General features: G+C 35.2%; 3 protein-coding genes across 5 annotated transcripts in view; 1 reads left to right on the forward strand and 2 right to left on the reverse strand.

Moving 5' to 3' along the window:
* Positions 1 to 2,278: 2,278 nt before the first annotated feature.
* LOC126971833 (PDZ domain-containing protein 8) lies at positions 2,279 to 51,166 on the reverse strand. 3 transcript variants are annotated; one of them, XM_050818278.1, is made up of 15 exons: positions 50,998 to 51,166; positions 43,675 to 43,855; positions 42,313 to 42,495; positions 40,372 to 40,564; positions 38,020 to 38,230; positions 34,226 to 34,391; positions 32,165 to 32,365; positions 29,964 to 30,158; positions 28,144 to 28,772; positions 26,726 to 26,957; positions 26,161 to 26,269; positions 10,754 to 10,861; positions 6,913 to 7,033; positions 5,228 to 5,417; positions 2,279 to 3,227 (listed from the first exon to the last, which is right to left on the reverse strand). In XM_050818278.1, exons 2-15 carry the CDS (start codon positions 43,825 to 43,827, stop codon positions 3,072 to 3,074), a joined length of 2,847 nt encoding a protein of 948 aa, XP_050674235.1. In that variant the 5' UTR covers positions 43,828 to 43,855; positions 50,998 to 51,166; the 3' UTR covers positions 2,279 to 3,071. The 3 variants fall into 3 exon arrangements, with proteins under 3 accessions (XP_050674235.1, XP_050674234.1, XP_050674233.1); XM_050818277.1 differs by having other exon boundaries at positions 10,754 to 10,879; XM_050818276.1 differs by having other exon boundaries at positions 10,754 to 10,882.
* A 4,641-nt stretch (positions 51,167 to 55,807) lies between these two features.
* On the reverse strand, positions 55,808 to 67,332 carry LOC126971847 (phosphoglycerate kinase). The gene is made up of 10 exons (XM_050818352.1): positions 67,162 to 67,332; positions 66,874 to 67,077; positions 66,437 to 66,663; positions 64,656 to 64,773; positions 63,666 to 63,804; positions 63,120 to 63,254; positions 61,815 to 61,936; positions 59,394 to 59,494; positions 58,553 to 58,651; positions 55,808 to 56,148 (listed from the first exon to the last, which is right to left on the reverse strand). The coding sequence occupies exons 1-10, from the start codon at positions 67,221 to 67,223 to the stop codon at positions 56,108 to 56,110; spliced, it is 1,248 nt and encodes a 415-aa protein (XP_050674309.1). The 5' UTR covers positions 67,224 to 67,332; the 3' UTR covers positions 55,808 to 56,107.
* Positions 67,333 to 69,594: 2,262 nt separating this feature from the next.
* Positions 69,595 to 72,089, forward strand: part of LOC126971849 (WD repeat-containing protein 5) — an 11,455-nt gene continuing 8,960 nt past the window's right edge. The window contains exons 1-3 of the mRNA XM_050818354.1: positions 69,595 to 69,931; positions 70,059 to 70,155; positions 70,963 to 71,108. Coding sequence (XP_050674311.1) covers positions 69,803 to 69,931; positions 70,059 to 70,155; positions 70,963 to 71,108 — 372 coding nt within the window. The 5' untranslated portion in view covers positions 69,595 to 69,802. The remainder of the gene's footprint in view (positions 69,932 to 70,058; positions 70,156 to 70,962; positions 71,109 to 72,089) is intronic.

Below are 72,089 nucleotides of genomic sequence, written 5' to 3' on the forward strand. Positions count from 1 at the left end.
GAGCAAATTACTGTTCTTTATTGTCAATAGTGACGTGCAGTAAGTCATAAAAATTTATCGAATGTATAATTTTAGGACATAAAATTTATTTATTACATTGATTTCTAAACTATATTAGGGTCCCGCGAACATTTATTTATAATTTTTATAAGATTCTAAGTATTTTTATATAATAATTAAGTATAATTAGTTAATAAATTAAGTAGATTCTAAGTATATTTATTTTTTCACGGCATTTGTTTTTCGAAATTAAAATTTTTAAAAATCAAATCTAATAGGACCGCTGGGCAGCACAACTTTAACCTCCGGCAAACTCGCATCAATGCTCAATGCAAAACAAAGCAGTTTCGACTTGACGTTGCTTCGAAAAGTACAAATTTTGAGTGAACTGCGATTGTGATATAGTTTTGACCTGGCTTTGGATTTCGGATATTAATACTGCATTACTGTTGACCCTTTTTCGTTAATTTGGACTCTATTTACGCTTTTGGTTAAAAAACGTAACAATTCCACCTAACAGAATGGAGAAACAGCAAAGGTTGCAGGCAAACAAAGAATGTGGTTACGGTGCCCCCAAAGAGGTTCTCCCGCAACCTGATGAGACTACACAGTGACAATATACGCACAATTGTAGTCCCCGGTCACTGTCCCTTGAACAAGCATCTGCCTATCATAGGTGTAACAGACAGCCCCATGTGCAGAGGATGCATGGAGGCGGAGGAAACGCCAGAACACGTGCTTATGGAGTGCAGCAGTGTGGCCGAACAACGGGCACAAATACTCCAATCACCAGCATCGCTACCAGATGCCTGCAGCCTTAAAAAGACTGCTAGACTTCTAGAATGATCTGGGCTGGTTGGAGTAAGAAGACATTTTCTTTTAAAAAAACGCACAATCAGCCCAGCTAAACTAACTGACTAACTAACGCTTTTTGTTGTGGACTTCGTCGATATGGCCGAACGTACGCAGAGAACTGTTCTAAACAGTCAGACACGTGAGTTCGTTATACGCCTTTGTAATTATTTCGATCGTAAATCTCAAAATGGAGGGCCAATTTTACCTATAACATCAGTGGTTGAACGCGAAGCTGATGCGCTTAATATTGGACAACGAACTGTTAGACGAATAACTAAAGAAAAATATGTCGAGACAGGCATAGAAGAAAATAAACTTCACACACCAAAAAAGAGAAAACGATTTTTTCTATTCATGTTTCTTATGTGCACAGGGCCGGATTTAAACTTAATGCCGCCCCTGGGCACCGGAAAAAAATCCGCCCCAATACTGGAATTTTACATAAACTTATAGCTTATATATTTTATTTTTCAAAACTAAAATAACTAATTTATTGCAGAAACTTTATTATATGTAATATATTCTAAAACATGAATAAATATTTGTTTTTTTCTAACATTTATAAATTTCGCACTAAGGGTGACTCATAATTATATTACATCAATTTTTTCACAGGCAAACACGTCTGACTTTTTTAATTGCGAATTGGTCGATTAAACAAAATTAATTAATTATAATGAGCAATCTTGATAAGACAAAATAAAATTTTTTCACTTTCAAAATTTTGCCGCCCTAAAAAATTTGCCGCCCTAAAAAATTTGCCGCCCTGGGCACTAATTGCCCCAACTGCCCCCAGTGTGAATCCACCGCTGTATGTGCATATAAAGTATGTATATTTATTTTGATTCCAATATTCAGTTGGTTCAAATTTATTAAGAAAACATTTATATTTTTGTTTTATTAAACCTTTTTAATCCTGAGTACCTGTACTACTTGCAACAAAAACTAATAGATTTGATTATATTTTTTTCGAGAATAACTTGACATTTCACATCACTATTATAATATGTCAAAACGGCCATCATAGCGTGCCGCTAGTATAGTATGAAGTAAAAGTACTGTTCTATTACTGTATTGTGTCAGGGACCTTTCAGCAAAGAGCATACTCGTAACTTAAAGGCCGGCATCGACGCATCTCTTGGTTTTGCGGATATCTATGACATAAAAAGGCATTTATTTTCTCAAAATTGATTCCTCTAGAATTATTTTTGATGTCATTTCTAATATACTAGACACTACTACCGCTTCGGAAATAAATGGTTTGCCTAACCACTTCCCCTCATGTGAATCTCTTGCCCATTTGCCCACTCTTTTATAAAAAAAAATATCTGAAAATGTACGCAGTATCCACGTGGCAACTCTCCTCTTACCCAACACATTTTTAATCGATGTTATTTAAGGTATATGGAGAATAAAAAAAGTATTACAATAAACAATACATTTAATTTTATCTGCATTGAACTTGGAGCGGAAACAGCGACTGAAGTTATTTCAATAAGTCTACGAATTATCACAACACAAAGAATCTTAGCACAGATCTGTCTTTTATATGAGTTTTGATTGTTGTTAACACAGAACAGTTAAAAGATACTATTATTATTATTAAAGTCCTCGAATGGCGAAGTACCGGAAGACGTAGTATTGGTAGGCCCCCCACAAATTGGACCGACGATCTGGTCAAAATCGCCGAATAGGTTGGATGAGGGTAGCGCAAGACCGATCGTCATGGTGATCTTTGGGGTGAGACCTTTGTTCAGCAATTGACGTCTTCCGGCTGAAATGATGATGATTATTATCATTATCTCTTTTAACTGTTCTGGGGTCGTAAAAATATAATAACTTTCATAGTAAACTATCAAAACTCAAACAAAAGCAGGAAGATACATCAATTATATTCATAAAATTCAGGAATAATGTACATTTACAACAGTAAGAATAGAATTATAGTAACAGTTTTTACATTAGCTATAAATTACTACAAATTGACTATTTCTCTTATCAGAGATGCAGGGAGAAACGTAACCACAAGTGAAAACTCCTGTGGGTGCGTTGGGCAGTTTTTAGACGTGAAGAAACCATTGGACTCGCGACGCTGTTACCGTTACCGACACCCCTGTATGTATTAAGGATTTTTATTGAAGTATAACTTCTTGCATGTGTACACACACACTTTTTTTTATGGTACGGGATGCAAGTCAATTTTCAATGTTTTCAGTTCAGGTATTGCTAGGGTTGTCAGCGGTACGTTGTTGTGCTAGTTGTGCAGCGGCGCAGCAGTGTAACATCAGCGCGGTGAGTGCGCATGCGCGACTCTCCCCGCCCTGCTCGCTGGTCGCGTCCAACCTCGATAGTTCCTCCCGAACCGCTTGCAGCTGGAACGAAAACTTGTGGTTTAACGAGTATTTTTGTGCATCCCCCCCATAGTAAGAATTGTGAAGACCCATGCCCAAAATAGTGGACAAAGTGTAATTAGTGATTCGTCTAAATTAACATTAAGTATAACATATTGGCTGATTATACTGTCGATAGATTGCACTGCGAATTCAGTTTTTTTTGGAATGTTTTGGGGAGTTATGAAAGCTATGGCGTAACCCACAAAAATACTCCTAGTAATGTGATTTTATCTTTTTTGCCCTGAATTTCCCAGGCCCAATGCTGTCTCAAGAGGCGACTAAGGGCATTTACCAGGAGGCACCAAAGTCCAAGATGCACTGGACCACAACGGCGCCATTTTCTGCCGTAAAGCAGTAATTTGTAATCATTCTTGTGTTTCGGTTTAAAGAGCGCCATAGCTGGTGAAATTACTGGGCAAATGAGAATTAACATCTTATATCTTAAGGTGACGAGCGTAATTATTATAGTGCCGCTTAGAATTTTTGGGGTTATCAAGAATCCTGACCGGCACGCACTGTAATGGGCAGGGCGTATCTATTACCATCAGCTGAACGTCCTGCTCGTCTCGTCCCTTATTGTCATAAGAAAAATTTAGTGTTATATAAGTCATTTATTTTTTGCATTACATTTTTCACGTAAACTTTATTTCAGTGCTAAGAGAACCGTATACCATCCACTTGTCCATAAAAAAAGCAAATACGTTTTTATATCCCTAAATAATCACCAGTTTCATATTTTTTAGCAAGTGATTCATTCAGCTGGAAAACTACGCTGTTTGGTTTTACTTTTTCCAAATTTCGTCACAGATTAAAAGTTATAGGCAACATATTATTATAAATTAGGTTTTTACGCGTTGAGACGTAAGGAAAAACAACAATACGTATAAGCCTGATTATATTCTGCTGAAGCGATTAACATCAAAATCAAAATATTTTAATACGGTTTAGTTACTGAAAAGATTTCCTACAACTTGCCAATTTTACCAATAATTGTACCTACTTATATCGCCCTCTATTCCGTTTGTTTGGGCAACGCCGAGGTAAAAATACGATTACTATAATTAATACCTAATGTGAAAAAATTTTCACTATGTTATACTCAATGTCCCACGAGAACTAAATCCTGTATCAATATGACGTCATGCCATTGAAAGCGTAACCTCACTCTTCCGCATTCAATGACATTCAAACAGAAAACTTATTATCAGACACATCTTCCGGACGTGACTGTCAACCGTGACCTTAAAGCTATGTGGTTATTTTATTTAGTAACATTTATTGTATGGAGGGTAGAGGCAAGGAGTATCCTCTCTTCCTTAAGAGAGCATTTACTCTTTCCTTGAGAAAAGTTGAAAAAGTGTCCAGCTAATGCTGTAAATAACAGTTCAAAATGCTTCCAAAATGGCTCTGGTGTAGGCACGGGTTATGGTATGAAGTATGGTGAATGTAGCAATTCTAAACGAATTGAAGTATGCCGAGTTAAAAAACTAATAATAAATAAATAAAAATAAATTGTGAAAATTTCAACAACTGACGTTGTATAAAATAATGTATCAAATGTAACCTTAAATAGTTATTATGAGAAAATGTGTAGCGAGAGTGATTAGTATTATTTTAACTACTACTGCGGCGCCCCCCTAATTTAATGCATTTTGACGCACACCTTTTCATATATACAGATGATTCTCCTTGCCTCTACCCTCCATAATTTATCGCTACTATCGTCAAAATTAAATCGTGACCAACTAATAACATTTTCCTACAGTTATATTAAACAACGTCGGAATTGAATTTAAAACCGGATTCGGACAGTGACAGTTGACACAAGACTCAGGAGATAAGTGTGCTTACATTGACTTTAAGCACACTTTTGCCATTTCGCTATCAGACTGCGCACAATATGTGTATAGAACGTCATTAAGCCTACACAATATATTGCTTCGCGAGTGTTTGACATGGGTGCTATTTTAATTTCCTACCATTTCATGTATTTGGTTAGCTGAGAGCTTAGCAGCAAGTTCAGGGGCGGAGTCCCTTGCGGCTGCGAGCAGAGCGTCCGGGGGCAGCGCACTCTGCAGCGCCGGATCCAAGATGGCCGCCACCTCGCCCCGGGCCAGCCACGCCGCGCCAAGGCTCAGGAAGGGGTTCACAGACTCCAGTGACTGTTTCCTTTTTATCACAACAACTGTTCTAAAGTGTTTCAGTCCAATTTTTTACATTACTATACTAAGGCCAACGAGAGGAGATAAAAAATGTAAACAAACGGACGATTACTGAGTTACATTATACTGAATTATATTGTCATAAATACAGGTGATTCAGACTTCCGACGAATCATCTGTGTCTAATACTGACGACAGCTATCAGAATAGAGAATCCATAATTTATATTTAATTAATAAAATAAAAAGGTTTTGCAACCCTGAAACTTTGCCTACATTCTTTATCTCGTCTCTTTATTTACTATATACGAATATTTCTTTTAAATTACTGAATATAAGAAAAAAAAGTTGAGAAAAAAAAATTGTTCTGAAAAAGTTGAGCTCGTGAGAAGAACATACAAGAAACTCAACGGCCACTCTTTTCAATCAAATAGACTATTTTACAATGGCTGGCATAAAAAATCATAAAAGGCATTTATTTTCTGAAAATTGATTCCTTTAGAATTCTTTTTGATGTCATTTCTAATAACTACAAGATTCTACTACCGCTTCGGAAACAAATGGCGCTCTGAGAGAGAAGAAGCGGCGCAAGAAACTCTCCCAGCGTTCTTTTTTTGCGCTCTTTTCAATAAAAATATACAATATTGTACAGTCATTTCTATCGCTATAAAATAATCACAATCTAGTCCCAAGCTGTCCGATTATTTAGATACTCAGCAGTGGAGTAATAGGATTTACGACAGAGCCATTTTTTTATAAAACATTTAAATTAATTTATAGATAATGCCTGAACAGTGGCTGGGACTTTATTATACAAGTGTATACATTTACCCTTAAAGCTATTATGTATCTTATGAAGCCTGCTAGAATAAGTTACAAGCAATCCCTTATTTCTAGTGTTATAATAATGAAAATCACTATTAAGAGCAAAAAGGTGACGAACGGTGTGAACGTATATTAAATTTTCGTAAATGTACTGACAATGAACAGTCATAATATTTATTTCTTTAAATTTTTCTTTGAGAGACTGTCTATAACCACGCTGATATATAGCACGAACAGCTCTCTTTTGCAGAGCAAACACTATATCAATGTCAGCAGCATGACCCCATAGTAAAATACCGTACGTCATGATGCTGTGAAAACAACTGAAGTACACTAATCTAGTCGCAACATTCGTGTACTCTCTAATCTTTCTAACTGCATATGCCGCAGAGCTGAGTATATCTGCTAGATGGGCAATATGTGGCTGGCTTTCATAACAAATTAGTTTGCAAGGTGCTCCATCCAATATATGAATCGTGTTTATAATATCAAATATTTCATAAAAAGTAATAAAAAATAAACTATTCAAATATACATGATCGAATATTGGATGCATCAACCTTTAGAGCTTGAATACATTGTTTTGTAAGCACGGATCAAAGGTCTTAAAGGCTTTAAAGGTCAGTTAAACATTTAAGCCCCTGAAAAAATACTGATGAGTAAAAGAGTTAGTTATACCTGGGTGTATGGCTGGGAGATGGTGGAAGTGATCTGGATGAGGCGTTACTTTTAGGAGCAGCCAGGGAATGCGCAGATCCGGCACGCCGAAGGCCTGCCACCAGCGCACTCATCGGACCACCTACATTTTCATAGAATATTTAATTAAAACAGATACAGTAGAAGCTATTACATTCCTATACGCTATTTTCACTCACAGAAGTAGACAAACTTGACATTATCACAGATAGTCCATTTGTTTAATATTAAGCCTAATTATTATGGATTTTGACTTTATATATATAATGAAAATGTCTTTGAGGCTCAATGACGCCTAAACCACTGATAATATAGACATGAAACTACCACTATTCGATGCAAAATTTGTCCTAGATTGTTTATAGCTACTTATTTTTTATTGTATTTGTAATAAGATGAATAAAATTTAATTTATTTCCTTTTAAAATTCGCCCAGCGACGCGGGCGAGAACGGCTAGAATATTTATAAAGTAAGGCACTATTCTGACTGTTCGAAAAAAAATTACGGGTTGTACTCCGGGAGTCGACAGAAGTGAAATCTTTATTTGGCGCCTTAGACATTTCTTAGATAGGTACTAGGGTTATTAGGTTATAAATTTCATTTTTTTTTATGAATTATATTTTATTAATTATTAGAAACTCTAAAATAAATCTAATATTCTTTTATGAATCATCGTCAACAATTTCGACTACTCTAGTATAATTATCATTAAAGTTATGACAATCTTAAATAGAAACTATAGGTTCATGGTTACTAAAATAGGAAATAAATAATTTGATTCTAATAATATATAATACTAACATATCTACATTTTATTTATCTAGACGTGTTCGCGGTCTTATGTAATATGTATATGCACACATTATAGCTGCGTCTCGTAACGGTGTCGCGAGTCCAGAGATTTTATGTCATCGATAAATATGTGTACTTAAAGAAGTTTTCACTTCAAAAATGGTTGTAAAACGTTTTTAATATTAACGAAGGTATTTGAAATGAAAATGTAATGTAGACGAAGCTATTGAGTTCCTATACGCGAGATAGATTTACATTCATTCTTAGATAGCGCATAATATATCTAATGCAAAGCCTGATTATTATGGTTAGGTAATTTTGACTAATGAATTTGCAAAGTAAGGCACTATTCTGACTGGTAGAGGCATTGGCACAATAGCCAATATTATGCGTGTTTTCATAGGTCAAGGCCGAACATAAGTAATGAAGAGTATCAGTCTGTTTTAAGAGTAATGGATAACGCGTATAACCTTCTATCCTGACGTATCTCTAGCTTAGGCTAGTCACAACACAATAATAACGTTGTGTGATTAGTTCGTATGACATTTTACCATTCACCAAAACTTGAAATGTAGAGCTTAGAAACTCATTACCATTTAAAAACAAATCTTAAAAAAAACAAATATTTTAAATATGCAATCTATGCAAAATTATATAACAAAACGTGCAAGTTAATCACAAAAAAACATCAAGAGAGAAGATTTGAATGCAGTGGATGCATGAATTCATACAGACGGTATGTAAATTAGAGCTAGTACAGAATAACGGGCTATCCTGCCTAAAATCGGCAGGCCGTATCAGTCGTCACGCCAGCATTAATGAAGTTATCCGCAGAGCATTTGCCGCTCTTAATATACCAGCTGTTTTAAAGCCAAATGCTGGCTTGGGCTCGGGCAAGGGTGCTGGTGTGGGACGCGACTTGCATCGACACTCTGACTGCTTCTCATGTCCAATTTACGTCAGTTGGTGCTGGGGCTGCTGCTTCGACTGCCGAATACAGCAAACGTCGGAAATACGTCGGTCTCAGTGAGTCATACATCTTTGTGCCGAGGGGCCCAGAGGCGCGGAGAATGTTGATCTTCGCGCTTCAATAAGGCTACTGGAAACCCAAGCGCTGGCAGCTATTTCGGTCAACGGATCAACCTAGCTATCCAACGCGGAAATGCAGTATCTTAGTACGCTTCCCCGTAATTATAGTTTTAATTTTATGTTATCATAGTATTGTAAATATAGTTATAAGATTTGTTTTGTTTGAATAAAATTAACTGGAGCTATTTAAAGAAAATACAGCTTTAAATTACAGCATCATCTAGACACCACTAGTAGCATCCGTTTACCAGCATGACGAATCATCGCTTCCCTCGACCACATTCTACAGAAGATTTTAGACACTGTTAACTATCTATCGATTCAAGTATTTTTTCTTGTCAACAACTTTATAATGCAGCTGCTTTTGTGTTCAATAGCGTTTTCTACACGATATGAACGGTTTCTAGTGAAAAAGGAAGACGCGTCCTCCATAAAAACTAAATCTGAACAATAAGGTTATTTCTGGTTGGTTGCGAATACCGATTATCAAAACGATCTTAGATTATTCATTGCATTGTCTTGCATTACCAAATGTTATCCTTGAAATCAACAGACCGTTTATTTGGAACGATTACATTGCTAGTTTCATAACGGATTTTGGGGGAAATATATTATATTATGTCAGTGCAATCACTGTGTTACTAATGGCCTAATAACAGAGCAAATTAATTGGACACACTTGAGAACGCAAATATAAAGCGTTTTTGTTGCGATAATAATTTATACATAATACAATATATTATATAAGCTAATTATTAGTAGGGGATGGAAATGCGAAGGAAGATAACCGAATTACGTAAAGCAATTCACACAGCGAAACATAAAATTGATACTGACACATTGGGCAGCGTGAATTTGGTTACATTATTAAATAGAATAGGTTTCTATGGGTCGGTCACAGTCAGCATTTAATATTGCTGCAAGGTTGTGAGTGTACTGATGTAAATAGGTATCTAATGCCGGATTTAGAGGTCTGGAGGCCTAGTGACCACAAAGGAGTTGAGGCCCCCTGGCCTCAAGTTATCTCACAATTAAAATGTACAATTTTTTTATTCGAGTTTTCCAATAAATATTTTATTGTCAACCCAAGAATAGATTCATTTATAATTTAACAAACATATTAATACGGAAACAAGAATTATCTAAAATTAAATTTTAGTGTTAAGAAACGGAACCTTCCGAGCTTTTCACCGAAAAATTGTTGATATTTCGCTGAAATCCAGTTACCAAAATAAATCACTTTCAATGCTCAGGAAAAGCTTTGATAGACGTAGATGGTTTTGTCTTTATTTAATGATAATTTTACTTTTTGAAAATGAGCGCTCTCAAGTCCAAGTATTGTGGGGGGCCCTGTTTTGTTGAGGGCTGTAGCCCCCTAAATCCGGCCCTGTAGGTATCTAAGATATGTATTGCAGAGTTTGGATTGTGGTAGTCGCAGTATCCAGGAGTTGGGTGTTATTTACTTACACGTCAGTACTCGTATAACTCGTCTGTGTAAAAAATGAAACATAATATTAAAATCTTGTTGAGTCATATTGCAGAGTATCTGTATGTATATATTTATAAAACCAACAGATACATATATATATTTATTGTGTTACAAAAAACAAAAGCATAACTGCGTTCCGATGATTTTTAAACTCTTGCAATGTTTTTAATACTAATGTTATTCTAAATTTAAAACTTTTTGTCTATATCTTACCTTTGTCACTACAGAATTACATGACAGGGAGAAGTTATTTTAAACTTGGAGTAACTTTAAATTGCGTTTATTAATAAGACAGTTGAACATTAACGAAATATTTTTCTATTGGAAATTTTGTGCATTACTTACATAAAATTGTTTTTTATTGATGGAAGATTGTCTGTCATATTTATTATTATATATTGTACATACCCAGGTATATTTATTTATTTTTATGTTACAATATAAATATATACCTTCTTCGTGAACATCAAGGGAGTCTTTTCTCTCTCCTTTCTCGTCTTCCTCAGAGTCAGGGTCGACAGCATCCGCCTCAGTCATGACTAGCTCAGGAGGCTGGCATCCTGATCCAACAAGCAGTTCTGCTAAGCAAGAGCGATTTAACTTACTCAGAATTAACAAGTTGTATAAAATTATATAAAAATACTAGTATTGACCCGGCAAATGTTGTATTATAAATGTTGCCTTATAAATGAAGTACCCCGCGCCCAATCATTGTATTATCTGTGATATGTATTGAAAATGCGAATATACAGGTATTTCTAACGGCCGTACCCAATATACTATAGATAGTATATTGGGAACGGCCGTTCTCTATCTATAGACAGACAGAGATAAATTACTACCTTCTAGTGTCAGTAATTAGCTGTCAATAATCTGAAGCTGAACCAATATACCCGATAATTCATTCTTATCGCCGTATATTGGGACGGGTGAATTGCATATTCCATAGAAATTTCTACCGCTGGTAAGCTATACGTCCTCCCATTGACAGACAGCGTGTATGGATAAGGTGAGTTACCGTCGATAAGTCTATTGGGACAGAAAAGTCAACGATAGTTACGATGTTTGTCTCAACCGGAGATAGACTGAATATTGAGAACGGCCGTTAGTCGAACAAATATAGGTTCCGGATAAGTAAAAACCAACACATCAAATACTAAAACCTTCTGCGAAACACGCATCTTATGGTATAAGTATTATTCCGATCGCTTTAGTAGTTTTTGCAGTATATTCAAAAGAAACAGGCTCCCCATTTATAAGTATAATTAGATTAATACAAATTAATAATTATTAATACAACAGTAACCAAATTAAATTGATGAGATAAGATAGTAAATAATTTATTTATTTATTTTTACAATTAAACACATCACAAGAACTGAACAATATAGGAAGACATACAAAATATAAATATAGATGCGTCCTAACACATGTTTCATAGATACAATAATAACAAAAAGAAAAATCAAAGTCACAAATGCAAACATTCACAGAAATAACTGATTATGATTATTGATATTTTGATTATGCACAAAAGATCAAACAAATTAAATTTTAATTGTTATTCTAGATCATGTGTGAAAGCAGCAATGGGGGACGAAAATATGTCGATGTCACAATGAAAACACTTGCTATAAGATTTACACATTAATTGTTTGGTGAAACTTCACCAAACAATGGTAACTACCCTATTAGGGTATATTCATGAATTAAAAAAATACTTCAATTTGGTTTTTTACATCCTAAAAATTATCAAACACTTCTTCAAATTATAGATAAAACATTCTTATTCAATTGAAAAATAAAAATTCTTTCCCGACAATATATTTCGGCTATTCAAACGCGCCATTTCGCGCGGGGTTTCTGTGACGTCACAGCCTATCCCAAGAATCTATATTGTACTAATAAATGTATGGCCGGTTTTTTCCTTCGGTTATACTGCGGAAACTACTGAGCCGATCAGAATAATTCTTGTACCAGTGTTTCGGAGAAGAATTTAGTATATAATATGTTGGTGATTAATTATTTAGAACCAATTTTTTTACCTAGAAATGCGCATTAATTCGCAATACAGCTAATTCAGTCCATAACATTACATTACATATAGTGATAATTCATACAATGAGCGAGCGCGTGGTACTGTCGGGTCAGCACTTGTCTTGTGTAAACAAATTTGTAACAATTCTGGTGAAATGTATTGTTATTATAGACTCAACTATTCGGGCAAAGTGGTATAAACAGTAAGTAACAATTTGACCGAGTGCAACGCAGAGCTGCTCGAATTGTGGGGGACGCAGTGCTCTGTGAACTGCTAGATAACTTGGCGTTGCGTAGGGTCGTCGCTTCATTGTGCGATTTCGACCGCATTTATCACGGGGAGTGTTCCGAAGAGCTGTTTGATTGTGGCATATACGTGTGGCGTTTCTCCACAGTGCAGTTTTCAAGGAACTTTCTTCACCGAACTTTCGAGCAACCAAGCTGTGGAATGAGCCTCCTTCTGCGGTTGTTCCAGGACGATACGACATGGGTACCTTCAAAATAAAGCGCGTACACTTTTTTATAGGGCTGGCAACACTCTTGCGATTCTTCTGGTATTGCAGGAGAATATGGGTGGCGGTAATCATTTAACATCCCCATACTGACACGTAGACTTATCAGCCTCAACAGACATGACATCCGTATAATGGTGGGCACCCTAACGGGTCACACATCACTAAACAAACACCTTTTCATAATCGGCGTAACGGACAGTCCTAAGTGCAGAGGCTGTCTGACCGAAGACGAAACGGTCGCTCACGTAATCGTGGTATGGGCGGGGGTGGCCAACCAATGGGCAAAAACCTTAACCAATACGAGGTCGCTCCAGGAAGTCTGCGAACACCCCAGGAATGTTCTGAACTTCTGGAAGGAGCTGGGCTGGTTGGAGTAACTGGCCATTACTGCACGCAAAATGGACCCATGCTAGTGGTCTAATTGCGGAAACAGGAGCCCCTATACCATACAATACCATCACTTAACATCAGGTGACCTGTACTCTCATTTGTCCTCTCTTCCATACAGAAAAGTCAATGAGAGAGATAAAGTATCGCCAACAACTTGCTTATTTTTCTGTGGTATATATTCAAGGTACCTACCAATTTTGAAGTGAGTTTAATGAATATGTAATTTTTTATTTACTTTATAGTTTGATTGTTTTTTACTTTAAAAATGCAAAAAACTTAAAACAGAATCTTAACATTGATCTCAACGAGAATCATATTATGTTAATGATCTTTAATAAAAGAAAAAAACAATGTATATAGTAATTCCAATTAAATTATATTTTTCGAAAGTAATGTGAGAAAATATGAATTGAGAAAACTTAAAAATTAAATTAATTATTGCATGATTACCTTGCAACTTTCACTCTTTTAAATTCAGAAGAAATAAAATCTTGGTTCGAATCACAAAAACACGTCATCAAACAGCATCTATTTTTGGAAGATTATCTGATTGCGTTTTAACAAATCCACTTTCAGTCATTGTAAATAATAATTATACAGATAATTGAATAATAAAAAACCAACATATAATTTAATATATCGCTAACCACCGAAAATCTTTTGTTGGCTAAATAATAATAATCTTGAACTTAATATTAATAAAACTAAAATTATACCTTTTAAACCTTATCAAAAATCCCCCTTAAATATATCATATTCTCACAGAAATTCACAACTTGAAACAGTTGACACAGCTACACTACTGGGAATTGATTTAGACTCACACTTGACATGGAAGCCATATCTACAGAAATTAAAAAGCAAAATGTCATCTTTTACTTATGCTCTTTACCAACTAAAACGCGAAACAGATTTCAAATCTGCCCTTGCTGCTTATTATGCATATGCACATTCTAGATTATCATATGGAATATTAATATGGGGAAACTGTAGTGAAATAAAAGATATATTTATTCAACAGAAAAAATGTATCAGAATTTTAGAAAATATCCAGCAGATGGATTCATATAGACCATATTTTATTAAACACAAAATTTTAACTCTTACTTCAATTTACATCCTAGAAGCATGTAAATTTGTTAAAAAACATTCGGACTTATACTCAACACTACCAAATAACAAGCGAAATAATAGAAATTTAAACAAATTAAAAATTCCCCAAACAAGTATGTCATTAGTGTCATCGAGCCCTCACCACATGGCAATAAAAATTTATAATCACATCCCAAACGAAATTAAAAATAAAGAGAAGCCTTCTCTATTTAAAGATATCTTAAAATTTTTGTTTCAAAATGCTTCTACGATTTACCCGAATTTTTTAATTACAAGTGTGCGAATTAGTTACAATATAGTATAAGAATGTATAAGACTTATTTATTTTATGTATAAGTCGTTGCTGTGCCCTTGCAGGGCGTCACATATATGTCTACCCATTAATGTACCAACCATCCTACTGTAAAATGTGACTTGCAATAAAATATTTTGATTTGATTTGATTTGAATAATATCTAGGAACCATACCATTGCTTATGTTTACCTAGACTTTGACGTCACACTGCGCTTTATCCAATAGCGTTGCGTTTCAATGTTTTATATTTCGCGCGTATTTATTTCACTTTTGTATATTTAATATTTATTATTCAGCACAAATTAAATAAAAAAAAAAACTATTTAAAATAAAATAAATAATAATAAAAATTAGAAAAAATAATACTTATTTCAATTAAATATAAGTTTCATGCATATACCCTATTTATTAAAGTAAGTTAATTTTTCACAACATTAAAATTGAGAAATCTGAGTTTCATAACTATTAACAGAATCGCAAATATATTTTTTTTTTCTATTATAAACACATAGTACAGTTCAACTTTATCGACGTCACGGTTTACGAGAATGACCTACTTATATGTATTTGGCATAAGGTAAATTTTCTTTTAAATATTAATTAGTGAATGAATCATCGGATATGCTTCGTTCTTGGTGAATGGTATTTCCTTATAATTTTGCAGACCTTTTTCCTGTTAGTCATAATAACCAGTCCTTTCAACTGTGGGCACTACCACTAAGGATTATTTTACTCTTTCACACTAATGATTTGATTTCAAAATGGTATTTATTTCCATGACTAATAACAATATTATGGTAATGTATTTTATATAACTTTACTAGTGAACCCAACAGACGTTGTCCTGTACACACGTCTTAAATTTGAAAAATCGGTCCAGCCGTTTGGAGGAGTTCACTAACATACACATGAGCAGGAGAATTATATTATATGGATGGCATTGAAAATCTACAGCAATCTCAAATTCACTGAAACAAACAAAAAAATCATCAAATTCTGTCCAGCCGTTTAGGAGGTAGTTTAATTGTGAATCTAAACCATTCTCGAATAAATTTGAAGACAGACACCAATCTCAAATTCAATGGAACACACAAAAATATCATCAAAATCGGTCCAGCCGTTTAGGAGGTAGTACAATTGTGAATCTAAACCATCCTCGAATCCCCTTGAACTCACACATAAAATTTCATCAAAATCGGTCCAGCCGTCGAGGAGGAGTTCAGTGACATACACACTTACACAAGAAATATATATATAAAGATAGGTATGTGTATAAAACTTACTGTAGAATTGGGTATTCTATTTATTTTTGATCAGACAGAGATATCCATACTAAAATGTGACGTCACACGTCCTTACTTTGCACAAATTTTTGTATTGCGTGATAGAGACAGAAGATCTTAACTACAAAAGTTAAAATCTCTATAACTTTGTATTCTTTGTTTGATTATTTTTATTTAAGTTAATAGTTAAATAATAAAAAAAACAAATACCCAAATTATATGTTATTGGTGTTTAAAAATATTCTATTCGAATAACGAAGTACTTTTAAATATTTTTTTTATTATTTATTTTCTAAATATTTATCTCATTTGTAACTAATTCATTATAGTATTGTATAATAGGCGTGTATAGTATTGTGTAACTTATATAGCTTGTAATTAGTTGTAAATTTGTATTACTTTTGTTTCGTGGTTTTTATCTTACCGTTACCGCTTACCTTTTAACTAAAAGTGTCGCATAAATTGTTGGAAACTTCACTGGTGAAAGTGTAAGTTTTAAGATTTGTTAATATTTAAGTATGATAATACTGTTTGTTTCCTTTACATGAATAAATAAATAAATAAAATAAATAACCTCACTTCCCAATGACCTAGCAGGTTTCACGTTTCTATTATAATATTTATATTTATAACATTCGTTTGCAAATTTTAAGTGCGATGATATATTTAATTTTAAAACGCCCTGATTTAATATTACTTATTATAGTTATTTACTTGTCTATTAAAATACGTATAGAAATACTAGTCTATAAGTAATGCAAAGAAACAACCGAAAAATGGCAAATACAAGAAGTATTGAGTATTAAGTTTTAAATACTTTCATCTCAGAGCAAATCAAGAGCCTCTCAATAAAACTTCCTTAATCCTTCCTTAATCCAGTATTGGTATATATTTATTGCTTATATACTAGCTGACCCAGCAAACGTTGTATGGCCGATATTAAAATCGCGATACAAAAGTAACTTTCGATCGTAGATGGGTGAAAATTTGAAGTTGTATGTATTTTTTAATGCTGACTCATAATCAAACAAATTTAAACAAAAATGGCGTGGACCACCCTTAACATTTAGGGGGATGAAAAATAGATGTTGTTCGATTCTCAGACCTACCCAATACCTACCAATTAGCAAAACCTACTCAAAATTTCATGAGAATCGATCAAGCCGTTTCGGAGGAGTTCAATGTTTAACACCATGACACGAGAATTTTATATATTAGATACTAAACGAAGCAAAACCTATATTCAATTCTTTAATATTAGATAATACGTACTCGTAGAAACAAAGATGACATTATACAACAATCAGTTATGTATTACAAACGCTGTCATAATAAATGTGGAGCGTTGTAGTTTTCCGTATTATACTCACACATCGTGAACTAGATATATTATGTAACCGTTTCGAATGCCTATCGTTTCTATCTACAACGAACAATGACTTATTTATAACACGCCACAAGTTAGGATATCATCCCCACCATCTGGATGTGTGGCGGTCCTCCACAGTGCGCTTTTCAAGGATATTTCTTCCACGTACCACAAAGCTGTGGAATGAGCTTCTTTGTGCGGTGTTTCCGGGACGATACGACATGGGTACCTTCAAAAAAAGCCTTAAAGGCCGGCAACGCTCTTGTGATTCCTCTGGTGTTGCAAGAGAATGTGGGCGGCGGTGATCACTTAACACCAGGTTAACGCTTGTTTGTCCTACTATTCCATAAAAAAAATATGGAAGACGCCCCTGTGGCATATTTACTGCTTATATATTTGAATAGAATAGATATATATTTAAGGCCAAATACATATTGTGAGTAGCGGTCGGCAATAGTTCTGTAAAAATCCATATCCATCGTGGTTAAGAGACCAAATTAATGACATCAAAGAGAATTTAAATACTACGTTCATTACATAATAAACTCATTTTATCTGTCATGTAATTTAAAAATGGAATGATGTTTAATTCCGGAACATGGCAACCAAGGAGGTAACTTATCAAAGGTTTTATTTAAATTTCGAACTGGCTTGCAAATAGAAAGCTGTTTATTGAATTAAACCAACAAATGAATGAAATTATTGCTATTCGTTATTCGTCATTGATTTGGAAAAGACGTAATTGTATTTGACAAAATGAGTACCAGTGAAGACAATTAGTGTGATTCAAATTCAAGAGGTGGCAGGAGCTGTTTAGTTTTAATTTCCGCGCATTATTTGAGAAAAGTGCTGTACAAGCCTTGGCCACAATTATGTATTGATGGACTCGGTTTAATTATCTCTGGATCGAGCTGTCAGTTCGGGTATACGCTTGTATATTCTAAGTAAATGGTTATTATCATCTTAATTTGGGCTTACACATCTCTATCTGCCTTAATTCGTCCTGCTTTCGCTAGAAGCTCATTGGCCCCTTAACAAATTATGTATCTTAGATCATTCATACGTCTAGACTCTAGACAGACTATGACAACTGTGAAGACGTCGAAAAAAATTTTAGAGCTAACCTGTATTTTAAGCAATGCACGCACACTAACACAAAGTGTCATACAAATCGCGAGTGTATGATGTAGCTTGTCACGCACACTTAAATAGAAAAATAAAAAAAGGATTGTGTGGTTTTATAAAACCACGGTAAAAGTGAAACTTTTTTTCCCATTATAAACTTTTAACTAAAAATTTTTGGAATAATATTCCATTAAGGGTATAAAAATCGCTTTATCAATCTTAATTTTATGCTTGCAAAATTGGAATGATAATGGGAAATAATAAAAACAAACAAAATAGCGTGGAGCACTGGCACAAATGAGTAATAGTCTATACACTACACGGTCAGCTGCTGCAACTTAAGGCGCCGCCCGACCATCAAGCGACATGCACACACAGACGAAAAAGTTTGAGACGATGTAATAAAAGTTTCACTTTAAAAAAACAAAAAAAAAAGTAATATTTAATTCTTATATATAATTCTTTAAATATTAAACCTGGCCTGTTTTATTCGGGCAAGACTAATACATATAAATTATTTAAGCTGTGTATCGTGTATGATTCAGAAATGATGTTAACTTTCGCTGAGACAGTTATCTCTGTCGGAAGATTATGCGTGTTTATAGTCAGACCATTGTTTTGTAATGTCGTGTTTCGAAATCATTAACAAACATTGTGTTTATGACTGATGAGTATCTTATAAGAGTCTTTTGAATTGTCTTTGTTTTGGATCGTTATTTTCAAATCAAATCAAATATAAATCACTTTATTCATGTAGGTCAAGAAATTGATCAAAATCACTTTATTCATCTAGATTCTAGGTGAAGGAAATGGCACCTATGAAAGACAAAAGTTTTTTCTTTATACCAGTTACCACCACTTCGATAAAGGTTAAGCTTTAGTGAGAAGAAGTGACAAGAAACTTTTCATCGTTTTACAAATTATTTAAATTACAATATATTCTATTTTATTCTTCCTACTTCGCCAGTATCACGTTATAGTAGTCTTCCTCCAACGTCAAATACGCAATGCCTTTCACGAGTAAGTAAAAAATATGTTAATTAAAAAATAGAAACACAAGAGTTATTTATTGAGTATAGCAGATGCATCAATTAATCGCACACAAGGTTTTATACGTGTATTTTATTAGCCATTATAAAAATATATTATACTAGCTGACCCGACAGACGTTTTGTATATAATAAAAAAAACTGTTTTATAGGAATTTGCCGTTAATATTTTAAAACATCAAGAATGATTTCGTTAAAAATGATCCCTGTTGTTACAATGAAATTGTATCTCAGCAGAACTGTCAAACCGTGCGTCAATAAGTTCTCTCACAGACAATATGTCCATACAAAAAAATATTGGAAATAAAAATAATTATGGGTCCCAAATCGAAATAAAAACTATCCTATCTCTCAAGTTAGACTAAACTGCACTCCATGAAGTAATCCCCATTAAAATGCGTTCATTAGTTTAGGAGTCTATCGCGGACAAACAATGTGTCACGTAATTAATCTATCTAATATCTTTAAATGAGCAATTCTTGTATATATATATATATATATATATTCTATAAACGGCTCCAACAATTGAATAAAATTTAGTATACAGGTAGTTTCGGGGGCGAGAATTCGACCTAGCTAGGTTTCAATATTAAAAAATGTAATTTATATATATATATATATATATATATATATATATATATATATATATATATATATATATATATATATATATATATATATATTATATACACAAGACTATAATAGCTCAGATGGGTATTGGGTGATCTGGAAAGCAGAAGACCCTGGTTCGAATCCAGATGTCCTATAGTATTTTTTTTTTTCAAGTTTTGTACATTCTTAAAAATCCGAGCAAGGCTCGGTCGTCCAGATATTATATATTAAGATAAAACCAAAAAATATATATATAACGTCTTATCGCGAACCCACGCTGGTAAACCTCCAAATGGTCCGAAACTAGTCGGTACCATCACCGATGAACCTTACCGTGAGTAAAGCCGTTTTAAATAAATACAGTCAATAGTGTCTCACGAACGCTTGCATCTCATTTGCGTTTTAAAATCAAAATTTGTCATTTCGTTGAATCTCTTTGTTCCACCCAAATCCAACCTCGTGAACAAAAGTCGTGAGAAATCAAAAAAAGATTAAAAAAAATACGACTCGTATTTTTAAGAAGTGAAAACTAGTTTCGCATTTTTGTATATTTTGGTATGGCTAGGGAATAATTTTTCACGAATGCTGTATTTATCAGTACAAAAGTACTAGCATTTATGTGCATACAATATTCATTAATTGCGCACACAAAAATGAAAATTTATATTACAAATTAACACTTCAGAACTATTACAATTATTTTACAGTAAAAAGTTTAACTCTCTGAGAAAAATCAAATTTCATCCATAATAAACTATAAAACTATTCTTCGAACTCGCGGTGCTTCGGCTTTGCAATCACAATGATTCAACCACTGGGCCGATGACCGATCGTTAATTTAAAATAGCTGAACTATAATTAGTTAGAAGTATAAATCTTTCATCCATAATTTCAACGACTGTCTTAGGTATTTTCGATCAGGCCTCGTGTCCTGACGCGAGTCTAACATTTTATACCCATCCCAAGTGCTAAATGCCGCTAAAGAAATTTTCACATCAAAAAACTGCGTGAATTAAAGTTGAATCTCACGGTGCCTCCGGTTCGACCCCGCCTCAAACCTACTAATGTATTTAAACCGAACTTCGAATTCATGAGTGACTCATTCGAGTCGAAAGTCTCAAGCATGAGGAAACAGTGTGAAAAAATAAAGCGAAATATTGAGTCCTCGACTCAAAATATCGCCGCGTTTATCTTAATTTCATCAGATTTACTTTTCGAGGATTTATTGATCATTCACACATATGTCAGTGACCGCTTGGCTGCAGGGTTTGGCCGCCTGATACAAATTTTTTGGCAACATTTCATGTTATATTTAAATGCGACACGTGCAAAAACATGCCCTTTTCAAGAATAAAATATATTTATGTGATGTTGGAATTGGTTCAAATAAATATTGACGTCAACATTAGTGATAATCTTAGATCATTTATACGTCTAGATAGTCTGTGACTACTTGGAAAACGTCAAAAAATAGGTTGAATGTTAATCTCTATTTTGAGCAATGCAAATGCTAAGACAAACTGACAAACAAATTGCGAGTGTAAGACGTAGCTTGTCATGCTCACTTTAGTAATAAATCTGGCCTGTTTTCCTCGGTTGTCTAGCATTAAGAGGCTCTTTAATTGATCACAAACATAATACAATTTTCTTTACAAAACTAACAAAGCCATGTCACGTTAAATAGCATTAGTGTTCAATTAATAAATTTTCGTACAATTTTTATCTAGATTGAACGACTAGCATGGCTCAAACTGTAAAAGATGGGTTTTAAAACAGTTTAAGTTGGGTTAGTTTGGTGATTTTTTTTCGCACTCACTGTAAAAAATAGAAATGTAAAGAAGACATGAATTTTTTTCTCATATTCTGTAGATAAACAATTATTTTTTGTAAAAATAAAAGCTTTTTAAAAAAAGTCAAGAAATTGTTTAAATTATGCCCTTTTTTAGCGATTTATTGGGATAGCAGCCGTAACGATAACTAAATACACGGCCGTTTATGATGCAAACTCTCAGACACACTCAAATGAATTAAAAATATATAGGGAATTTTCCGTTGACCTAGAACTATGAATTTTCGCAAGCAGGTCTTAAAATAATGTATACACTTTTATAATAAAAAGCCATCCACTGTTCAGGCATTATTTATAAATAAATTTAAATGTTTTATTAAAAAATGACTCTGTTGTAAATCCTACTGCCTGGGACTAACTAGGTTATGATTATTTTATAGCAATAGCAATGACAGTACAGTATATTTAATTAAAAAGAGCGCAAACAAATGCTGGGAGAGTATCTTGCACCGCTTCTTCTCTTTCAGAACGCCATTTGTTTCCGAAGCGGTAGTAGTGTTTAGTATATTAGAAATGACATCAAAAAGAATTCTAAAGGAATCAATTTTGACAAAATAAATGCCTTTTATGCCTATATACAGCAAGTAAAGGATAAAATCTGAAATCGATACAATGACTTTCTTAATGATACCACAGATTGGGAATGGAGTGACCGCCCTCAGGCTATTAAATAATAAGTTTAATTGTACAACATTACTTTGTAAACATATTCATTCGATGAAAAAAAAAGCCCGCTGAGTTTGTTGCGCCCATTCTTCTCAGATCTGAGGCATTCATTTTGGAATGGGTGGTAGTTTTTTTGACTTTCAATAAGTGATGTCACATCCTATTTTGAATAAAAATATTTGAATTTGAATTTGTACGGAACCCTCGTGGGCAAGTTTACTCGCACATGACCGGTCTTGTCGTCATAGAGAGGCGATAGGCCAAGTATACAGTTATAAAATGAGTTGCAAAACGCGGCCGCCATACTAATACTGCAATAATCAAGATGGCACCTCTCTCTTATAAAGTAACATTTTTCTTTACTACCAGATTTTACCTTACCTGACATTTGCGTCGATGACGTCACATCGTCTCTTTGTTACGGTGTGCAAAACAAACATCACTAGGATATTATTATTCATAAACTAGCTGACCCGACAGACGTTGTTCAGTATATAATAAATAAAATAATGTTTTTTTTATAAATTTGTCAATAATATATCATAACATCAAGAATTGCTTCGTAAAAATGCACCCTGTTGTTGTAATGAAATTGTTTCACAGCATAATTGTCAAACCGTTGCGTCAATAAATTCGACGGGGTACGCATCAATGGAAAAACAAAAATGTTGTTTTTATTTAATTCCGAGCATTTCCCTATTTATTCACCTTTTAAACCTTCCCTGTACTTCCACAAATAATTCAAGACCAAAATTAGCCAAAACAGTCCAGCCGTTCTCGAGTTTTAGCGAGACTAACGAACAGCAATTCGTTTTGATATATATAGATAAACTACGATTTATTTTTTTAGTATTATAGATTGATGTAAAGCTGTTGTGTTTTAATGCTGATTATTATAATTATAATAATGAAAAATCTATGAAAGAATCTGGGTTAAGTATTATAGTAGTTCCTATTATAGCGACACAGAACAACAGAACTGTTAGAGTAAACTAGGCCAAAAAAAAGACGTGTGGCACTCGGGGACTGCCGCGGTGAGGCTATTGCATAGCATTTTTTATCAACTTATACAATTATAATTATTTATTTATTTTAATTATGCAGTTTTTTTTAAATAAAATTAATTATAAAAAAAGCAAACGGGAACTGAGTAAAATTTAACTTGCAAGATTTGATTACAGACAGACAACGGGACAGGTGAAACTAAATAAAAATGCTTGTCAAAATACAAAAATTAAAAAAACGTGATAATAAAATAAAGAAATTAAAAAAAAATCAAGATGTACCCCAGGCTCGAACCTGGGACCTTCTGCACAACGAGCATATGTGATAACCGCTGTTTCACGGCAACTGTAAAAAGCGTGCCGAAATATCTATATACATGTTGTAGTAAGTATTAGGTTATTTTAGTTACGGAATTTCTGGATTCGATACCCACGCTCAAAGCCCGCGATAGAAGCTATGCAATAGCTTAAAAGGATTGTGTGGTTTTATGAAACCACGGCAAAAGTGAAACGTTTTTTCACATTATAGACATTTAACTAAAAATTTTTGGGATAATATTCCATTAAGGGTATAAAAATAGCTTTATCAATCTTAATGTTATACTTGGATATTAGAATGATAATGGGAAATAATAAATACAAACAAAATAGCGTGGAGCACTGGCACAGATGAGTAATAGTCTATATACTATTATACCACGGTCAGCTGCTGCGAACTATAGGCACCGCCCGACCGTCACGCGACATGCAACACACAGACGAAAAAGTTTGAGACGATGTAAAAAAGGTTCACTTTAAAAACGTCAAAAAACGTAACAATAAAAACAAAGCTGTTAAAATATAGCACGAAAATATTACGAAATGTAACTATTGTTTTAATATCAAGTCGATATAAGTAATAAAAAAAAGCTGAAGTGCATATCACTGTTTTTACCAACTTATTTTGAATTACGCGCGAAAACGTTCGTGTCATGGCCGCCGATTATGACGTCACCCCTCAGATATATTGTGTCAGTTAACATAGCCGATTGCGGCATGTTATACTTTCAATCCATTATATATTAACATTTTAATCTCAATATTTATATTAAAACTATATTTGAGAACACTTTCATAATAATTCATCTTAAATCATTTTTTCTTTGATCCTTTAATACTCTCATCATGCCCACTATAAAATTGCAAAATATACAAATCTAAGTATTTAATATATAAAAGATAATGTATTTTACTTACACAAAACTCGAGAAACGTTGAGCTCGTTAGCCCAATTGAAATGAAACTTTGTACACATTTAACATACCTACATAGTTAAGGTTAGTGCCGCATAGGTGGTGCTGGGTCAAGCGAAGTGCATCGGGCAACAGCTAGCAATAAAAAAAATAACAGTGCCGGCTAGGGACGCCCGAAGAATATATAAAGCTCTAAATTTTGACATATCGGTAGATAGTTAGCATCGGTATCTCATAACGACTTCAAAGAGCGACACATCTGGTGGTAAGCGAACACTTGTCGTCTGCGGAGTGCCGACTGCCATAGCTAAATGATCGAGTATAAAACTAGGTATTTTTAGCAATACTGTTTTATTTTTCCGAAACGACCCGATGCTCTCGTGTTTCTTTTTGTTCAGTTTCGGTATTCGTGTGCGTAACTGCTACGGAGAAGGTATTAAACGATGGTTACTTTTATAGTATCTAATTACGCCATTAAATCGAAGATTAGGAAACCTAACTAAAACTAACCATTCATTGCATACTGTTTACTTTTTGCTTTGTGGAAAGCGTGCGGCAGCCGCCATTATACCTACTATATTATGCTTATACGTGTAACGGTCCTAAATCTGACGTTTTCAGTAACGCTAAAATCTGACGGTTAGCACGGATAGAGCTCCCGCGCGGCCATCGGCCCGAACGCCCGTATAAAAGCTTCGCTTCAAAAAAATAATTACACATCATTTATCATCTGGCCAAACAACTCAAGTAATCGGTCCCCTATAGTCTATCCCCCTTATTAATAATAGTCTGCTAACTTAAAGCATTGCTAATTCTCACTCTGTCTTCTTCTATTGACCTAAGTCAGAATGAGAAAAAACACTCCTTAGCGACTGTTTAAAGTTAGCGGACCATTATGAATAAGGGGGTATAATATATATAAAAATGAATTGCTGCTCGTTAGTCTCGCTAAAACTCGAGAACGGCTGGACCGATTTGGCTAATTTTGGTCTTGAATTATTTGTGGAAGTCCAGGGAAGGTTTAAAAGTCAGTTCAATAAACATGGAAGTGTTCGGAATTAAATTAAAACAACAATTTTGTTTTTCCTTTGACGTGTCCCCCGTCGTCGAGAGAATTTATTGACGCACGGTTTGAAAATTCTGCTGTGAAACAATATCATTACAACAACAGGGTGCATATTTTACGAAATAATTCTTGATGATATGAAATATTACTGACAAATTAATAATAACATTATTTTATTTATTATATACAGAACAACTTCTGTCGGGTCAACTAGTATTTAATAAAAAGAGTTTCAGTCCAAATTAGATTCTTACCTCTATCTTGTTTGGGCACGCAAGGCGATGACTCCTGACATTTCGTAACACATTTCTTGTGGCAGCACAGTCCACAATTGCGGCACTGCATTGCATCTTTTAGCCATATCTACAAATCATTGAAAAGTATTTTTTATGAGAAAAAAAGTAGTTAATACATCTTTTGGATACGAATATTCTATGAGAGCTGTAACGATCGGCTTTGTAGGGCTTGTTCAGGTAATGTCGGCTCTAGGCGGTTAAAGGAGCGCGATTAATCTTGGCAAAGTTTACCAGAGTAATTTTATTACTATTTGTCTATCAAGATATGTGCCCTGCCCACTGCCATCTTAGTTTCGCAATCAGCCGGGCTATATCCGATGCCTTTGGTTCTCCTACGGATCTCCTCATTTCTGTTTCTATCGCGCAGGGAAACTCCGAGCATAGCCCTCTTCATTGCCATCTGAAGGACCATGAGCTTTCTGAACCACGGATCAAAGCGAACGAGCTTACTTATCAGCGCTGTTCGATTTTTTTAATTCACAGTCTAAGACTTTATTATTCTAAAATTCCCTGCAAAACTTACCTTCTTATTACAGAAATCGCATTGCGTGGATCTGTGGAAGTGAGTGCGCACAAAGTCATGTGTAATAATGGCTGGTTTTTGTGAGTGCGGTTGCGAGTAGCTTCGTGATTCCGTCGCACGCCGGGGGGTAGTCCTCGTAGTTCCGACTCCCTCCCACTCCCACCATACGAGGGCATCGCCGAAACAGAGGCAGGGCTCGAACCCAGCATGCGTTGCCAGCTTGTGACTCTTGCTAAACAATTTATTGAGTATTTATAAATTAATAAACCAAACTCTGGATCAAGTTTTTTATGGGAGAGGAGAATGAAAAGCGTACTCTCTTGAAATTCAGAGGAACCACAGGAACCTACAGGAAGCTAGCTACTATTTTGAAAGACCCCGTGTCGAATCACCCTAGAGACACCGTGTGTATCCCATATTTTGGTAGAACCTGGTAGAAATTTCCTGGACAATCACAATTGATCGATCATCCTTCCACGGTTGTAACAGGTCCGATATCTACTTCTCTCTACAAGAACACTCTCTTCTCCTTGGTTAACCATAGACTCAAATAATTTTCAAATGAGATCAACATTATCATTGTCTGTGTCTCTCTGTTTTGCTTTTGTTGATATTTTTGTATGGAGGGTAGAGGCAAGGAGAATCATCTCATATGGGAGAAAAGTTGAAGAAATGTCCAGCTTCTGCTGTAAATAACAGTTCAAAAAGCTTCCACAATGGCACTGATGTAGGCACAGGGTATATCATGAAGTATGGTGAATGTAGCAATTGTAAATGAATTGAAGTATGCCGAGTTGAAAAATATTGAACATTTCAGATGCACCACTCTAATTTAATGCATTTTGACGGACACTTTTTGATATACACAGATGATTCTCCTTACCTCTACCCTCCATATATTTTTGCTTTTATAAGTGCTAGAGTACTCCAAAAAGTGATTAAAATGGCAAAATGGCTTAATAATATAGGTAGCAAACGGTCTAGTATACAAATCCGACAACAATAAGCGAACAAAACTAAAAAAAACAGAATATACAGTCCAGTTCAACACAGTACCCTTCCCATTCAGCCTCCAAAATTTTAATATTATGATTGTTTGATATTTGGACAAGAAAATCGCCGAGTACGAAACCCTGTTTTTTTAACGATATTTTGTCAGATCTGCAGTTGTACTTATCGAATTGATGATTGTTTCGGTACTAAAGTTAGCTAGAGAGCATTCAGCACAGGGAGCACTCATAGTCACACACAATGGGGTCACTGGAAATCAGTGTTGTGGTGTTGTGCTCATTAAAGTATGGACGCAACTTTTTTTAATTAACTTATTTTGTGTTGATGTGTGGTAAAGTTTTTTTTCCAAAATACCTTTAATTTAATATTATTACACCACTAAAATGTATGAATAATAAACTGCTTACCTAAATTTAATATCTACATCTGGTGGTAGAAATTGGTAGCGCTTCATATTATGCGGTACTGTTGAATCCTGACATTCAGACAGTAGTGCAGCCAACGGGATATTCAGATATCCCAATAACACTTCGTCTTTTTCACCAGGCACCGTTGCCCAGACATTAATATTGAGATATTTGTGATTTTCGTTCAATTTAAACTCCGTCTCCTCGTCAATAGGCATAATTTGCTTCAGTTGGACACTTTTGGTCCAATACATTTGACAAATTTCAACATGCTCGCTCTGTCTTGGTCCCCCTGCTTCAAGCAATTCATCTTCGTCAGGTGCTTCTAGCTTATCACCTTTACATTCAGAAGAATCTGTTCTTATTATGGGTAGGTCGGGATGCTTAACAACTTTATTCGTAGTTGCTTGTCGAAGTGGCGTACTTGCTCCGGAAGCGGGCGGTGTACTTCCAGTGGAACTGTCAGAAGATTTGTTCTCAACCGAACACCTTCGTTTTCTCAAGCCGAAGTTTGTGGGCCCGGTTTGGTCCGATGATTTGATCAGTTGCCGAGCTATCTCAATTTTCTGTTTACCATGGCCTTCAGTTTCGTTATGATGCTCAACTGTTTTTGATGGTGAGTCTGATTCCTGTGATGAAATTCAATTTTCAAATTCAAATTTATATTAAAATAAATTAAATTAAAATTAGGTCAAACAGGTCGAAATTTCGAAATTAGATTGAAGGAACATATTTGCCGCATTTAGGAATAATCATCCCGAAAAATCACACTTCGCGAAACATTTAATTGATACAGGTCACTCACTCGGAAACAACAATAATTTTAATATTTTACATACATGTGAAAAAGGATTTCGCTTAAATGTGTTAGAGCATTTAGAAATAATAAAACACAAAAATAACATGTTTACATTGTTGAATGAACAAACAAATTTAGTCCCATCACCTTTGTTACGTGTCTCTTCCGAGGGTAATACGTCACAACAGCTGACCAATCACAGTGCGACATTTCATGGGACGAGGGTATAAAAGAGCGGCTTCCGGCTCACTTGATTCAGTCTCGTGCCAGATTTTGGCGAGACAACACGTCCTGAGGATGCCTTGTGTAGAGGCGAAACACGTGTCGAATTGTTTTAAAAACAAATATTGGCGGAATTAACACTAAACAAAACTTAAATCATTTGTATAAAAGTTTTAGAGCTATGTTGACAAATAATTTTAAGTCAGGGATTGTGAGACATTATTTTTCTTTGCACTATCTCGTAATTTGAAAAGAAGCTTGTTAGTTTTTTGCTACGCCATCTGTTTCCCAACAAACCATCGTACCATTCACAAATGGCAAACGATTCGGCAAAATAAGAATAATCATGCGAGAGGCAGACAAACTTTCGTCGAGTAGAGGTCAGCTAAAAAGATTTTACGAATTTCAACCCGCAATAGTTTTATTTTTTATTATGAACAGAACAACGTCTGTCGGGTCACCTAGTTCAAAATGTGCTATGATGTTTCTCCATAATGATTTTTGATATTGATATGATGAGTTTAATTGATTTTCTAAGCCGAAACACTCAAAAGAACTAATAGTTAAGTTAGCTTTGTTATCTATTAGAGATAACGGTATTCATGAAATTTATTTTCTTACTATTCAAGTTGGTATAAAGTCTGTCTTAAATATTTCGTATAACAAATCAAAACGTTCAGATTTAGCCTCTTCCATGGAAGAGTTGAACTTATAAGACCATTAACTTGTCGCTAAGACGACATATTTAATATTATAGTACCCATATAATTTAATTTACTTAAAAATTAAAAATCATTACTTGAGCATTGGACATCTTAGTTGAACGCATGCCTTGAAGTCGTACACCTTCCATCACTTCGGAAACCCTTCGGAAGGAGAAGTTAGTCCTCAATCGCTTGGGTTCGTCATCTCTCCTGGTGTTTCCACCGGCACCCCCGCGACGCACGCGCACCGTCACCGCTCGACGTTCCACACTTCGTAACAGTTTTCCGACCTAAGCACATAAAAGCAAGTAATTTAAATGTATAGCCTAAGCTCTGGCTCAAATTTATTCTTTATTCACAAAGGTATTATATTATACTAAGCACTTTTGAGAGTCATTTTGTTCATAACAATTTACTGGATCTTCTGTTAATTCAGCAAATTCAGAGCTTGTGGCAAAAACAAAAAAAAAACTCATTGGCATTCAAGTTTCACTGTGGATCTCACAAAATGGACCTGAAAAGGTCCTTACACTGACAACTACATGTTTCTTGCTGGTGCAGAAAGATTGTCTTAGGTAGCGGTTCTACAAATAAAAATATAGATTTTGGCTTTAAACAAATGCAGTAATGCCCCACGTACTCTGTTGGGGGTAAAACTGTGCTGCCGGGGCAAACAGAGCAAGGGGCTTAAATAATAAAATCCTTCCGTACTTCCGGACTTCGTAATACCTTCGATATATTCTAAAAATCATCCACTGCCATTTTGACACAGTCAAGCTGCTCTTGCTCTTTTTGACGGGGACACAGATATACTCTCTGTCTAATACATATTACCTGACCTACCCGGAAATATCCCCCTTACCCTTCAATCTCCCCTATAAACTGGAGCATTCTTTCATACTACGGGCTGGTGTGTGTGTTTACCTCTAGGGAGATTCTGGCTTCGCGTAGACAGCGATGACTATCCGCGAATCTTTGCATGCCTGTTCCATAGCGATAACACAGGTATTGGCCGGCTCTTTGAGCACTCCCATATGGCTACAGATAGCGTGTTGGAGTAGATAATTCCCACTGTAGGGATCATTATTCTTGGTGATGTCTGTAATCTTGCGAGAAGTGTAATTCATGACTTCGGTTTAGCTATAGGTCTGACACAACGCATCTCTTGATCTCGGTCAGTGGTTTGTCCATAGGCGGTTGCTTCCCCACTTGCCATCGTCTGTTTGCCCCCTCTCATATAAAGAAAATATCTCAAAAACTTGCAGACAGTGACAAAAATATACTTGCATATAAATAGCTTACTGAGAGATACCTTCAAGGTAAAATTTTTATTTTTTTATGGAACTGATGTTTGCAAATTGCTCGTTAGTGATTGGACATTATTACTAGTGCTCTTTTGGAACATTGCGTGAGTGCATAAGTGCTTCTCTGAAGGTAACCACGTCATATGAACCTTGAAACATTGAAAGAAGAAGAAAAAAAGTAAAATTGTTAGTACAAAAGACTTAAATAGGTACTATAAGAGGGACTCAAATAAAAATAAACTAGTATATTATTACACTACGTTACAGTGGTCCCAATTAAGCATTTTTGCTGATTTAAGAACCAGAGCTGGTCTTCCGTTGGGCCATTTGGTGACGTCGCGATAAAGGTATTGTGAAAGGAAAGTGATTCCACTGGATGGTTGTACGTGGAGATATTCAGATGGTGAAGAAATAATTCGCTTGCAGACCGTACCAAAAAGATCAAATAGCAAATGCAGTATTTCTATAGGATAAGGATAATTCTAAGGATAATTTATTAATAAGGCATTTACAGAGTTCTGAAATTAGAGTAGAGATGAACATTATACTACAAGTAGGGTCTCATTAATAGTTCACCACACCTTCCATACAAGTGGGAGGCTCCTTTGTACAGGATGCCGACTACATTATTGGACCGTAGCGGCGCCTTTTTCTGCCGTGAAGCAGTAGTAAGCATGATTAATATCGGCCTGAAGGGCGCCGTAGCTAGTGAAATTACTGAGCAAATGAGACTTTTTATGTCTCAAGGTGGCAAGCGCAATTGTAGTGGCGCTCAGTAATTTTGTTTTTTTCAAGAATCCTGAGTGGCACTGCATTGTAATGGCATGGCGTATCAATTACCATCAGCTGAAGGGCTGCTCGTCTCGTCCGTTATTGTCATAAAAAAAACATTTAAACTTCGTGATTTCCTTATGTTTAAAGATACCATATAGTTTTTTAAGTCTTGTTACCTTTTGAATCTAAAATATCACATACTTGCTAAGTCTAAATACCTGTGCCACGTTGTTAACAGGTTTATTATCTATGGCTAGGACAACGTCATCGCGGCGAAGGTCTGCTCTGTATGCTGGCGACATGGGCACCACGGTATCTACCAACACTACACCGACGCCCTGGCAACACACGAGACCTAGCGGACCGCTTACTGCTGGCAACACTACATCTAGCACTAGCACACCTCGTCGCAGGGATACCTAAAAGAAAAACATTAGTGTAATACCAAGGGGTAATTTTTTGTTAAATGTTTAAGGAAAGAAATAAAATTTACGATAAGGAGCCACATTCACATAACATATTGATATAAAACTTGGTAAACGTCACGAAGCTATATCAGTTCGCAAATAGGCTTTAACATGGGGAGAAGAACTGATAAGAAACTCCCAGCCCATCTTTTAAATCTTATTTACAAAAACTGATTAGCCTACTTAACACAATGCATAAAATTCTAGGTGACCTGCAAGATCCATACGAGAACCATGCATTATTATCCTCTATATAATAATAATAATAATTCAGGTTACAAGGTCCATAACATAAATACCTTATAGTCTAACTAACTAATATAACTTTAATCTACGTCACATTTTCGCGGCGATGTGAGGTGCGGGTTCAGTAACTTACGGCGGTCGGCGACGGCCGCGAATCGCGATACTTGCGAAACACGACCCCCTTCCGCCACAGCTTCAGATGCAGAAAAGTAACGATACATGTTCTGCCGGGACGCAAACAACAAAAGAGTTAAAGTCTACTGCGTGACGCGTCACCAAATTTTCGACCCCCAACCGGAACCTTGTCTTCTCCACCAGGTACTGAACAATGTCGGAGGCCTTGGTGGTATAGCGAAAGCGAGAAACGTAGATATACGTCGCTGGGACGCAAGAGCTGGTTCTGTCCTATCGGTGCGGTGCCACATTGATTACGCTACGAGGCCTCCTCTTCTTCCGCTCCACCTTAATGAATCCTTGTCGGTAAGAGCCAGCCCTTAGACATAGTTCTACAAGCGGATTCGTTGCGGGTGTTCCCACTTCCACTTTCTGTCCTTAGCACTATCCGCTTTCCGCGTTGCTGGCGGATGGCAGCAGCATAGTCACGTTGCGCAACTTCAGCTTGCAGGTCCTTGATGGTGTTCTGAGATGCCTCTAATTTAAATACTACATCTGCCAGGCTTGCCTTGAGGTTTGTGATGTCCTTCAGCAACCTGGTGACGTTGACATGGTCGAAGGTGACTGGTGGTAACTTCTTCAAGTTCCTTGCCCCGAAAGACGGCACGTCGTCAGGATCAATTACTTTCAGGATATTTATCATGTGCTGAAGACTTCTCTCTTCCCTTTCGACCCTTCTGCAGGACGGTATCTGGTCTGTTTTCATCAAAACCTCGTACAGGAGCGTCTTGGCGCGTCTGGATAATACTGATCTCGTCCTAACATCAATTACGTGCTGAAGGAATGTCAGCAATTCATTGGCTATGAGTTTTTCGGAGTTTTTTTTTAGTCATAATGGCGTGGAGCGCCGGTTGCCGCGCAGATCGCGAATATAAATTATATTCGTAAGTTCAGTGAACATGTGCGTATATCAGCACAACCACAGTACAGTAATAGAGCAATACTTTTACTTCATACTAGAGCGCCCGAATCGACGCACGTACACATACACACGATTTACACAGCCGCTAAGCTATCTTGGGAAGACAAAACTATTGAGTGCCACGCCGTACGCCGCCGAGACTAGTCGCTCTCCGTAATTTTACTTTTTTTATACCGACCTTAATGCTCCACCCAGACTTAGGTATAAGAGGAAGAATTTCAAGGAGAACGCTGAGTAACGCCACTGTTCTAGTACTGTATTCCATCACGCAGTAAATTTGAAACCTATGGTTACTCTATGAAATTACATGCTGTAAATTGCGACAAAGAATATTAAAATAATATTGTAATACTACAAGGTTGCAGAGGTAGGTACGTTTTGCCACGGTAATGTTTGTTGTGCGGTCATCGCGCGTCGGGACTTGGGTATTGGGTCGCCTTAATGTGACACAACTGCATAAAAAGATGTACCCATGCATGTGAGTCGACTGCCATTCCAGCACGTATGACAGCATTGCTACCGGACCAATACAGTCGCGTGATCTCCACCAATCTGACTGTCAACCGTCCATTGGGAGTTGGTCCATCCTCCCCTTCTCCACTGCCTGGCTCCGACTTCGGGAAGAACGGCTTATACCTAAAATATTTAAAATGATTAACTGTTGCTTCTCAGTATATTTTTGATTAGGTTATGTATGCACATGGGTCTTAAGTGAATTTAGAAACTGTCATAACCATAATGTTAACACCAGGAATAGAACAAACTTTTTCATGCGTACTACTCGGCTAAGTCGAGTTAATAAGTCTTTAATAACGCAAAATCGAAATGAATGGAAGATTTTGAAGTAGGTCTTAGTCGAAGGACAATAAATTAACAGAAAGAAGACAAAGACCATATAAATGATACTGCATATATTTAAGTTAATAAAATTAATTAATTTATTTTAGTGTATAATAAAATGTATTGTATTATGTGTATTAGTTATTTACTATTTTGTGAATGGTAACTGTAATAAAAACTTTGCTATATTATGTAGAGAAGGAGAATTTTCATTCGACACAAACGCAGACATTTGCAAAGCTATTTCCAGTGCTATGAAATAGCGATCCGATGTGAGTTTCAAATGCTATATAGGAAGTTCTTCTACATAGTTTTGAAGAGAGCAATAAGTTTCTTTAAGGAAGAGAAAAAAAACAGATGATATTTTTTTAAATTCTTCATCTAGGTATTTCAAAGTACGAAGCGAAAAAAAAACATTAATAAGGTATATAAGGACATATCATTCGCAGTCTGATAGCGGAATGGCAAAAGTGTGCTTAAAAGCCAATATAAGCACACTTTTATCCTTAGTCGTGTAGTCACCACATCTGAATCAAATGTCAAACTGAATAAATGTTTGACATTAATGCTTTTAGTTTGAAAATCATACACTAACGCACACATGAATAATTTAACATTGCAATAGCACACTACATTCCGATGATACGTCAAAGAAGGATAGTAAATCCAATTAACGCAAGCGAAAAAGAGATAACTCTAATTTGCTAATTGCTTCGTATTTGTATAGAGAAAATACAGTTAATTCATCAGATATGATTTTTTACCGTACACCGTGATTCATGCCTAAATTACGATTCATTCATGACTTCATGTAGTAAAAGCTATAAAGTAGTAAAACTGCATTGAAATTAGGTAGATATAATGTGTCATTGATTTTATAAAAAAAATATTTAATATTGATTATAATATATAGCCACATTGATGATATTAATTATTAATACATAAAATAATAAATGGGGGCTGGATGATCTTGTTACCGGGAGGTCTGCTTGATGTGTTTTTTTATTATTATTATTATTTCTTTTAAAGTTAAAGTTATTATATATTTTATTTTATGAAATGCTCACATAATGCCTCTATTTATTTACGGTATGTGTGGATTGATGCATCTACTATACTCAATAACTCTTGTGTTTATAAGTATTAATTTACTTTTTTTTTTCTTTTTTTGTAAGTAAGTAAGTACTCATGTAAGCCTTTCAGTTTTTGACTTTTGAGTATTTTTGTTGCGTCACTTTGTATATATTCTAATTGAAATGATTTGTAAAACAACTAAAATGTAAATCTATACTTAAAAGAGTGGCAATGAGTTTCTTGCTACTTCTTCTCATTAGCTCAACCCGTTACGAAGTAGCGGTAAATTCAATAAGAAACAATATTTATATATTTTGTTTTGACATTCATAAGTGTCATTTTTGTGACCTACATGAATAAAGTGTTTTTGAATTTGAATTTTGAATTAAAAAAAAATACAGACACCAAAACAAAACAGTAAGGGTCCCATTTTTACAATTTTACTAACAACGGCCCCCAAAAAGTTTTAATATTACAATTATTATTTTTTGTATCTTATATTATTTATGAATGTCTTTTTGTTGAGGGTTTATTACAATAAAGTAATGGGAGGAGAAGAAAATGATCCATTGATTCTTCTGCAGTTAGCAAGCGATATACTGAAAAAACTCGTACGTAAACAATTAGCACTCACTATCTACATCCGCTACCTACCCTAAAACTTGTTTTAGTAGTTTGATAGTTCAGCTACCTATATACGCACTTGCTTATTAAAAATTATTACATCCACTGCAACAATGACTTTTTTACATCATTTCCTAAGATATTCTACCTCGATCAACCCGCAACAGACAGCATCAATATTTTGTCATTTCTGTACGTTAATCTATGATCGGCTTGGCGGCGATCGGCGTTGTCATGGCAACCAATTTATTGTGTTAGATAAATAATGAAATCAAATAAAATGTTATGATTTCTTAACAGTGGTATGTAATTCTATGATTTTTTTTACTGTCGTAATTAGTGCATCTTCCCATAACACAATACGGCATTTTAATGTTGTACGTATTTCAAATTGTAAGCAATTCTGTCATCAACAAACGCGTGTGTACCGTTTTCGTATCGAGAGAGCGACAACGACAAAAGGAACCAATTGACTCAATTTCGGCGATTAGAAGAAGACCAAAAGGAAGGAGCCCCATGCGATGGACCGATCAGATTCGCACTGCCCTTGAAACCACTGTCCACGACGCTTTACACTCTGCTTCCGACAGGGGCAGATGGCGGCAAATAATACGCAACAAAGTACTGTGTCGAGATGATCACGACCCTAAGCACTGAGGAAACCGACGCGAGGAGGAGAGGCGATTGATTTTCGGCGCGGTAGTGACATATCTAACTATTTTAATACTATAATATCATTGTTATTATGGTGTCATTTGTGGCATGTTCCATGTTTCGGATTTACTTTTATACGACGTGATTTGTCAATATGTATAGAATGTCATTGGGTATTAATTATTGTTTTTATAAAATAATATTCAAAATATTTAGAAAAAAAACTATCATTTATCACACTGGTGTGGGACGCGATTTGCGTCAATACTCTGGCTCCTTGTCATGTTAAGCTACTTCAGTTGGTGCTGGGGCTGCTGCTTTGATTGCCGCAAACGTAGCAAATATATCCGTCTCAATAATGTACAAGGTACTATCTACACGCCTCAATAGGGCTACTAACCCATCCCATTACACATCTAAGCGCTGCAGCTGGCAGCTCCAGTGGAAGGCTCCTTTGCAGGATGCCGACTAGATTATGGGTACCACAACGGCGCTTATTTCTGCTGTGAAGCATTAATGTGTTTCGGTCTGAAGGGCGCCGTAGCTAGTGAAATTACTAGGCAAATGAGAACTAGCATCTACCGTCTCAAGGTGACGAGCGCAACTGTAGTGCCGCTCAGAAATTTTGGGTTTTTCAAAAATCCTGTGCGGCACTGCATTGTAAATGGGCATTGCGTATGAATTACCATCAGCTGAACGTCCTGCTATTCTTGTCCCTTATTTTCATAAAAAAAAAAGCTTCTTGGTCATACTTTCTCATAGTGATAGTTTTAACTTCATCTAATCATATCAAGTATTGTAAATATAGTTGTAACCGAGTCTTAATGAATAAAAATTAATCTGCAATTTAAAATCCGTTGCTAGCAAATATCCCCTTTCTTTTAACATTCTTTAATGAATAAATTAACAACATTTTCTGTCGTGTTTGATTCAGATTCAATGAATCTATCTGTTCTCGCGTCAACAACTGCATCATTAAGGCAATGACTAAAAGCTATGCGGAAATATTTCCATTGAAAACTCGACGATATCTGTTAGACATTGCATTGTTTGTCCCTTTTAAGGCACTTACCGTATCTTGTAATTAGGAAGTGTGTGCCTTTGAGCGACTGCCCTCCTTATATGGGCTGCTACTAAAGCGGCCAGTCTCGGCTTGAGCTGTCTTCCTTGGAACCGGCCTCTCACTCGGAGTTCAAGTTTTGGTGGAGTCTCGAAGGCTAATGCCCAATGTGTGTATGGTGTTCTTCTGAACATCACTCGAAGGGTTCCACTGATGCTTTCAACTGAGAGATTGTTATGATTATTAAAATATATTTGTTAAATTTTTATTTATGTTATTTTAGTTACAATTGCGTTCATAATAATATTTATTATTACATACTAGCTGATACGCCGCGACTTCGTCCGCGTACATACTTAACTGAGCTCGTAGTAGCAACTCGAATTGTTGGATACCCAGTGCTCTGTGAACACCTGAATCACTTGACGTCGCTTAATTGTGTGTCTTCTACCGCATTTATCACGGGGAGTGTTCCGAAGAGCTATTTAACCTGATTCCTGCCGCCGAATTCCACCTTCGCACGATACGCCACGAGCTTTCTTCCACGTACTACAAAGTTGTGGAATGAGCTTCCTTGTGCGGCGATTCCGAGACGATACGACATGGGAATCTTCAAAAAAAGCGTGTACACTCTCCTTCAAGACCAGCAACGCTCCTGTGATTCGTCTGGTGTTTCAAGAGAAAGTGGGCCGCGGTGATCACTTAACACCAGGTGACCCGTATGCTCGTTTGTACCCCTATTCTATAAAAAAAGTAGATACATTACAATTAAATTTTAAAAATAAAAGAACACTTATAATATACAGGTGGTTTTTTAGAGAATGGCGGTGATGGCCGAGTCAGAAACTACGACACTCAGAGAAGAGTTATGAATGGAATCATGCCCTCGATTTATAAGAAGTTTTTTTTTATATTTTCTTAAACTTTTGACGGAAAGCGACCCGAACGATTTTTCAATAAATTTACATCCTGTTTTAATGGACCAATGGACTCTGTTGCTTATAAGGATCAAACTTTGCAAAGAAATCTATTACAGAAAACGAAAGCAAATAGAGAAGATTTTCATATCTCACTTATATCTGACCAATAAGTTATCTCCGATGCGTAAGTATAAATGTCTCTCTAATGACCTTACTGCATTTGATACCATGACAGTATATTTTATCCTCGATAGAATATCAACAAAAAAGTAACATTTCTAACAAAAATTTGAATAGGATATGAGTTTTCTTCCTTGTATAAATAATAAAACAGAAATTTTGGTATTTTGCTTTCATTTTAACTAATACATTTATTTGCAAAGATTGATCCTTATCAGCAACAGAGTCCATTAGTCCAATAATAGAGGGTGTAATTTTTTTTTGCTAAATCATTCGGGTCGATTTCCTTCAAAACTTCAAGAAATTTTAAAAAACTAAATATACAGTCATTGGTTTCTTATAAATCAAGGGCATGACTCCTTTCACGATTTGCCTCTAACTCTCGTAGTTTCCGACTTGGCCATCACCGCCCTTCTCAAAAACCACCCTGTAACCACCACCATGCTGTCACTTTTTGTAAGTAATGATGTGTTCTGCTAAGTCATAGTACATTATTTTATTCTATCATCAATAGTTTTCGCAGTGCATGCACGCAATTTTAAGGTAATTTTTTAACACCTTAGGTTATATAATTGGAGTTTTAGGAAGGATGCCTAAGTTTTTGAAAATACAATATAGCCTATGTCATCCGAGGATAGTGTAGCTACCCAATAGTGAAACAATTATTCAAATCGGTTCAGTAGTTTTAAAGCCTATTCAATTGAAACACACAATCAATCAAATCTTTCCACTTTTTTATAATAGTATAGATTTAACAATTCGGTTTTATTTATTGTGTTAGTAAAATTTACAAAAACTTTAACAAACTATGTTTTGAATATTAATTGTACATATATAAGAAATAGATACACATACTGTACCTTTGCCCAACCTTAACGCAGTGTCCAAGGGAACTAATATTCTCTTATCCCAAACAATCCCAAAAAAACCTTTATTATGTAAACACCAATACGATACTGTTTTAGCAATATGTTACTACTTTAGATAAGTTATACGTCTAAATAGAGATTAGATAACGATGAAAACAGGCCAGGTTTATAACTTTAGTGTGCGTGATAAGCTTAGCTAGATGTGTTAGTGTGTTTTTTGTACATTCCGCAAAATAGAGGTAAACTGTCAACCTCAATTTTTTAGACGTTTTCACAGCTGTCACAGTCTATCTAAACGTATAAATGATCTAAGGTAAAGTTACCTTAGTAAGGTAATAGAATAAGCTTCATTGTCGTATGACAAATGAATTTACGCATATAATATAAATACTTGCCTGTAATAGAAATATTAGCAATTTTCCCCAACAACATAACCGCGTCAAGTTCAATCCTAAAGCTACCATCGTAAGCTAGGTCCAGTCTTAAGTCCAGAGCTCGTAGTCTTGCCCCGTCTTCCTCCAACTCCCCACTCACAATTCGAAGATTTGAAATGCAAGGAAATTCCGTACCTACTTCTAGAGACCGTAGCTGAAAATAGGATAAATCTTTCAATAGGTGTGTGTATGTGTCTAGCAAGATGTGAAAACCATTTAAACTGTCCGGCTATTGAGGTAACATTTTTTTATAGGTCCCCAAGTAACATATATGAAATTTAGCTTTTATATATTATGTAGTATAACGAATGTATAAATATAATTATTAAAATTACGTCAGTTGGTGCTGGGGCTTCTGCTTCGACTGCCGAAGACAACAAGCGTCGCAAATATGTTGGTCTCAGTGAGTCATACATCTTTGTGCCGTTTGGTGTCGAGACACTAATTGGCCCGTGGGACCCAGAGGCGCGGAGAATGTTTAAAATACTATCTTCGCGCCTCAAGAAGGCTACTGGAAACCCAAGCGCTGGCAGCTATTTCGGTCAACGGATCAGCCTTGCATTCTAACGCGGTAATGCTGCCAGTATTCTTGGTACGCTTCCACATAATGATAGTTTTAATTTTATGTAGTCATAGTATTGTAAATACTATGACTACATAAAATTCAAACTATAGATTTGTTTTGTTTGAATAATAAATGATAAAATAATTAAAGTTTAGGCGTGTCTGGCAGGGAGTAGCAACTGTCATAAATGTCCGGCAATGGATGACGAGATTTCTAAAGTTAGTCTGAATAAAATATAAAAAACTTGAATTTTATACTTTGAATGAATTTTACGTACAATTTTATCCACCTTTACTACCTGTTACCTGCCCAAGTTACCAGAAACCAAACTCTATAGTCGCTGGTCGTTCTTACCCGTTTATTGGACATGCGCAATAAAACTTTCACCTTTTATAATATAAAGAAGATCTGCCTTACTCTATATAGAGTATGCTCTTGGTCCCTGGGCCGTTTTAGTTTGGGAAAACTGCAGACGGTAATTGTTTCCACAAATTGTCTTTGCGAATAAGAAGCTTCTCGAAAAACATGCCGTTGTAGATTTTCAAAAGGCAATAATTATGTTGCTTCGATGATGATATTCTTTTATTTAAAATGGGTGCGATATTCTAAAGCATATCTTAGTACTTGTAACTCTTTTGCGGTTTTTTATGATCAACATATTGCATTTTAAAATTATCCACACAATTAAATCTAAATATTTTAGTATCTTTGTTGCATCACTTAGTACAGATTATATCTAAAATGTATCGTGAAGCTATGAATATCGATTTAAAAGAATGGCAATAAACCTGCGTTTATTGGCAAATGTGTGTGGGTTGTTAAAGTCAGCCAGAAAGCATTTCCATCTACCCTCACCTACTATCTTCTACTGGAATAACTATTGAAACTCAAACTCGGATTAAAAACACATTTAAGGTTTCCACAGCAACAGCGGGAGGACTGTATCGGGCATTCAACGAAAAAATATATACATATTGTTATATTTTTTAAACCTTCAAACAAAAATTTAGTTATATAAAAGTAAAGTAAGTACATAATATATTTTTTTTAAACTTGATAACATTTGTTAAGAACTGAAGCAGGATTTTTAAATTTACAGTATTTTTTCATGGTGAAACAAATTTCAGAATGTTACTTCATTTTAATTTCTTATGTCGAGCTAGCTGCATACTGTTTAATTATTTTCGAATAAAGTTTACGTCATTGTAGAGGGATCTAATAATTTTTAAACACACAAAGGCTACAATTCATTTTTAATTCACTAATAATTGCGTTCATTCATTTTTATTACAACCCTCTTCATAGGTTCCATAATAGAACGACAGTGGCTGACTTACTGTTAAAGATTCAAATAGTTTCCCTGAAGAAGTCTTAGCGAGCAGTTCGGCTAGCTCATTGGCCATGCGACGCCGAAGCCAGCGGGTATCAGCTGTGCTTTGTTGGAATATGAACTGAAGCATGGCGTTGAGAGCACCTTCAGGAGTACCCCCAGCACCTCGTGTTAGTTCGTGCAATATTTCCTGGAAATAATTCACTTGTCTAGAAGGGAAAAATAAATCAAAAGATTTTAAACTTGGGCACCTGCGAAGATGAAAATGGTCAACTGTTTATTCCAATAAGATTTACATAAACATTTGTAGAAGGGGTTGGTAATTTAAACGCACATAATAAAATTGAAATATCTGCATTTTACAATTTCCACTAATAATCACAATTTGGGCAACGTTACCCCTTAAAATTACACAATAAGTAATGCCCATATAGCGCACGACCGTCTATCGTGAAGGTGCTACAAACTGTTAGTTTGCACTGCTGTAGAGCCAACTGACTTACACGAATCAAGATAACTAAACATATAATATTCAAAATTCAAACATTTTTATTCAAAATAGGATGTGACAAAGTCAAAAAACTACCAACCATTCCAAAATGAATGCCTCAGACCTGAGAAGAATGGGCGCAACAAACTCAGCGGGCTTTTTTTTTCATCGAATAAATATGTCTACAAAGTAATATTGTACAATTAAACTTATTATTTAATAGCCTGAGGGCGGTCACTCCATTCCCAATCTGTGGTATCATTAAGAAAGTCATTTATGTTATAGTAACCACACAAACGTTTTTTTAACAATTCTTGTGAATAACGTAATACTTTTGTTTTGAACATTTTCTGGGATCTTGTTGTAAAAGCATATACATCGCCCCACAAAAGACTTACTAACTCGACTTAGCCGAGTAGTAGGCAAAATATTATAATATATGCTATTATAGTTATTTGTAATAATAGTGTTATCTATATCAAATAGTATTTAAATATTAACAGAGTTAAATAAATGTAATTAATAATTGGGATATCTTATGGCAGTTCATGACGTTGGTAACGCTTGTTTACACATCAAGCTAACACAAGAAAGGTCAAGAAGCATCTTGTTTCCATCTTAATCTTATATATAAAATTCTCATGTCGCGGTGTTTGTAGTTAAACTCCTTTGAAACGACTTGACCGATTCTCATGCTCGCCCACGAGGGTTCCGTACAATGTATAGTTTTCAGATTTTTCCCTATACTTGTAGTGTATTGCTTGCCAAAATTCATAGTTATTTTTAATTGTAACAGTATTTATGCCCAGACTAAGTATATTACACTAAAACGAGGACCTATATATCATTGGTTGTCTATGAAAATCAACGCATACTTACTGGTGGTATAGTTATGGGCATGCTAAAGTCTTCCTCGACTGTGGGCTTCTTCTCAAAAGGCCTGATGAAGTAGATCAACAAGGCAACAGGCACGGCTAGCGCCGACACTGCCCCAAACACAGCAGCCATTAGCAGCCACCACCAATCCGGCATTTTGTCTTACTTACTTACTTACTTATACCTGTGAAAATGAAAATTGATTACTGTTTAGTCCAATAAGATTTACACAATAATAATAATATGTCATTTATTTCAGGCATTTTAAACCCATTACAGTAAATTGAATAAGATGTACTTAAAAATAAAATTGTATACATCACAGTACTTAATAATTAAATAACTTAAAGCTAAGATTGCCCCAAAGGGGGGTTCGTACAAAAAGTAATGTACTGATAATACTATTTCCGGTTAATGTCACGATGCACCGAAAGCCAGTAATGGAGTATAGGATTCTCTGGGTGCTCAGAGCATACACTGAGAATTTCGTTTTCGGATTCGCGAATGCGAGACCAAAAAGCAGCAACTCGTGATCTTATGACAGCGAAATAATCGGGGACTCTGGCGTCGGCAAACATGCCCGACGCACTCCAATATTTGGGCAGTCTCATCAGAATACGGTATGCATTATTATACTGCACTCTGATGCTGCTTCGTGCAGTTTTAGTGCAGTTGACCCAAAGCTGACACGTGTAGAAGCATTGACAATATGCTCTAAATAGTGTCAGCTTCGCCTCAGGACTGCACCGTGCAAACCGGCGTGCGAGCATATTGCATCGAACAGCCACAGCCCTCCGCTCGCGTTCTATAGCGAAGCGCTATCACACAAATTCTCAGTTAGGATATGCCCCAAGTACCTGAATCGGTCCACTCTATCTACTATCTATGGATACACCGTCTAAAAAGACCATCGGAATTCTCTCCAGACCTTTTTAGCCGGAAACACCATGATTTGTGTTTTTTTACATTATATTTTAGGTCATGCTGCCCTGCATATTTTTCACAGATAGCCAGCAGTTTCCTGAGGCCTCTGATTGAGGGACTTAAAAGCACCATATCGTCAGCGTAGCTGAAGTTATTCACGCACGTTTTCCCTATATGACAGCCAACTCCGGCATTCCTAAGTTCCACAATCAGATCATTGACATAAAGGCTAAAGAGGTCCGGAGTGGTCAGCCCTCCTTGACGCACGCCGCACTCTAATCTAAAGTCATTAGAGATGGCGTCGCCCCATTTTACATTATTTGTTTGGTTTTCGTACCAGTATCTCAACAGATCTACAGTTTTTTGCGGTACATTCGACCAGGTGAGTTTTTGCCATAGTAATTGGTAGTTTACCAGATCAAAAGCTCGGCTCAGATCTAAGAAGCATGCGTATACAGCGGTGTCCCTACGTGTGTAGCAGCTAACTGTCGATTTGAGAGCAAATATAGCAGAATCCGTTGAAAGACCGGGACGAAAACCAAACTGCGCATCATCAATCTTTAAATTACGGTTTACATCCGGGTAAATTAATCTCTCCAGTATTTTTACTATAATTGTACCTAACGAAATTGGCCTATAGTTTTTGAGACTGGAGAGATCGCCAGTTTTATTTTTAGGGATAGGAACCACCACAGTTCTCATGAGATTTTTTGGCAAGAAACCTGTATTTATGCAAATGGTAAAGAGCTCCGCCAATTTACTATAAATTTTATCACCTGCATAAAGTATATGTTCCAGGCTCAATCCATCAAAACCTGGAGCCTTTCCCCTTTTCATTTTAGTTGTAACACTGGCTATATGGTCCGATGAATAACGAAGAGGTTTACATTCAGTACTATCATTACCAGGCGATGAGGCATATTCTGCTTTACGAGTAGACAATGGGTCCACTTTGAAGTGGTGCGAAAATAAGTCGGCAATGAGTTTTGGTTCATGCTCTTTATCAACGCTCGCAGGTAAATTTGACCTATAATTCAGACGTTTCGAGGCCTTCCAGAATTACGAAGTTTTTATCTGCCTGATGCGAGGCTAGAATATCCATGTTTATCTGGTCCTCGTTATTTTGGCACCACTTCAATTTATTTTTAAAAATCTTACGACTGTCCGCCATTTTATCGAAAATCGCACCAGTTTGCGGTTTACCACACCATAGCCAATATTTGAAATAATATCTCGCTTTTTGGTGACTCTCACGAACGTGGTAGTTCCATCCCAAAACTTTCTTATGTCTTACGGGTGCATCGTGACACACACTCTTTTTGGCAGCGTCTTGTAAAACCTTAACAATACTGTCATAATAGCGGTCTAATAAAAATAAATGGGCATTACATAAAATAAAATTACTAAAATTACAATCTATACAGCTTAAAAAATGACTAGATAAATTAATATCACTCAGGTTATCACAACAATGGATATTATACCTATTGGTTTCGTTCATGTCTCTGTTACCCCAGTGAACTCCAGATAGTGTCTTATTTTCTATAGATATTGTTATTTTTGTTATTTTTTATCCATCCATTTCACACTTAATTAGAAGGGGAAAATGTATAACAATAATAAGGCTTACATAATTTACACGAATATGTTAACAGCTACATCTACCTGGGTAAGCAGGTATAATTTAATAAAACAAATAATGAAGACGAAGTCGAACGGAGAACAAAAATAACCTGGAAAAAATTCTGGTCAAGCAAAAAAATCTTAAAAGGAGACTACTCGATGAATTTGAAAAAAACAGTATTTGATACCTGCATAATACCCTGTTTGTTATAACAAGCTGTATATGTATATGGCTGTCAAACATGGGTATTCACGACAAGAGCTAAACAGAAGATCAGGACAACACAAAGAGCCATGGAGCGAAGCATATTAAAAATAAGGAAAATACACAAAGTCAGAAGTGAAGAAATTAGACAAAAAACTAAGGAAACTGATGCCCTCATGCAAGCCCTTAAATTGAAATGGCAATGGGCTGGTCACGTAACTCGCTATAAATACAGCAAGTGGACACTCAGAATCACGCAGTGGAAGGGACCTAAAAGAAAACGACGAGTAGGCAGACCCGAAAAGAAGGTGGGCTGATAAAGTAATGGAAATAGCCGGAAACGACTGGCAAATAACGGGTAAAGACAGAGACGCGTAGAAAAAGTTGGAGGAGGCCTTCACCCGAGGAGGGGTTCATATCCAAATAAATAAATAACTTATACAAATAAGTAACACGTACTAACATCTAGATATTAAGAAAAATATAAACTAACACTAAATAACAACATTTGTAATGTACATATATTAAGGATATGAAATAAAAAAGGCTTTATTATTATTATTAATAATTTATACGTTTGGATAGACTTTGACAGCTGTTAAAACCTCGAAAAAAAATTGAGGTTAACAGTTCTCCTCTATTTTGATCAATGCACGCACACTAAAGTAATAGCCTGGCTTGTTTTCATCGGTTGTCTTACAGCAACAGGCTCTATCTAGACGTATAAATTATTTAAGTTATAAGGTTACAAAGTCTCATGGCACGGTCAACTAAAAAATCTTAAAATAGTTACTCAAATGTTATCTGGCGATAAATATTACAAATATTGGGTGTGAAACTAAAACCAACGTACTTGGAGCGCGCGATTTCGTGAAGTAGACATTGGACAAGTACACTCCTCCTCTCCTCTTCCATAAAAAATAAATACAAAGTAGAACATCTTTCTTACTAGCGTTGATTAACGCAAGTTTAGCGCGAGCACATCCCGCCAATTCCGAGATCCCGTGGGATCGACAATTTTCACTCCCGTAAATACCGAAATTCATGCAAGCATCTTAATATTCATGTCAAAACAATAATATGCAAACTTGTTACCGAAATAATTACAATCACAGGCGTATTAATTCAACAGATTATTTCCCAATAAGCAATTAGTATTACTGCCGTGCCAGTGAGTCGAAAATTCTCGTCTTATTGATGAATAGTATGCATCAGATATTGTTAAACGATAAATTAATATTGTATGCTTAGCCTATAAATTGTTATTAATGCATGGTACATTCTAACGCTTGTTGTTGCACTTTGGAACTGACATATACATAGATATAAAGCCCTTAAATAAATAAAGGAATAAAACAAATAACCTTTTCAATTTTTAATGGACAAATGTACAAGCGTAATCTTTGCTGAGGTTACTCAGCCTTCACTGACGTTACACGTTCTAACATTCACGATACGAGTAGTCTGTTAATTTGTTATTAGGGTATGTCCTAATGAGTCCTAGTAACACCGCGTATTGAACTATTGTGTTTGCCACTCATAATTATAGCTCGTAGTTAAGCCCTGCCGCATTTACGAAACACAGTATCTTCATAACGCGAGTATTACAAACACCATATGGGAGCTGGGTGTAGTCGCCAAGAATAGTGTTACGCTTATGCATTAGTGGATGCATTAACCGCAGAAGAGATGAAGCGGTGTTTCATCGGCCTCAATGTAAAATCTGCAAGTTTTTTGTTTTTGATTACGACATCATTGGGGTGCCTGTTTACTGCGACAGTGACCAGTGAGCATACTAGTGAGTTTGATTAGGCTTATCCTGCTTTGTGATAGGGCTTCATTCGCGTTTCGGTTGTTGGATGCCTTTATCAGTGCTTTGGAATGGTGTAAACTTGTTGTGTTGCTACAGCGTTTAAGTGCTTCTTGTTGACAATGGTACCTCAGGGCGTGATGAGTAACGCTCTTAGATAGTCCACAAATAGGTTCCGGACCATATTGCACTGCTCTAGCTCCAGCTCTTGCGAACTCATCGGCTATTTCATTACCTATAATTCCGGCATGCCCTGGGACCTATCTGAGAATCACTCTATTTTTCATATCTAATGTATTTAGGCAGTGAACGCAGTTTTTGACTAGATTTGACGTCGTCGTCAAGTCTACGTGTAAAGCCATGCTGCCTGACTGTCAGAGTGAATGTATATGGTATAGTTGAAGCAGCCTTTTTTGATATTGGTTTCCGCGCATTCTAAAATGGCGGGCACCTCTTGAAATATGTTCAATTTATTATATTTATTGTACCAATTTATTTTTTATGTGACAAAAACTTAAAGTCTACAGCTTCGGCTTTTGAGAACAGGTTCTTTGCTCAGCTGGAATTTGTTTATTAAATAATAGGGGAACGCCACAACTTCACAATTTATTTTTATTCTATTATTTCTTCAACTTAATAACGAAAACCACATTAAAAAGGTTTTGCCATCATAAACACTACAAATCCTTAAGGTGCCGACTTGTAATTTATTATACAAATAAATGGATCATTTATAAATCCGATTTTGTTTTTTTTTCTTATCAATAGATTAGATTTTCAAGATGGCTTTCGACAACTTTTTGATGTCTTGATGATAACAAATATTAGCTTAATCTTAAAAACAAAAGAAATCCAAATGATCTGTGTGGCACTGGTCTTGCAAAACTGGAGTCTACTCAACTACAGTTGTGTCCATACTTTAATGAGCACCACACTGATTTTCAGTGACCCCATTGTGTGACGTTAAAACGTTAAATTAATAGAAACAGCCTTTTGTATGACAAAAAATATCGCATATCCGGTCAGCGAGTTATACATAAAGTTTAAGAGTCTGACAATCAGCACAACAGGTGGTCCGCAGTCCGGCCCCTGAGCAATCCTTCTCGTCTGAATGTTAAAATATATTGCCACTTAAAAGCCGCCCGCAGGTTCCGAGCAGTTTTTATTGCGGGGAACATTAATTCATTTTCTAAAATAAGTAGTAAATCATACCTTATAAGCGTGTGCCAGAGAAAGACCCGCCAAAATCGTTCAAACAAAAATAATATAAAAATTGATTTTCATTTATAACGCTCATGTAAACATCTTTATATATAAAAGTTTATTGTCACGTTGTTTGTCCGCGATGAACTCCGAAACTACTGAACTGATTCTAATCAAGTTCTGTGTAATCTATCTGTGTGCAGTTTGATCCAACTTGAGAGATAGGATAGTTTTTCTATCGATTCATTTCAAATTGTATTCCTCTATGAGATAAATTTTTGACGCACACTTTAACAGTTAAAGGACAGCGAAACGCGAACTAATTAGTATAATGATTGAAATTCTACAAATTTAGCATGAAACTACAAATGTATGTTATTTTGTATATTATATAATGTTGTGCATTTGTTTAGGTGAAGAAAAGCGCACCGGTTACCAGATAATATGTCATATATATTATGAATTTTTAAAGGAAGGAAATGACAAGCATGCGTACGGGTCACCCACCTAATTTTGTAATCACCAACACCCATATTCTCCTGTAATACCAGAGAAATCACAGCCGGCCTTTTAGAAAAGTGTAAGTACGTTTTTTTTGGTACCCATGTCATATTATCCTGGATACTGGACACACCACCCAATGAAGCTCGTTACATAGTTTGGTTGTTCGTTTCCACGAATACCGCAAACAAACCGAAAGTTCCTTGAAAACCGCACTATACATAAACGCCACACATCCATATGTTATGGATGATATGAAAGTTGTCGAGTCGTGCAATGGTGGATTTTGGCGGCAGGAATCAGTTCAAATAGCTCTTTGATATCTGATCAAAATTGACCGTGGGCTGTGAAATAAATCGAGATTAATTTCTGAAGTGTGGTACATTGTGTTCTCAAAATTTACGATGGTACAAGTCACAAGACCCAGCGGACTGTACTATATTTACAAGTGCTAACTGCAGAAAGTACATGTTGACTTTGTTGAAATCTGTTTTATGAAAGCATAAATCAGAAACAATTTATAGTGTTTCTCATGAGGATCTTAAATATCCCGATTGAAAATTGTAAAAAATGTAAAATCTTTTCGAATCTTCTCAACGTTGGACAAAGCGCAGAAAAAAAAAACTTCATATGACCAAAACGCAGTCCAAAACGATAAATAATGTATCTTAGTTATTAAAAGGTACATACACCTTTTCAAAACATAATTTAAAATCACCGGTTTTCTTTGTAAAATATATTTATAACTGTTTTTGTAACTAGTTTGCCGGCAAAAATATATCTTAATTTATGACTCTTATCAAATTCGCGGAGAGAATAACAAAGGAGAATTATTGACACAATGACAACTTGAGTGATGAATTACTTAATAAATTGATTGATCGGGAGGATCCTAGATAGGTGTTTAATACATCCATTATAGTGTAAATTATAACTGAATGAAGCTTTTGGAATAACACCTCAAATAGTTCTTATAAATAACAATAAACATTACAAGCAGATGTGAAGCGATTCAATCTTCCTAAACTCTCACATAGCACAAACAGTTATGCCAACTCACCTGACGACCATACCGTTTTATCCTCTACGCAATCCGTATTCACAGAACAATTAACATGATCTTACATAATTCTTTGTTAATTTATAGTAGGCAGAACCGGGGACAGAAACGTTTGCATTGTAACGCCAGCCGATAAACGGCGGCAAGAACTACTAAATGACCGGGACGAGCTAACTAATTTTTATTCTGATAAAACAACCCAAGGAGCATGCGCTGTGAACTCATCGAAATTTCACCCTTATCGCACCGGTCAGAGCCTTTTATAACCTTTAATTAAGAATAATTATTTGTTTATGAGTACTTATAGTCATGTTTTATAGGCTCTAAACTTTATTACTTGCACGGGTTAGCCTGGTTAGCATTCGTGTGTGTTGAAAGATTAACGCGTGCGCGAATTTCGCCCTTCAAGCAAATCAATAGTTCAAAGGTAAAACGAAAATATAGCCGATAGACATCGCAGTAAGACTAGGTATGATATGGGTTGATGAACGTTGCATTTTTTAGTTCTTCGCATAACAACTTTGTGTGTATGTAATATACAGGTGTGAAACAACATGTCCTTAACGTGGGGGAGTTGCAATTGGAACATGATTCTGAATATATTGGCAATGAAAATTTTATTATACTATAGTTTTTGTGTTTTTTAGAAAAAAATTAAATACAATCCATTTTTAATCGTTATTTTCTAATTATCTTTATTGATAGTCCCTAAAATTATTAAAAACTAAACAAGCAGAAATGTATTTCGCCGCAACAGCTGTCAGCATCAGAAACGTTGTGCAAGTGTCATTGACCCTTATGACGTAGGTACTGTATATTGCATTACAATGCTGGCTTAAAAAGTCTACAAAAATTTTGAATTTTTTCTTCTGGAACTACAGAACTTTCTTGCTTAAATACCAATAGCTTTGATTCGGTTACGCTTTACGGAACCCATTCGTATTCGGAGGTCTAACGCCACGCAATGACAAAGTGTTCTGCGAAAAACTTTGCAAATAACAGCATACCTATCCAAACTTTAAAAGGATGGAGTGAGATTTCCGCTACATGCCCCTTTAAATTAACAAAATTGTGTTAATAACTTGATGTTTTTAGGGTTTCGCAGCCAAATGGCAAGAAACGGAGCCCTTATAGATTCGTTACGTCTGTCTGTCCGTCCGAATGTCAAAGCCACTTTTTTCCGAAACTATAAGAACTTTACTATTGAAACTTGGTAACTAGATGTATTATGTAAGATTTTCACACAAAAATAGAAAAAAAAATATTGAGGTTTCTAAAATCATTTTTTTTCTAAACTGAATAGTTTGCGCGAGAAACACTTCCAAAGTGGTAAAATGTGCCTGTAACTTCTAAAATAAGAGAATGATAAAACTAAAAAAAGACAATATGATGTAGGTACATTACCATACAAACTTCTACCCAAAATTGGTTTGCACGAGATCTAGTAAGTAGGTTTTTTTAGTACACTATTGTTAAAACATCGATCAAAGTTACAACTAACTACCAGAACTCTTTACTTGATGCTACGGAAGCCTTCATGGGCGATTCCGACTCGCACTTGGCCACTTTTTAATCATTTTGCTAAATAATTACATTTCAATTGCTAAAACAAAATATTCTTGCATTGTGGTCCCTGCCGTACCTACTTCTAATGAGCATATACAATTTGAACAGACTTTGAACATTACTGCCACGAAATAAAGTGTTAATTTGAATGAATGTTTTAATGATATCTGTATGAGTTAATGTATAGGTACGTATATACCACAGAACAGTTTAAGGGGATTAGAATGGCCTTGTGGGCGGGGCAGGCGCGCCGCGAATATGATCGACGGCTCAAATTAGCTTCACCGGCTGACAGTCCCGCTCTTATTGTAATGTCTTTTATCTACACCCATGCTTTAAATCCTCTATTAAAGATTCTGAAAAAGTTAGCTTATAGCCAACATTAAAACACCCAATGTTCTAATAACCATTACATCATCCAAACGAGTGTTGTAATGTTGTACTGAATTTCATAACAACACTCCTATGTTTTTTTTTTCGATCCCTTCATGCGCAAAGAGTTTCAACAGACAGCCACATTCTTATTGCTCGATGCGTGGTATCTGTATGAATTTCAAAAAAAGAACAGTTTTGTTTAAGCGCGTTCCACACTACCAATACGTCGCGCGCCGTAAAAAAAAATAGGTTATTCGAATCCCCGCCATTCTCTTTCGATGTTTTTATTGTTTGTTTACAAAAAATGAGCGATTCATTTTAAACGCTGCAAAAGAACATTATATTCGAGTGAATTTTAATTATTGCACTATACAAAATGTAAATTACTACTAAAATAAATAATTATTGTTTCATTAATTCTTAGTTTATTTGTATATAATCAGTAATGAATGATATTAGGTTACTACTAGGACTGGTGTTTTAATGTTAACAGTAAGCTAACTTTTTCAGAATCTTTTAGAGGATTCATATTCTGGGTGTAGATAAAGTCTTGTATGCAACTGTTGATAATTAGGTATTAAAACACTCATGTGATATTATTGTCACACTCGGCTTCGCCTCGTGTGATAAATCCGCATTCGTGTTTTAATACCCCTTATTACACAACAGTTGCATAAATAACTATTACCTGTTCTGTGGTATATACAACGCCGCTAGGACTTTAATAGTTGATTGTATAGTTGTTTACACTTTACAGTATATCGATGACCGTCAAGCAGTAATGTTCAAGCATTACTGTGTTTCGCTTTGAAAGGTGCCGGAGCTAGTGAAATTACTGAGCTAATGAGACTTACCATCTTATGTCCCAATAATTGTAAGTCGTTTCTCTCGAGTTTATCTTGTTTCGTCACCTTTTGTTATGAAAAATGAGCATGTATACAAAAGCTGCGGTGATCACTAAGGCTATATGTCGTCCCATTGACCGACAGCGTGTACGGATAAGGTGAGTTACCGTCGATAAGTTTATTGGGACAGAAAAGTCAACGATAGTTACGATTTTTGATGTTAACGATGGAACGGCCGTAAACCTCTTCTGCCATATATATACAGTTTTTTAAGTAAAATGGGTATTATGATGGTATCGAAAGCTTTGATGAGTCTAGGAACATTCTATAACATCTCATCAAGCAAGACTAACAAAGACATCCTCCAAACTTGATTTCTTTCCAAGAATCCTGTAAATTGATTATTCTTTCTAGAATTTTTAGAGCAAGTAGGAATTACCACTAGGGGCTTGTAGTTTTAGGCTTCTTACCTATTTTCAGTTTTTCAAGCGGGCACTGATAGCGCCTGTTGTTCAAAGGCATCAGGAAAGACTACGGTCGTTATAGCTGTATTGCATTTGTATACCAGATTAGTTTTATTCACATTTATAACTCTAGCTGGATTTCCTTCCCTTTCAGCGGCATAGTACATTTCAAAAATATGCTTCGCATCGCCATTTGTCACTTTTTTACAAATAGAATAACAAAAATCGGCTATCATAGAATATGCGTTGACTTGCCAATCTCCATTGGCCACTAAACCTCATATATATATAGAGCAGGGGCGTAGCTACCGCCGTATCAATTACACGGGGCCCCCGGGCCACGGCGGCCTCCACGTGCAGAAAGCAGAAATAAATGAAAACTTCCCATTTTTTTTATTACAGAAATCACAAAAGTAAAAAGAAAACTAAAATAAATGATTTAATAAAAAAGTTTGCCGAAAAAAAAGTCAAGGAGAGTGCATATTTAATTTGCATAGCTTCAAAATTTGAAAAAGTGACAGACGGATAAATATGATGAGATTTCTTTTAATTTTATGCAAACATTTTTTTTTATTTTGTGAGAAATCTTTACCATTCATAAGGGCCCTCAAACAAATTTTTATACGGGGCCCCGCCAAGGCACGCTACACCACTGATATAGAGTCAAAGCCTTGTTATTTACCAGTACTAAAAAACTGTATATTTTTTTTACTTTTTCAGTAATTAAAAGCTAATGGTGTATAGCGCAATTATACATACTTCCTGACCTATTTTATCCATAAGCAAAGGCTCTCTAACATCTTGTTTCATGTTAGCAATTGCGTATATTCTGAGGGTTATTATTTTTTATATATTTGGGCAACTAACAAATTACACTCTTTACATGCTTAAACTTAATATATAATAATAATGTGGATATGAGTTAATTTACTTATAAGCTACCACAGCATTCATAATTTTTAGTACGCTTATAGGACAGTAATTTTAACAATTTATAAACTAAAATCTAAAAATATTGTAATATATAATTTAAAATAAAAATATGAAAACATGGTTTCTAAGTCACTTGTGTAAATTAAGTATTTTCTTTTTATATTGAGCAAGCGGAATGAATAAATCAATGTTATGCGATTTGGCCAGTGAGTTATATGACCTACAGAGCCTAGGAATAGTTGCGTTTTGACCCAGATTAGTCCTAGATTGTGGTACTACACACAACGAATAGGCATTTTTTCTTATTAATTTTGGAGGAACATTTATTTTGAATTTGGATAGCAAGTATGGAGAATCTATTTTACCGCTAAAAATATTGTATAAAAACAAAAGATCTAACACTCTGTTAAATAATGTTATTTTGGTTGCATGAATTTTATTACGAGTAGGTACGATTTAAATAGTTCAATCGATTATATAGTATCAAGAATAATAGTGAAAAGAGTGGTTTAACCAACATTCAATTAAAATAAATATATTTGACGATCTTTTGATATCAAATTAGAAATATTTACTCCAACCGAAAATTCTGAAAATAAGATTTCAAAGATATTGAAACACACAACATGAGATTACAACATTTATTCTTAACAATTATAAATCATCTATTCAAACACACGCTTAAGTTGCTACAATTACGCAAATCTCTTATTTTCAATAAGAAATAAAATCATATTTGAATAATTTCAGCATATTAGGTAGGTACATACTAACACATGACAAATGTATGATAAGTTATACAACCTATCTATACAGTAATGTAGTGTAGCCTAATAAATATTATATAAGTTTACAATAATTTGGACTAGTAACATTGTCGGTTAATATTATCGTCTCTAAATTGTGCGATACTAATGAAACGAAAGCTTATGCGTCGCTTAGGGCTGCCACACCGGGAAGTACTTTACCTGAAAACAAGGATGTCACATGAGAAAAGTATAATTAGAATAAATCTTTATTTAATTTTTTTTTTTTATCTTTATCTTTATTTTATTATTGCTTTAAGGGTAAATGTATACCTACACTATTATAATAAAGATACATTTATAATAATAGATACATTTTTTTTATATTTTTATTTATACATTTTTAACTTATTATTAATACTATCAAATTCTAACTCTCAGATAATTTATAAGTCCAGATACTGTGACAGCTGTGAATACGTCGAAAAAATACCGGCGAACACTGACTACCAGTGACAAACGTATTACGAGTATAAGTAATAAACCTGGCCTGTTTTCATAACAGCAAGAGGCTCATTTAGACGTATAAATTATCTTAGTTCAAACTGTATGGGGCAAGTGAGTTAATTTATAAAATGGGCAAGTTTTTAGTAACCATGGAAACGAATGAATGAAGCTATGCGGAATATTGTCTGCATTGGTTTAAAACTTTCGAATTTAATTGCTTTCGAAGTTAAAATTGAACAAAAGTGGCATTTACAAAATGAAATTTAAAGGTATACGTAGTTGTATTTCAGACCAAAACACCGATTTGTACGGCTATATTGATACTATTTTAAGATTGCTAGCATGCTACTAATATAATAACAAATGGATATCTAATGAAATTAACGTTAAAAAATATCCTCATAATAAGAGAGGTTAAAGTATGAATTTGCCGTTTTATTATAATAGGTATTTTAAATTAAAATACTAGAACATTCATGGTTTGAGAATTTGGGTGACACTTTTTTAACATGGTACCTCTTAAAAAATGTGCAACATTCTATTATCGACTTTCAGTCGTTTTTTTTATTCAGCTTGGACAATAACGATGGATACTTCGTAAATTCGAGTGATTTTTGAATACGAGTTCCGACGCAGAACTTACGAGGCAGAAACAGCTCGCAATATCAATGTTGCGTTTGGAGAGGGGACTGCTAATGAACGCACCGTGCGAGTTTGGTTTAAACGCTTTCGTGATGAAAACTTTGGTCTGAAGAACGCACCACGTGGAAGACCACCCACACATGTGAATAACAATGAATTGAAAGAAATGGTGGAAGCCGATCCGAGCCAAAGTACCCAGGAATTACGTTGCCTTACCAACAATATTGACTCATTTGCGTCATATCAATAAAATAAAAAAAAAAACATGAAAAATGGGTGCCTGTTGATTTGACTGATCTACAGAAAGTTATTACTCCATGATAACGCGAGACCTCATACAGCACGACAAACCGATTTAAGTCTGTGTGTATGAGCTGTGTTTGAAGCGAATGAGCTAATAATAGTCTAGTCAAAAACTGCATTTTAGGTCAAAATTTTTCGCATTCTCCGAAAATTATGATTGAGGTGTCATTCGATTCCGAATGGCATATGCTTAGTTCACCGAAGGCTTCTCTCAAGTGAAAAAAGGGGGTTTGATTTTTCGCCAATATCGCAAAAACTATTCAAGATAAGTAATTCAAATTTGAAGATTCAAAAAGAGCAGGAAATATCCTTAAAAAACGTCCCAACTCCAGGAACTGTAGGGCCTATATTTATAATTCTCCCAGAGTGATGAAAATACACCCGAAAACGGGTACTCCGGCTTGCGCGAGCCACGCTCCTTTCGGAACTGAATAAATATTATTAAAACTATAAACATGATGGCGAAAAGATTTTGTACTAAAAGCACTTGTTGACTAGACTTTGAACGCACAATGCGTGTTTTGCCTAATCGTGTCCGTAGAGGAAACAGACTTGAAGAATAAACCACGAGGAAGACCATCCACTAAGGAATTTAATGCGACGCTAGAAGCCGATACGCATCAAACTTAGGAATTAGCGACATGGTTGCCAATTGCACCAAATCGGTAGAATAAATAAGCCTAAAAATTGATGTCCTATGATTGAACAGAACTGTTACAGAGCTTTTTCTTTTCTTGTCTAGCCTCCTACCGCAAAGGCATAAATAGACCTTCCTGTTAGATTATTTTACACACTGCGCTTCCCCGGGGATAAAAGAATAGGGATAGGGCTCTTTTGCACCAGGATGCCGGCTAGATTATGGGTACCACAACGGCGCCTTTTCCGTGAAGCAATAATGTGTTTAGCTCTGAAGGGCGCCGTAGCTAGTGAAATTACTGGGCAAATGAGACTTCTTATCAAGGTGACGGAGGCAATTGTAGTGCCGCTCAGAATTTTTGGGTTTTCCAAGAATCCTGCGTTTTAACGGCAGGGCGTATCAATTATCATCTCTTAAACGTCCTGCTCGTCTCGTCCCCTATTGTAATAAAAAAATACAAAAATACACTATAATTTTTCAGTACAAAACGTCAATTTCGTTCTCTAACCTCATATATAATATATTTACATAGCTTACCTTCCAAGAGCTCAAGAGAGGCGCCACCACCAGTAGACACATGGCTTACTTTGTCTTCGGTGCCCCACTTGGCGCAACACGTCGCTGTATCACCACCACCTTCATATGAAAATAAAAAAATATTACTAAATAAAAAAAAATAAGAACTCAGTTCAAACCATTTACGATTCACAAATTTGTTTTCTATGTAATACATACCAATTACGGAATCATTGGAGGGTTATCACATAACATTATACTTATCATACATTTGAAAAACATCAATGTGTTACTTGATGTTGAAAACATTTAACAAATAAATGTCGGCTAAGTGTTTTGCCTGGGACTAGATTATGATTATTTTATAGCGATAGAAATGACTGTACAATATTGTACATTATTATTGAAAAGAACGCAAAAAAAAACAATGCTGGAAGAGTTTCTTGAGCCGCTTCTTCTCTCTCAGAGCGCCATTTGTTTCCAAAGCGGTAGTAGTATATAGTATATTAGAAATGACATCAAAAATAATTCTAAAGGAATCAATTTTGCGAAAATAAATGCTTTTTAGTTTGCGTTGTTTGCTAAGTTTGCAAGTCATAGACATTCAAAAATATCCTATAGCTGTCAAAACTGTCCACGTTTATGAACGAAATAAAAATTCTTATATTTCAATATTTGTTTTAAGATAATGACAGTCTCAGCTCTTGCGCGTTCAAGTTTGTCAAACGTCCAAACTTCAGCGGTCAGCATCCAATCGCGTTTATGCTATAAATGCATTTAGTTTGTGTTAGTGAAATTATAATTTAACTTGGTTCCAACTGTTTTACTTAAATGGTGAAATCAGCCCTAAATAAATAATTACCGATAATAGTGACTGTGCCATTGTTGGTTGCTTTTACAACAGCGTCCATCAGAGCACGGGTTCCTCCCGCGAACTTCTCAAACTCGAACACGCCTGCTGGTCTGTAAACAATATGTTCTTATTCATAATGACTTATCGGAGATTTTAATCGTCGTTAATAAACGCTTGCTAAATAATGGTACTACCTTTATTTATAGCATATAAGAGCTAAAACAATCATTATCTCTATGATAAAGTTGAAATGACTTATAGAAGCTAGGACCCTTCTATAAATAATACTATTTTAGTTGTAATCAAACAAAAAAAAATTAACGAATATCGAGGGAGGTGAAAGTGATTTTCATACCAAAACCAGGTAAAAGTGACTACTCCAATGTTAGATCATTCAGACCCATTAGCCTTACCTCCTTCATCTTGAAAACTCTGGGAAGGCTATGCGAGAGAGAACTGAGGGACAAATTCCTTTGAAATATACCCTAAGACCCTAATCAACATGCGTATAGTCAAGGGAAAACCACTGAATCTGCACTGCAAGCTGTAGTAATAGTTATAGAAGCTGCACTTCCAGAAAAGATCTTTCGTCTAGAAACCTTCATAGCAATGAAGGTGCCTTTGACAGGACAAAATTCACTAAAATAACGGATGCCCTACAACGCCATGGAGTATGTACAACACTTAACACATGGATTGATAACACGCTGAAAAGCAGAGTCATGTTACTTGCTGAAGGTGAGTCACAAAAAGCGATTGTTGCTAAAGGTTGCCCCCAAGGAGGTGTAATCTCGCCTCTTTTGTGGAACCTCGTTGTAAACGATCTGATTACCACCCTATACCAAATCAACCAAAACCTATACTATACTGTAGGTTACGCAGATGATATAACCATTTTAATATGCGGAAAGTTTGCTAATACAGTATGCGAAGTGACAAATGCAGCATTGAACATAGTAGAAATATGGTGTAGAAACAACAACTTACCAGTTAATCCAACAAAAACGGAACTGATAATGTTTACAGAGTTCTGGGAAACTACAAATTACCAATACTGTTTAATCTCCTCCAACTAACAAACGAGGTAAAGTATCTAGGAGTATTACTGGACAGTAAGCTGAATTGGAACGCCCATATAGAGGCGAAAATAAAAACGGCTACTTTATCTTTCTGGCAACGCCGTAGAATAGTAGCAAAGTCATGGGGTCTCGGATGGACAGGATGTATGCGAACTACACCTACTGCAGCTTTAGAAGCCATGCTGAATCTTCCAGCGCTACACCTATTCATAAAACAAGAGGCAGCCTCTTCTGCGGTAAGGTTAAAAACACAAAAGCTGTGGAAGACCAATAAATCTGCTTGTTCAGAGGTTCTAAATGAGGTGATTATAAAAGAACCACTGCTGTTGGCAGTAAGTGACAGGTTCCCAAAGCAATTTATTTTTGACAAGAAATATAAAATACAGCTGCGTGAAGAACCGAAAGAGTGTCATAATGGAAAGGAGCTCTGGATCTTCACTGACGGCTCGAAAACAAGGTCTGGAACGAGATACGGAGTGTTTTCGGAAGATCTAAACATAATCATAGCTGCAACACTTGGAGCTCATAATTCTGTCTTCAAGCGGAATGCATGGACATCATCGAAGCCGCTACGGCGACTTTGACACGTAAGGTAAAGGATTACTCCATCCGGATCCTTACGGATAACAAATACAAACTACAGGCCCTACAAAGCAATATTATCATCTCAAAGCTTATATACAACTGTTACTATTCCCTGAAGGAAGTATGTGATAACAATCGCGTAACTTTGCAATGGATCAAGGGTCATAGTGGCTCCAGAGGTAATGATGCTGCTGACGAATTAGGAAGGAGGGGCTCAGAGATGACAGCCATTGGACCGGAACCAATAGTCCCTCTCCCCTCTGGTTGGCCTGCATCAGTCATAAGGCAGCACACCAAGGAGCTACACAATAAATACTAGACGGAGATGAGTGGATGCAGACAGACGAAAGAGGCTCTACCATGCACAGATCAGAGGCTTTCTCGCAAGCTGGTGAAACTCACACGATCAAGATTACATAAGATAACTCATGTAATAGCACGTCACGGCCCCTTTAACAAGCATCTGTTTAATATCACTGAAAGTCCCCTGTGCAGGGCTTGTATGGAGACAGAAGTGACGGCCACACACCTCATCCTGGAGCGCCGTAGTGTGGCCACATACCGGGCCAAACATCTGGGGTCACCGAGGACTCTCCCCGAAGTCATGGGTGACATCAGAGGTTTGAGTAACTTCCTTGAGCAGTTGGGATGGCAAGATTAGCAACCCAACCCTATGACGCAAAATAGGCGCATAGCAGACGTCGAGTTGCGGAAAGTAGCCCGTGAATACCTATAGTTGTAATTAAGATAGATGCAACCAACTCACCCATTCCACACAATCACTTTAGCCCTGGCAATGGGTTCCTCAAATAATTCTCTGGACTTGGGACCAACGTCAAGACCCATCCAGCCATCTGGAATTCCTGAATCAACATCAGCTGTACCGGCCTGAAGCAATATTAGTATTTTAAATATGAATATAATAATAATAATTAATCATTTATTTTCAGGCATTACCCATAGATATAAAAACAATCTTAACTTAAATTACATAACACTGTTGAGTTTAATTTGATATTAATTAAATTACAGATAAAATTACAGTATATAGTATTTTAAATACATTTATAACAGGGAAGATCAGATTTATCAGATAACAACACATATCAAAATAATAACATTATTAATGGAAATTATACATAACCAGTATTTCTGAGTATGTCAGGCTTGAAAAGAAGAGATAGAATAAGAAACATTGTTCTTTGTACAAAATCGAATCAACTGGAAATAATAGATCAACAGAAATGGAAGTGGGTAGCACATGATGCGAGACTAGAAAGGAAAATGGAGCCAGGCAGTGACGGAATGGTATCCAAAGGATGGCAAGCGAAATCGAGGTAGTCACAGCGGGTCCGAACTGAAGGAGAGTCACATGATACTGGAAACAAGGGAAAATTTTAGAGGCCTATGCCAAGAGTCACGGGGAAATTATAGATGTAGGTATTGTAAATTTGGTTTTGAATTATTACCACCTTAACATAATAGACCAGTGCTGAAGCCTTTGAAAATCATAAATGGTGATAAAAAAATAGTAGAGGAAACTTATTGGAAAAGGAAGAGAATATAATATTTAATATTGCAATTTAGAGAAAAAAAAAAAGAGGTTTTGTGAAAAAAGTGTGAAAACAACAATTGTAGATCTTTTTATTACCTACAACTTTGCGTTTTAACTTTTTTCCATAGGACTTGTCGTTGCGGGAAATAGAGATAAACGATTTTTTACCCTAAAACACCCCGGTTTTCCACTTCCAGACTTCAGATCGGCCGTAATTTATTTTTCCTTTCATTATTGTTATATTCTCTTTCTATATAATAATTAGAACCTAAACCAATATGAGTTCTTGTAATATCACTTATTATTGTAAGATTTATACTAAATAATAAAAACTTCCATGGGACATTATATACTTTATTTGACTTAAACTGCTTTACTCAAGGTTTTTTAGAGTCGTTACTAGTTACGGACCATTCGGACGTCCTTCATCAGGGTGATTGTAGTGAGAACGCAGTGATGTTTAAAAAACTATATATATAGAAAGTTCTTTAAGACAAATAAAGAATAGCAAATTACCTGAGCATTCTCATCGAACTTATCAGCAGTGACAAAGTCTACAGGTAAGTGTACTTTCACATTGTTCTTAGCCGCCTTCTCTAACAACTTTCCAACAATTTTAGCTCCCTCAGCATCATACAAAGAGTTGCCAATCTGAAACCAATTATTTTAGTCAGTTAAATTTTAAGACAATGAATTTAGGAATTGAGGAGCATTCACAACATAGCAAGAATAAGGTGAAAACCAGTTGGAGCCTTCTTTGCACAGGATGCTGGCTAGATTCCACAATGGCTGGGTACCACAATGGCAAATTTTTCTGACGTCAAACAGTAATGTGTAAGCATTTTTGTGTTATGGTTTGAAGGGTGCCATAGCTAGTGAAATTGACTGGTGACGAGCTCAATTGTAGCGCTGCTTAGAATATTGGGGATTTTTCAAGAATTCATTGTAATTCATTTTTCAATTGTAATCCGCAGGGTATATCAATTACCATCAGCTAAACATCCTGCTCATCTTGTCCCTCAGTCTCATAAAAAAACTTGGTAATATAAAATATTCACTTACAGGCATTCCTTTTGTTTCCTTTAAAAAGGTGTAAGCCATTCCACCACCAATAATCATCTCATTCACTTTATCGAGTAAGTTCTCAATCAATAAAATTTTGTCAGCCACTTTAGCCCCTCCCAAAATTGCTAGGAAAGGTCTGGAATTCAATTGGAAAATAAATTTAGTGTAAACTATATGTACATACATACACAATACACAAGATTGTAATAACAACAGCTTGAATCATTCAAAGTATGTTTATTAATCAATGTAAAATAAAAACAATTTTTCTTTGTTTTTTTTTTATAAGAGTAAACAAGCATGAGTGCAGGGGCAATCCAAAACCAAAGGCCAAGTAAGAGAACACCAAAACACACAAAAACCAATGAATGTTTCGGGATACAAACTATATTTGTAGGTAGTTATGGATTTTCTGGATACCATTGCCATTATTTCCCAATTTATCTTTGCATACATTTTTTATTTTTGCATTAAGATTGAGTAACAGTATGGAGTGGCTACATGTGGCCAGATTTTGCTAATTAATTCATGATATTTTCTCTTCAATAAGAGGGTAGTTATAAAAATATATATATCTCGGAGATTAATATGGATCAAAAATCGGGCATCACGGTGTTGGTATCCTCCATGTTGTTTTAAGTCGATCAGTTCGCACAAACGGCGCGGGCGCTAGCTTGAAGACGAATGCGACTTCTCAATGAGCGCTCTACTGATGGACAATAATAACTAAATTCAATCATGTCACCGACAGTGACGTACACAGTGACAACTTCAAACAAACTTTGAAAGATGACGTTTGCCATCAGTTCAGCCCAATACACAGAGTAGAATATAATCATACAGGCCATATTACTTTTATATTCTAATTCTCCGACATATATATTATCCTTATTATTTTTCTTTCTGCATAAATATAATGGTATAATATAAAACAAATAATGCTATGCAAGTTATATCTATTAAGATAACATAATTTAGTTATATTACCTCTCAGGTTCATGCAATGCTTTGGCAAAGTACTGCAATTCCTTCTTCAACAAGAAACCACTTGCTCTTTGGTCAAATCCATCACCCATCATTGAGCTATGAGCTCTGTGTGCAGTACCTTTAGAATATATTAATTTAAAAACAAATTCACACAAATAATAATCCTATTTCAAGTATAAATCACTCTTTTAAAAAAAAAACAGTATATATTATTGTAAGCGTGTTTAACCTAGGGCTCACCACACTAATCTTAATATATATAAATTATGTGACTCCTAAACTTATGAACGGATTTTAATGGGAATTACTTCATAGAGTGCAGTTTAATCTAACTTGAGAGATAGGATAGTTTTTATTTCGATTTGGGACCCATAATTATTTTATTTTCAATATTTGTTTTGTATAGACATATTTTTTGTGAGAGGATTTATTTACGCATGGTTTGACAGTTCTGCTGTGAAATAATTTCATTATAACAACAAGGAGAATATGTTACGAATAATTCTTGATGTTTTGAATATTATTGGCACATTCCTATAAAACAGTATTTTTTTTATTTTCTACAGAACAATGTCTGTCGGGTCAGCTAGTATAATATATAATATAATATTGACACAATTTCACACAAATTATTATCTTGCCCCAAACTAGGCATAGCCTGTACTATGGATACAAGACAACAATATATTTAATACAATTTACTTACTTTAACATACACTAGCTGACCCGGCAAACGTTGTTTTGCCATATAAAGTATAATTCACGCGATAGTTTTATAAGTAATAAAATATTGCCTATATTATAGCCTGTACATCATTTTGTTCTATTGTCAATAGTTTTTGCAGTGCACGCAAAAATAGGTTTTCGATTTTACACCTTGTGTTACAAAATAGCAATTTTACTACGGATCCCTAATTTTGAAAAAAAAACATAGCCTATAGCCTTCCTCGATAAATGGACTACCCAACACTGAAAGAATCATTCAAATCGGACCAGTAGTACCAGAGATTAGCACGTTCGTTCAAACAAACAAACACTGCAGCTTTATAATATTAGTATAGATAAATACATATAATCAACAATCATTAATCAATACATTCATGACTCAGAAACAAACATCTATATTCATACTTATAAATGTATGCACCTACACAAATATACATACATAACAATTATAATATAAAAAGGCATACAAAGCATTTATTTTCTCAAAATTGATTCCTTTAGAATTCTTTTTGATGTCATTTCTTATACTACTAGATACTACTACCGCTTCAGAAACAAATGGCGCTCTGAGAGAGAAGAAACGGCGCAAGAAACTCTCCCAGCATTCTTTTTTTTTGCGCTCTTTTTGATAAAAATATACAATATTGTACAGTCGCTATAAAATAATCACAATCTAGTCCTAGGCCGGCCGATCATTTAGATATTCAGCAGTGGAGTAATAGGATTTTCGACAGAGCCATTTTTTTATAAAATATATAATTTGCAACTAGGTTATCTGTAAGACTAAAAACTTAAAATATTACAAGTTACCACAGAAAAGTATTTAGATCTTTCGAATCTTAAATTACAATCATGATTCATTTATTTAATACTGAAAAAGTACTCTTGGCACCCTTAAACTGAAACACAATAATGTTTGCACAATACTGTTTCACCTTTTGCACGGCTGAAAAAGGAGCTGCTGTGGTACCCACCTAACTGTCAAAACATTGGAGTTAGTGAATGTAGCTATTTGTTTTTAAAAATTATAATGTTAGATTTAGTTCTTAACATACCAAATGCATCATTGATATAAATATCTCCTAACTTCCTTAGGCTGGCTCTGAATGCCTTCACCTTTTCGGGATCTGCTTTAACTTTAGCGCCACTTGCGTCTACACCTTTGCCTTCTTCTTCAATATGATAACGCAGATTTTCTAATAATATGATAGAGCCCATTGATGGATCTGCACAGACAGCCTCAACTTCAGCACCTACACAGTCTGGAAGGAACTGTACATCTCTGCAAAAATTAAACATCATATAATTAAATATTATAGGTAAGTAAGTCTGCAACACATTTAGGTGTTCATAATAATATTTAATGTAATCATCAAATTCATTTCTTATAGTGTCTATTTATATTACTTTACAAGGTAACAAAAGGATTATTTATTAAAAATAATTCATATTTCAAATAATAATTCATGCTAATATGTAAATGAAAGTAGACCTGTTTAAAAGCTTTTTTAACTCTTCAGCAACGGGTTTAAGAGTGTATTTTGGATTCGCCTGTCCATCTGGCCGTCCAAGATGGGACATGAGGACGACCGACTTAGCACCCTTTTCCAAGGCATACTTGACTGAATCCAATGCAGCAACGATGCGTTGGTTGTTTGTAATGACTCCATCTTTTAAGGGAACATTAAAATCCACTCTGAAATTTATATAAATTATTAAAATATATAATAACACTTTTGGCGATTATACAATATTCATAGCAAACTTATTTATTATTTACCTCATTAGAACACGTTTCCCACTTAAGTTAATAGCATCAATACTTAGCTTGTTAAGAGCCATTTCTGTAAAAAATTTCAATAAATTTGTATTTTACTGTATTTAATATTGTAAATAATGCGGCTTTTTATCGAAAATCCAAACTGTATGAACTATGAAATATGAATTTGACCTTGAAGAATTGGAATGTCAAAAGGGTCAAAGCAGTGCTGCCCTAAATTTAAATTCGTGCTGCCAACTTTAAACAACATAATATTAACCATGAAACATTAAAAATGTAAAATATTTATTGAAACCATTTTATAAATTTATGTGCGTTGTCACGATTTTGAGATAATTTCTGAAATTCAAGATTTGATTACAACCTCGTAACAACATATATTTAAAGATTAAAATGATAATTTATATGAGGCGGCGTCTTCAGCAATTCCGAAAACATTATAAGTAATCACTTATACCGAGCATAGGCTCATTACCTCAACCTATAATAATTACTTTTCCTAGACATAGGTCTCGTAAAAGTAATTATTATAGGTTTATTTCATGATAACCATGATCTTTTAAAAGTTACAATATGTAATAGTAGTAGGATTTTGCATTTGATACCCAGCCCACAAAACATTCCAATGTTTTAAACAATTAATAATAAAACTAGTTACTTCGACACTGCAAAAGTGGTAGAGTTGAGGGTGGTGACTGCTGAGGGCTTGATAATATTATGTTTTATAGGTTTTACCTGTTATTTACCGAGTAAGTCAAGATGCATCATTTTGAGTTTCGTATTGTTTACCAGTGAGTCATAATGAAGCACTTGAAATACGATACCACTCAATCGAACTTTGGCTTTAAAGCGTTGATGCGAAGTACTATTTCGCTTTAAACTTATAATAGAATAAAGACGAATAATGTAGGTATAGTTTTGAATAGGTAGATTCGAACACTATGCAAAAGTTTACAAAAAATTGCGCGGGAACATAACAGTACTTTCCGTCCTGCATTCCGTGATTTCCGTTTGATTGTTTTTGTATTTATACCCAATATTCGGTAAGTATTAGCTATTGTTATAACACAATTTTATTATATAAGACATCATGTTATATAATTATTATAATAGTATGGATATAAACTATTTGTTGATATAAATGAGACTTGAAATAGGTTCCATTCAAATCGAATAACGACTTAGAAGCGTCGTTTCCTTTGTCTGTTTTTTCTGTTAATTTAGTTTGGAATATGTTTACTTTACTTGGAAAATTATCGTTCAATGTAGTTCAATAGTTATTTTTTCCAAATTATATTTTATATCATACACAAGCAATCTCGCACTTCTTCACTCGCACGGTTTCAGTGAGCGCAAGTAGTTTTCAACAATTTTTTTTATAACTATTTGTTCTATGATGTACATGTATTATACTTTACTGAGAAGCTTATTTCATTTATGTTTTATTGTAGGTTTTTTTTTAACAGAAAACTCAGATAATCTTGACATAATATATAAAAATAAAAATCTTCATCGAATTTATATCGTGAAATTCCTACCTTACTCAATATTGTGCTTCACATGGTATTTGGTTTGATAGATTAACCAAAGCTATATTATTCAATAAAAAAGTAGATTAAATTTCCTATCGTGCAGTATATAAATATAAAGTCTAGATACTGAACACTTATTCACATAAGGGTTATGAATGTACCGCCACTAACGCGTGCAGTCTCTGTTCATCGTCAATTTTGTGCGTGTCGTTCTCCAGGAATATCTCAAATTATTACTATATAGCATGTAAATTTCAGTTTGGTGAAAGGAAAGAACAAATAAAATTAATTCTAAAACCATAAACACTTATAAACCAAACCAATTGTTTTCCTTGAAAATCCTCGTTTATTCCAAAAAATAACGGTTTTTTCAACTTTTGTCGAAAGAAAGGTCTGTGTAAAATAAAATAAAGCTACAAAACAAATAATTTGCACTTATTTTAATACATTGTTTCACTAGCTTTCAGATAAATTCACTGAAGCCACTGTTACTATAAGCATTCTTGTGCTACACGTAAAATAATACGCATAGATAACGCGCCACGCGCGCGGTAATTGGGCTACTTAATAAGTTTATAACTAATCTAACGTTTGAGTCGTAATATATTTATTTAACCTTTGTAAGTATAAGGTTAAAACATTATGATTTATGAATATCATAGTTTTATTGTTGTTTTCTTTTATCTTTATTACAAACATTACAATGTGCACCATAATCGATTTGCGTTTGTTTCCCACTCTTTTGAATATATTGTGACTTGTTGCTATTTTTTATGATAGCAATTCTTGTTCACCATAGTGAAAAGCAAAAACCACAGAGTACTTTTAGTTACGCAATAGCCAATAACGGAGCCGTGGGGCCGGGGGTGGAGACACTTTATTTGAATACTGAATTTGCTTATGTTGGCCAAACTGCATCTTCTACGCGAAATGCACGCACGGAGACGCTCGGTTTTAGAATGTTGTTCGAAAATCAGCAATAAAGTTTGTGAAGTTAATCAAGTGCTTGAAAAGTGTTATTTATTGTGGACTCCTTTAGATTATAATTCATTGTTCATTAGAAATAATAGTGGGTGACGAAAAAAGTTAAGTGCGTCGAAAGTTGAAACATGGTGCCGCTAGGACCTGGGCCAGGGCATCCTACCGCACATCAAACTCACGGCGGGCCTTCTGCCAACTTGTCCGGGCCGAATTCGTTATCACAGAGTACCTCGCAATCTAACAAGTCTTCGGTAGCGGTATGTGTTCTTATTTCGATATTAAAATTATGCCGCCTACGATCTAGTGTCAATCTGGCGGCACATGTTTATATAACTTCAAGTTGAGCACGTGTGAATTCGCGCTAATTTTTATCCTTATTTTCAGAAACCAAATTATACACTAAAATTCACTCTCGCTGGTCACACGAAAGCAGTATCATCGGTAAAGTTCAGTCCAAATGGAGAGTGGCTCGCTAGTTCGTGTGAGTTTACAAGAGCATAGTTATTTATAGAAGCCATGTATACATAATTAGTCAGTTAACTTTTTGTATTACGACATTATATACTTTTGTTTATTTTTTACTAATTTTGTTGACCTAATTTAGAATTGATAAGAAAGTCTTGATATATTTTTTTTCATACTTGTGTATCCATATTTATTATGTATTAAATTCGTGTTGACATCTTCAAATATGCCGAAAAAGTGAATTTATCAAACTTGCAAAGCATGAGGTGATATCAAAGTTGATGTACATTTTATTGCAACATTTGTCCATGACATGTTTGCATACATGTATTTCGTTTTTATGGTGCAATAGTTGTCAATAATAATAGCTTGCCATTGATCCTTTATTTTATCTGAATAAATTAGTTTTCATGTATTAAAAATATTTAACTTGGAAGTAAAAAAAAAGATATAATATATATAATTGAAAAAATGCAAGTAAATTCCTAATAAAATAATGTATCTTTGTAAATACAAAAGTCTTCAGTTTAGGGTCTTTTGTGATTCTTACAGAATATGTGCATGCAGTAAAGTTAAATTCTGCTTCTTCATATCTCTTCAGTCAGTTCAGCACCAAAATATTGTCAAGTTTTTTGTAAATCTCAAGATCAATACTGGTAATCCAAGAATAAGAAAGTAAATTAATATTGAAGAAAAATCAAAGCTACATACTGCTTGCTTATGTTGAATATGAGATCTTTATGGAAATCTTCTTTCTATCAGTATATTTTTAGATATGAACTAAGACTATCAGTAATTAAACATATTTGTTTGTGTATTTCAGCTGCTGATAAACTTATTAAGGTGTGGGGAGCCTATGATGGCAAATTTGAGAAGACTATATCCGGACACAAAATGGGAATTAGTGATGTTGCATGGTCATCAGATAGCAGGCTAATTGTTAGTGCAAGTGATGATAAAACACTGAAGGTAATTAGCCTTAAAATAAACTAATATTAGTTATACTAGCCTATTTCCAGGCTTAAACTTTTGAATGTGCCATAGTGTGTTTGGCAGTTTGCTTGCTTACTCCAACCAACCACCCCAACCCCTCAGAATGTTTGCAGCCTATTGAGACTTCTATAGCATTATACTGCAACTAGGAGCTTGATTTTATGCCCTGAAATGAAGCAATGACTTATTGATGTGGCACACTTCAAGTTTCAATACATTTTGTGCGGCCTAGGGTGGTGGCTTTGGTGCATCTTTTACCAGTGGAGGCCTCCTTTGCACCGGATGCCGGCTAAATTATGGGTACCACAACAGTGCCTATTTCTGCTGTGAAGCAGTAATGTGTAAGCATTACTGTGTTTCGGTCTGAAGGGCGGCATAGCTAGTGAAATTACTGAGCAAATGAGACTTAACATCTTATGTCTCATGGTAACGAGCGCAATTGTAGTGCCACTCAGAGTTTTTGGGTTTTTCAAGAATCTTAAGTGGCACAGTGCATTGTAATGGGCAGGATATATCAATTCCCATCAGTTGAAAGGCCGCTAGACTTTTGCTTCAATTGGATACAAGGCTATTGACTTCTCTGGTGTTGCAAATTTTGGGCAGAGCTCTGACTTCTTACTATTTTGTGACTCATTTGTCATGTAAATAAGATTAATACCAATCCCATTCTGTATTAAAGGGAAAGTCGTACAGAATATTAAAGGATGTTATTCTTCAGGTCATTTCTCATGTATTTGATTCTGTAGTTAGTTGTCCAAAACATTACTGCTATGCAAGATATTCAACATAAAAGATTTTTTTTTAAAAAAAGCACATTTTTTTCCTTTAATTCATTTTTTGTGGAGCTCTTAAGATATGTTGTTTTTATGTCTTTAGTCACAAAACATATTCATGAATAAAAATAAATATATGAATAATTAAACTTATTACTAAACCATTCAAAATGACAGCCCAACC

This window comes from Leptidea sinapis, chromosome 24, assembly GCF_905404315.1.
Source record: "Leptidea sinapis chromosome 24, ilLepSina1.1, whole genome shotgun sequence".
In the NCBI taxonomy this organism is placed as follows: Eukaryota; Metazoa; Arthropoda; class Insecta; order Lepidoptera; family Pieridae; genus Leptidea; species Leptidea sinapis.

What these genes read in the sequence shown, in the direction of transcription:
- LOC126971833 (XM_050818276.1), bottom strand. Translation starts at nt 43,827, where the DNA reads ATGCCGGATTGGTGGTGGCTGCTAATGGCTGCTGTGTTTGGGGCAGTG. An exon ending in AACTATTTGAATCTTTAACA is followed by an intron (nt 40,565 to 42,312) that starts GTAAGTCAGCCA and finishes TCCTATTTTCAG; the next exon opens with CTACGGTCTCTAGAAGTAGG. An exon ending in CGTGCCCAAACAAGATAGAG is followed by an intron (nt 10,883 to 26,160) that starts GTAAGAATCTAA and finishes GCTCTTGCTTAG; the next exon opens with CAGAACTGCTTGTTGGATCA.
- LOC126971847 (XM_050818352.1), bottom strand. Translation starts at nt 67,223, where the DNA reads ATGGCTCTTAACAAGCTAAGTATTGATGCTATTAACTTAAGTGGGAAA. An exon ending in GGGAAACGTGTTCTAATGAG is followed by an intron (nt 67,078 to 67,161) that starts GTAAATAATAAA and finishes TATAAATTTCAG; the next exon opens with AGTGGATTTTAATGTTCCCT. An exon ending in TTATATCAATGATGCATTTG is followed by an intron (nt 64,774 to 66,436) that starts GTATGTTAAGAA and finishes TATATTCTAAAG; the next exon opens with GTACTGCACACAGAGCTCAT.